This window comes from Cryptomeria japonica, chromosome 1 (genome assembly GCF_030272615.1).
Source record: "Cryptomeria japonica chromosome 1, Sugi_1.0, whole genome shotgun sequence".
NCBI lineage: Eukaryota > Viridiplantae > Streptophyta > Pinopsida > Cupressales > Cupressaceae > Cryptomeria > Cryptomeria japonica.
Window position 1 is genome coordinate 397,497,173 of NC_081405.1, and position 72,089 is coordinate 397,569,261.

Below are 72,089 nucleotides of genomic sequence, written 5' to 3' on the forward strand. Positions count from 1 at the left end.
GTCCTTTGCACCCAGTTTTCCAAGAACTGCAAATAAACCCTCATTCCCATAAACTTGCAATATAGCGAGTATTTTGAAAAGTATTCAACGTCTTTAGCTATCATCTCAGGAGGAATAACCAGCCTCGACCTCTCACTGCATCTCTCCAGGCAACCATTAATCTTCATAATGCGAGAGCTACTAGCACTCCTAGACCCCGATTCTGATGAGAAAAGGTTATTGTTAAAAGTTCATACTCTGGGGTGGGGGTTTTGAGCCCACCGCAGTACGAAAATCCATGACGGGCGGTAACTTTGAGGCCTCACCACCATTACTCGACATTGGAGCTCAAAAAATTATAAAAGAATAATAAGGACCCACACCCCAAAGGGCCACTCAAGAAGGCATGACACCCAAGACCCCACCCCTCCCAAGCACCACCGAGAGGAGGAGCCAGCCGTATCCCCCGGACCCACTGGAAACCTTCAGCCTGTTGCAGACTAGAACCCCAGCCGCGTGCAGCCAAATCCTCACCCGTTAACTAGTGCTCCACCCTCCACACCCTCGGTCATTCCCTGACCTGCACTGTCTTCCACTGCTCTCCCCGACGCACCTGCACTTCCCCTCCCCGGCGCACCTACAACTCCTCCGCCCATGAGCTAGGGCATCGAAACCCTAGCTCAGATGCCAGAGAGCCCCCGTACGCACGACGCCATCGAAAATTATTTCCATAAATTCACAATTTTAAAATAACACAAAATTTTATTTATTGTGAATTTAAAATAATTTAAACCTAATTAATTTAAATATTATCATTAATGGCTTAGATTATAATTAAGTTTATGAGTTATTAAATTTAAATAAAAATAAATAAAATTAACAAACATCCCTTTCATTGATTTTCTTGCTTTGTAAGTTCCATGTTACCTTGTTTCAATGCTCCTTCGGGTTTGGGATTCTAGGGTTCAACTTAATTTCAAAATTCTAAGATTCGAGATTTTGGGGGTTCAACTTCATTTTGAGATTCTTGGGTCCAGGATTTTGGAGCTTGGGATATTGGGGTTAGGGGTTTTGAAGTTTGAATTTCGGGTTTAGGGATTTTAGAGTCCAAGATTTTAGGGTTCAAGATTCTCAGGTCCTAGATTCTAAAGTTTGAGATTTTATGGTCCAAGATTCTAAAGTTCGAGATTCCAGATTATGGGCTTCCGGAGTTTGGGATTCTAGAGTCTAGGCTTCCGGGGCTTGAGGTTTTGGGAATTAATATTTAGGGATTTAGAGACTTAGGGAGCTCCAAAACTTTGGGATTTTATACTTTGGATTTTTCAACTTTTGTCTTTCATCCGCTTTGGCTACTAAGAACCCAAATGCATTTGCCTTCATTTTAGGATACTAGGATTTCGGGCCCGTGGTTTGGGAGTTTGGGATTTTGGAGTCTAGGATTTCAAAGTCTTGGATTTTAAAGTTTGGGATTTTGGAGTGTGGGATTATGGGATCTAGAAGGGTCTAATCTCAAAATATGAGCTTCTTTGAAATCTCTAAGACTCAGGGTCCTAAACATGAATTGTTTTGACACCTCGTTGAAATTAATCAACTCAAGCTAGGGTTTATGGGTACAACATTCAAATAGAAAACCCTAAAAATGAATTTTTGGACCGATAAAGCTAGGGCTCATGAAGGTGAAGTGTCATTTTTGGACTCCTAAATAAGGAGTGTTGATCTTTTAGCTCGGGTATAACATCCAAAGATTTAAGTCATAGTCAATGGATTGAGGTCCAAATTTTGAATCTTCAATGGGGGAATCTATTTATTTCTACCCTAGGAAAGTGAAGTAATCCTAAACTACTAGAAAGTAAAACCTAAACTAACCAACAATGCAAAACATGAACAAAAGATGACGATTGAAAACAAAGAAAGCTAAAACAAAAACACGAGAGAAGGGAACCAACCTCTACAACGCAAAGAATGAGCAAGGAAGAGATCACATGCCTGCAATGCCCCACCAAGGAACCCTAGAGGATAAGAGAAAAATACAGATAGTATGCATGATTTTTTTTTGAAGTGATAAAGTGTCATCATGCATAACATATACAATTATAACGCTCGAACCTACAATAAGATCAAATTGTCGATAATTGACAACACAAATGCAAAAGACTAAACACCTAAAACTCCAAATGAAAAAGGGGATAGGTTTACCTAACCTTATTAAAATGTCTAAGTGGTGATCAAGACCACGCAAGACCACCTCAAAAGTCACAAGTCTTGACTCAATAAACAAGACCAACGACTAGGTCATCACTGTCACGGATGAGCTTTGGTGAAGCCCTAGTCACAAATGAACACCCTCAACACCATCCAAACCCTAAAAAAACTACTCAAACCACTTTTAAGTGTTTCCTGATGTAAATACCTTCACAATGCATCCTCTCTAAACTAAATGACATGGGACAATTTTCGAGAATCTGCACAAGTGTCCAAGGATAATTTTTAAAATCTACACAAGTGTCCAACGGTAATTTTAGAATCTACACAAGTGTCATGAGAGGAAACTAGCATGTTTTGAGGATATTATTGTGGTGTGCAAGTGTCCATGAATCACACACCAGTGTCCCTGGTGACTGGCCTTCTTAATGGTTCAACAATTAGACCTTGAAATTATACCTCAGGGATTGGACATCCGACTAAGTAATTATCTTTCATCATGAAGGTACATTTAGTTGTCAACCCAGGGCATATACTTGAAATGGGTCTGCAAAGTATATGCACTAGAAAGACGAAAACATCCACCTTTCCTATTGCTGGAAATGAAATGTTGTTGAAGAGAAATATTGAAAACAAGTAATTGAAATTCTTGAAAGGAAAACTAACTAACTTCTAAGAAACAACTAAGAAAGCCAAGACTTATCCATGATCAACAAACGAGATTTTACTCAGTTTGCAGTGGTTGCGGGAACAGTCACAGGAAGTATTCCAATGGCTGTAGGAACAGTCTGTGATCAAGATAATGCTAAGTATAGAATGAAAAATAACTGATAAAAGAAATCAAAGGTATACTCACTAAGTGGGCCCCCTTAGCAAGCATCCAAACAACTGAATCAAATGCCTGAAACTTAAAGTATCATATTATTGATTCAAAAGTACTTGATAACATAACAACAGATTGTTGGAAGTTTGTTTCTTCAACTTAACTATATTACAATTGTTGGTACTATTTTATTCTCAACCACCGTACAAGAGAAGGTGGGAGATTATTTAAAGCATGAAATTCCCAACTAACTAGCATACCACTGCCAAAGTTCAAGGAGGATGTTTTTATTGAATAGGGAGAAAAAGAAGGTGAAGTTACAAGTGCTGAGAATCAGTCAAAATCTGTTGGAACAACAGAGGCAATCTAGTGTAATCTCAGTCCTAAATCTACTCCTTCAGCAAAGGAAATCATTTGTCTTCAAATAAGTCATAATGAACCACTTTCAACTGCTAGATAACTCTTTCAATGCCAATCCTTGTTGTCTCTTTTACCAGCTAGCAACTTCATAATCTTTATTGCTAAGCATCTTGGACCGGTTCAACATTCTTCTTTAACCCTGCATGAAATTGTTAACGTGCACAAATATAGGCCTAATTATCCCTACTAGATTAACATTCAAAATATACATGAAACATTACCATGGATATTCCTCATAACACAATTACCTATTATATTGCATCAAAATGGAACATATATAAAACGAGTTCATGTCACATGACCATACCATCAAAACATATAATTATCACTTTAGCAAAGGTTATGAACTCAAAAGACATATCTAGACTCCTAATGTCCTGATAATGACACATAATGATAGATAAAATAGAGTAATTCTTTTGGCTCATCATTCCCCCCAACCTAGAATCTTGCTGGTCCTCCAGAAGATGAAGATGGTGCATTCCTTCCTTTTGCCTGAATCATGTAATCAATAACTTGAGTTTGTCCTGAGCCTCTTGTAGCAAGACTCCAATAAAACCCCTTATTCTTCTCAAGTCTGTCCCATCTAGATTTTTTTGTTGTTTCATCAAATGAATTGACATATCTGTTGAAATCCGATATTGGCCATAAAAGTATAGGTGGCTAAAAGAGTAAAGGAAGCCAATTATTCATTTTTGTTCGTCCCGACTGAAGGTACCACAAAGTTCTTTTCAAAGCTGCATAGTAATTCTGCAAAGATTGTGGCTCTGCTCTCTTTAATTCTTCTATAAGATTGTTCCACCTTCTTGCTACATGACCCATAGCTGACTGTGCCTCAGAGGGCTTTATTTCTTGAAACTCCTTGTATGCTTCTTCCCTCAAGGCTAATATTTTGGGCTTAAAGTTAGGATGATACAACACTTTCTGCCAACCATAATATAGTCTCTTGGGATTTTTACTCTCTGCTCTTATTGGAAAAGGAATTATGAGTTCTTCCTCTTGATAGGTCTTAGCTTCTTCACCTCTTGCATGTTCATTCTAGATCTAAGACATTAGTGCTCTCAAATTTATGTCACCAATATATAATAGAGGGTTCCATTCTTTATCATGAGGCACTACATAGTTGTGCAAATAAAACTCACAAAGTAAGTTTCTAATTACAACAGGAGAGTCTTGATAAACCTAATAAAATTCCTGAGCAGTTTCCAAGGAATGATCCCAATCTGAAAGAATACTAGACATTTTGAAAGTGAGAAAAATTTCCTTTAAATATATTACATAGACCCTAGGTGGTGGTCTACACTCAAGGATGTTGGGCATCATAGTTACCACAGTGTCTATTTTCCCCTTAAGAGCGGCAATCTCCTGATCCTTCTTCTTAATTTCTTTCTGTAATTGACGCTTCTCATTTTCCCATTCTACTTTTGTATCCAACATATCGCGATATAGATTGAATGCAACTGACATCCAAGAAAAAGGAGTGGGTCTATGCCTAACTACCTGAAGTTTCCCCTTTCCTTTCCAATGTTCCTCAGTCGCTTGTCCCTGCTCTGCTATTTGTATATTTATTGGTTCTCATTCAGGAGTTTCTTTTTGTTTTATTTTATTTTATTGCTCTCCTGTAGGAGTTGCTTCCTACTCAGTTCCAGGAGTCTGTTGCATTTCTTCTTGTTGTGGTTCGTCTTCAGTGGCATAATTTTGCCTTTCCGCTGTAAGGACTTCCTCTCGTTCCATCATGTAAGTAGTTGTTGTAGGATCTATGCCCTGTTCTTGTTTAATTACCTTCTATACTTCTTTTGCCAAATTATCTAACCCGTCCAGATTTTCTTCATCATAATATTGTTCTTCCTGAATTTCTTGTTGTTCTTTAGTGCTCTACCCTTCCTTGGAGTTCTGATTCTCTTCTGAATTTCCACTCATTTCCTTCTCCTGCTCAACTTCCTTCTCTTTTTCCACAGACTTGAGGGTTTTAGAAGCTGAGTTTGAGGAAGCAATTTGGATAGGTCCTCCAAATTTTACATTTGAATTTTTCCCAGGCCTTCCTCTAAGCCTATGACTTCTTCTCTGAAGCTTAGTTGGAGCACTCTTATGGGTTTTAGTAGGTTTAAATTCCTTTGTAGTTTCCTTGAACTGAAAAGCTATAGCAGGAAGTTTTGTGACAACAACCTCCTTTCTATTTTTAGGAAATTTTGCAACCTCCTGATTTTTCCTTCCAAGGGCTGAAGTTTCTTCCTCCAATTCCTCCTTAAGTTTTCTTTTTACACATTTAACACTTGAGGTCCCCCCTTCTTTTTGCTTCTACTGAAATCCCTCAAGGCTTTCCTCTACAGTCTTAGTTAGCTTTTTTATGTTTTCCTTGTGTAGGGAGTGGGTTTTCTTTTTCAATCTCATCCTTGGTTAACTCTACTACCTTACCCTTTTCCCTTCGAGAAGAAGCCCCAGTTTTTCTGAAAATTCTCGATAGAATATTTCTACTGCTGACTACAGGAGTCGGCTCAACATTTCTAGAGGTTTGCTGCAGGAAACTCTGCAACAGATATATCCTTGGAGCTTGACGCTGCAGGAGTAGTTTTCCTTTTCTTTTTATAAACCCTAGCCTCTCTTTCAAAAGCCCTTTGTTGACCCCTATAATCTTTTGCCCTAAATTCACGAAGTGAAACAAATTCTTCCCAAGACAACTGAGAAACATCCCCTAATGACCATTCTACTAACAATTTGATTAAATAATGGTGAAAGACCGAATTTGACCTACCTTTTTGGGTTTCTGCAGCCATGATCATCAGGAGGTTATACAACACATTTGGGACGTTCATCCTATTTCCATGTCTGAGATGACTGAGTGGCTTGAAGTGAATTGAGTGCAAATAGGACTGCCTCCCTTCACAGGTCAGATATTTAATTATGTGAACAACTACCACCATCCATTTGTTTGGTAAAGAAATTCTTCTGGCCCCTTACTTGTCAACAATCAATGCACGATATTTAGGTCTTGTAAATTCCACTCTGGCACAATTGGCATCCTTAGATTCTGGATACTTTTCTCCTTCAACTCCTAAATCCGTCACTTCTACAATCCTTTCTTCTGTGGCCAAAATTCTCAGACCTTTGACATTTGCTTCTCCATTAGAGAATGTCATAGCAAACTTGATGGCTATATCTTCATTAAAATCACCTAACTTCAAAAAGTAATTCAACCATCCACTCTGAATAAATTCTTGACCACATACTTGGTCTTGCAAAATAGAGGTATGGATTGTAGGTTTGTTTCTTATCAAAGAATCCTCCATTGTGCTCCTTTCAACTCAAGTTTTACAATATTTTGCAACCTTTTGTTTCAACTTCTTACCAGTGTTTCTCGTAGCTCATAATTTTTATCTTTCAAAGAAAACCCTTTCTGGATGAAAATAACTAAAAATAGCAATTGACAACTAAAAAGGGTGACATGACAGTGTAATTATGGCTCATAAAGGTGGCTGAATAACCTAGAAAAGTAACTCATGCAAAGGCTTCAAAAATTAAAAAAATGTGCATAAAATGTCACAATCACTTTATTCGCATAAAATGTCTCAATCATTTTATTCGCTTAACTAAAATTTGATTTATATTAAAAGTGACACAAAGTATTGATGACGTAGGACATAGAAAAGTCAAATCACACATAGGAATAAATCAAATCATAGTATACTCCCCCCAACCAAAAGTGTGCCAAGTGTCCTCACATGGCAAAAGAGAAATTATAGGAAGGTAATGAGGAATATACATGGCAATTTTGATGTAGTTAATGAATGAATCTAATAGGAAATAAAGCAAGCGTTAATTTGTGATGTACCTGGAGTGATGCGGCACCATGCATGTTAGAGTCCTTTGAACACACCTGCATTTAACTCAATGATAATACTGACAAAGCGGTTGAATGTGAAGTGATATGAAGTGATACAGAAGGTATGAAAGTGAAATGGAGTGAATTACAGATATTATTATGGAGAAATAACTTCCAAAAATACAGAAGTTTTATTGTGAATCATCATAGCTAACTAGTCAGAAGGCAAGGCTAAGAGCCCACCTTCATCGGCTGTAGGAAACTCAGAGGTCGAAGCTGCAGGAAAATTAGAGGTTGAAGTAAACTATTTCAGGAACTCTTCTTTGGATGAGGGCTTGTGATATAACTTCAACCTATGCCCATTGACCAACAATTTGAATCTTATAGGATCAATTGTTGTGAGCCGAACAACTCCATTTTCAAACACTTGCGACACCTCATATGGGCCTAGCCATCTTGTGTGAAGTTTACCCAGATTATCTTTATAGCAGGAATCATATAGGAGAGCCCAATCTTCTGATTAAAATTTCTTGTCTTTGATGTACTTATCATGCCACCTGATTCTTTGGTTTTGTAGGAGTTTTGTGTTTTGCAAGGCAGTTGTTCTGATTTCATCTAATTCATTTAACTGCATGATTCTTTCTTGTTGTGTGGGAGTGATATCCATCCCTAATTCAACTGTTGCTCGAAGAGTTTTGTGCTCAAACTCAATGGACATCATTGCCTTCTTCCCATATAGCATATCAAAAGGAGTGAACCTTGTTGTTGTCTTCCATGATGTCCTATATGCCCAGATTGCTTCGGGCAATCTAGCTGCCCAATCTTTCATATGGACATTGACATTTTTGGTCAGGATGCTCTCAATATCCCTATAAGTAATTTTTGCTTGGCCATTAGCTTGAGGATGGTATGTTGTAGATTTCCTATGCCTAATATTTTATTCATTCACTAATGTTGTAACAAGTTGAGATGTGAATTGTGCTCCTTGGTCTGTGATAATTTCTCTAGGAACTCCATATCTGGTGAAGATTTCTTCATATAGCAACTCAACAACCTTGTTATCTCTTGCATGTTTCATTGCCTTTACTTCTACCCATTTAGTGACATAATCAGTACAAACCAAAATGTAAGACTTACCATTAAAAGGTGGATCAATTGGTCCTACAAAATCAAGACCCCACTTGTCAATTGGAACTACAACCACTTGAGGATGCAAGGGCATCTCATCTGATTTGGTTGGTCTTCCCATCTGTTGGCACCTGTCAAATTTCTTTGTATACCTGGTTGCATCCTTATGAAGGGTTGGCCAATAATATCATGTATTAAGTATTTTGATAGTTGTTCTCTTTGCTACCAAATGGCCCCAACAAGGTTCATCATGGCATGCATTCAGAATGTCATAAGTCTCATCTTCTCTCACATATCTTCTCATGACCTGGTTTGGTCCTGTGTAGAATAAGCATCCTGCTATCCATGTGAATTTGAAACTTTTTTCAACAAGTAGTTTTCTTTCTTTTGGAGAAAAATGAGAGGGGTACCTTTTGAGCAACTAAATAGTTGGCTATATCAGCATACCATGGTGTTTGAACAACAATGGAGAATGGATGCTAATCTAGAAAGTAATCATCCATAATGGGCGAATCTTCGTTTGTTGTTGATCGTGAAAGAAAATCTACAACTACATTTGCCTTCCCCAATTTGTCTATGATTGTGATATCAAACTCTTGCATCAAAAGAATCCATCTAGCCAACCTTCCTGAGATTGAAGGTTTGTTCATGAGATATCTTATTGTTGCATGGTCAGTATGGACAATGACTTTATATCTAGTTATATAGTGTCTAAACTTATTGAGAGCATAGATGACTGTTAACATCTCTTTCTGTATTATTGTGTAGTTAAATTCAGCACCTTGCAATTTTTTGCTGACAAAATAAATTGCAAGTTCCACTACTATTTCTTTTTGTCCTAGAACAACTCCAATTGCATGATCAGATGCATCAATGTGCATATGGAATGGAAGTTCCCAATTAGGACCTTGAAGTACTAGTTCATGAGTTAGTGCTTCCTCCAACTCAGAGAATGCTTAGCTGCATGAGTCTATCCACTGGAATTCAGCATCTTTAGTGAGGAGTGTATACAGTGGTGCTACAATTTTAATGAAATCTTTGATAAATCTCCTGTAATATCCTGCATGGCCTAGAAAACTCCCTACATCTTTTTGTTTTGTAGGTACAGGCAAGTTAGAAATAACTTCAATTTTTGTTGGGTCTACTTGAATTCCTTTATGAGAAGGATAGTGGCCAAGAACAACACCTTGCATCATCACGAAACACTTCTCACTATTTAAAGACAAATTATGATCTTCACATCTCTGTAAAGTCTTTTCTAGGTTACTCAATGCTTCTTCAAAAGTGCCACCATAGGTAGTGAAGTCATCCATGTATATCTCCATATAGTCATGAGAAATATCTAAGAACATGCTTATAACTACCCTTTGAAAAGTAGCTGGGGCATTACATAAACCAAATGGAAGTACAAAGTAGGCATATGATCCCCATGGGCATGTGAATGTTGTCTTTTCCTGGTCTTGAGGAGCTATTATCTGGTTGTATCCACTAAAACCATCTAAGAATGAAAAATATTTCTTTCCTGCTAAGGAATCCAACACTTAATCAATGAAAGGAAGAGGGAAGTGATCTTTCTTGGTTGCAGCATTAAGCAACCTATAATCTACACAAACCCTCCACTTTCTATTTTTTTTAAGAACAATAACTAGAGGCGACACCCATTCACTGTCATAGATAGGATATATGAATCTTGCATTGAATAATTCCTGCAATTCTTGTTTAACTATTTCCCTTAATGTAGGGTTGATTCTTCTTTGAGGTTGCCTCACTGGTTTATAGTCTTCTTTGATGTAGATTCAGTGTGTGCACAACTTAGGATGTAACCCTTTCATATCTGTGTAGTCCCATGCAAATGCTTCCTTGTTAGACACAGTTTGATCTTGAGTAAGGTTACTATTAACATTCAACCATTTATTTGGAGCCACTTCAACTTGCTTAGTTAGTTCTATTATAGATGTTGCGGGAAAATGTGGCATTGTTATTTCATGCGACAACAATGTATGCAGTAAATCTATGGCCGTAGGAGATCCGACAGAAGAGGCTGGCAGTAGTGGTTGTAAAGAGCATGCATTTTGTGCATTAGAGTCATCCATTTGATCAGGGACTCCATATTGATTTTGCAAAATATTAGAGAGAACATCCTCTTCTTCTTGAAGTTGCAAGAAGGGGTCCCTTCTTATCATCATCAACTGTTGTATTGTATTGACTTCATCAGATTCTTCCTCTATATCTGGCCAGACTAGTTGCTCTTGCTCAAGTTGAGGCATCTTAGGAAGGCTCTTCACCTTTCTTTCTTTGTTAAGCTTATTTTATGTTTTGTAAAATCTCCTTTGATATGTTTTGAAATGGTTTTTAGTTCATTTGGTTATGGTTTTTGGTTGGAACTAACATACTAATGTTGAACTTTGTTTGTGCCTTGTACCCATTTTTATCAGCATCAATGACTACGGGGTAACATTAATGGCTAGTGTGCTATCTCTTGTAACCATTGTTGGGGATATGAGCACGCTCAGACTTGTGGAGCTAGGTGGAGTTGATGCCTTGTACTTGTAGTGACTAAAACATTCACACATTAAGTGTACCTGCTCATACATATATATACATATACACACACAATCAAAGCAACCATTGGAAGGGTATTTTAACATCACATGTATTCTCATATATTCAAATGATGCGATATCATCCCTTTCACATCTAATCATCAATTAAAACACAATAATAATCTCATCTGACTAACTTCATTAAATAACATCAATATTATTTCACTACAATGATAAACATATAATTATTCCTCAAATGTTCAACATCAGAACATCATAACAATCTACTAAATCTAACATGAATATCATCAATTATATCTGCAAACATTTAATATTCTAAAACACAACTTTGTTTCATTTAATGATTAATCAAATTCATATTATATTTTAGTGTTAACATTAATATTTCAAATCATAGTATTACTCCATCTCAACACATTTTTTGCATACTGCCATCACCATCCAAAACAGGTGGGTTATCACACCACAATCAACTCATAATCATAGTAAAAAAATAGAATCTTTAAGTCCTCACAACTACGCATAAAAAAGAAAGCACACATCCCAATACAAAGCATAATCCAGATCACCATGAAGTAGTCCAATACATTGTTGGTACAAAATGATTACAAAACATATACCATAATAAAGCACAAAATTAGCACTCAAGGTCACACACTACAACAATGAAGTATCTAATTAAGGTCAAATCATCACAAAGAAGATCCACAACTGAATTGCAAATGACACAACCAAAGGAACAAGGCGAAATCCTCTTCCACAAGAATACAATGCAAAAGGGCAAATGAGAGGGGCATTACAACATCAGGGGTAGAAATGTGAGACTTGAATTCTCACAGCAACGAAACCTATAGAACTCATAGTCCCACAAGAAGCAAACGAACCTTGTAGAACCTAGATTCCTGTAGGGAAAAAATGAACCCTACAAAACTCGCAAGAAACAAATGAACCTTGTAGAGCCCAAAGTTCTATAGGGAACAACCGACACAAAAACGTCCATTTGAAATCCAAAGTTTTGGAGGGATGGACCACAAAAGACAAAACAAAAAAGGAAAAGAAACATGACAAAAACCAAAAAACAAGAGGTAAACAAACACAACCAAGGCAAAGCAAAGGGGGCCCCAGTTAGAGAAGTGAAAAGTTGGGGTGTATTATGTAGGGCATAACAAGCCTATGATGACATTTTAAACGTGACAAAACAGGAAGGGGAAACACAAACAAGTAAATTGAAAATTGAAATTTATACTCACACAAACTAATAAGAACAAACAAAAATGACATTTTGATAGTCATTTAAAAATAAAAATTAAATTTAGACTAAAAGATTTTTGTTAAATTTTTTTAATTCTACACATTCATTGACTAAACCAATTAAAAAATAGAATTCAATGAATACAATAATATCCCGCTTTTGAAGAGAACTAATAATATAAACTTCATATTAACACTTTCCATCTTGTAAATCACTTTTAGTTTCAACAAAACCATATGCTAATTCTAATCCCCTCATACTTAGTCAACAATCTTGAAGGTTCCATTCTAAAATTTCTTAGAGATTTCTCACCTATCATAGAGGTTTGTTTAATCAGCCAACTAGTTAAACTAAGCAATCTAATATGAAAGAGTAATTTTTCTTTTAAGAATGTAAGATCTTCCGCACCTCAAAATAAACAGTGCAAAGATATTTGTAGATATCAACTTTGTAACATGTTTTATATCCATATTACAATACATCGTACATAAAGTCTTAAATTTCTCAAGGTCAATAGTACAACATATATAGTATTAAATAATCACCATTATTTCTAAAACTTTAGGAACAATACAAATCAAACAATTAAGTAATGGAGCTAAATGAGTAGGTTGAATTTGGACGTTACCTAAATTTGAAACATAAAGACGCCATGAGGGTTGAACATAGTGTGCCATCTTGGCACATTGCAATACTCAAATTTTGGTGTATAATAGTAGGGATTGACTTGCATATGTTATAATAAAATGAATAAAAGAAGTAAAATATGGACGTACTACAGCGTCATAGGTAGCGAGGCGAGGCAGAAAGATCATGGACACTTGCGTGTGGAGACATGGTTATCGATTTGGCAGGTCGTGCTTGACCTGGGAAACGATGACGACAAGAGCAAGAGCAGAGGCTAGAGAGAGTCGGTCACCCAGCGGGTGGTCCCGCTGTGACACTACATTATAATGGCTCCACCAACTACACCGGACCCCCAAATTATCTCACTACTCTTAATTTTGCCCAAATTCTACGTTCTAATTGATGGCTATCTTAGCATTCCAAATATTTGTTTAACACCCCTGTGAAGGTCTTTGCTCTTCATCCGAGGGCGGCGGCGGAGGAAGACTGGGTCGTTACAGCCATGGGACTCAACAGTAAGTATGCTTTTGATCCTTTCTCATGAGATTCTTTTGTTCTCTTTACATTCTTCTTCTAATTTGGCGAGATAGAGCGTGTCGAGTAATTCAGTTTGAAAATGCTTCGCTTCTTGTTTTTGTTTCAAATCATATAATCCGTACCAGGGTTTGCTCGCTGAAAATAAACGTATGATCAATTGGCTTTCTCTGTCCGTTTAATTGTGGAATTTTCGGGTAGCGTAACAAGCCTTTGGATCTTCAGGTTTGTTTTGTGTAATTATTGCTGGATAAAATTTTGCTTATAGAAAACTTCAGGAACCTTAAATAAATCCAAGTATTCCTGCCATTGCTGTTATTTTTAATTTTCATGCTTGGGCTCAGATCGCTTGCCGTGTCGAAATTAATGTTGCTACAAATGAGGCACCCACTTCTCTGACCAGTAAACCAAAGGATTGGTTCTACCTTTTAATAGAAAGAATGTAAATTTGATTTAGTTATTGTGAAGTAGCAGATTGCAAGCTTGGGTACGGTTGTCAACAGGGCAGCGGTTGATTCAGACACTTTCATACTGCCATCCACAACTGCAGACTAAATTGATTGACAGGCGAATAAGTTGTTCCAAGTGATGACCCTGGGGTCTGGCATCGAAGATGTTTGGAAGTCGGGTGCGGTGAAACTGCTTGAGGAGCGTGTTTAAAGAAAGCTTAGTGTTTTTTTTTCCCTTCCAGTGGAGTTTGCTCTTGCTGCTTTTATTTGGCTTTGAGTAGAAATATATTTAACTCTTTTTTCATAGCTGTTCTTTAAGTAACGAGAATATCGTCTTTTAGTGGTAATTTTTCCTCTTATGTAAATTGATCAGAGCATCACCAGCTCAATTGTATAAATTTTTTGTATTACAACAAGCTGTTTGGGTGATGCCTGGTCTGCTGAAGAGTCACTACTGTGACTCAGACCTGTGACCAGTGATATCGAGGTTACTAGCGTCCAACATTGAACGAGAGCCCTTAGGCAGTTGAATTATGTTTGTTGAATGCAGTTTCATCACATTAATTCTTATTTACTTGACTTTTCTGCTTATCAGTGTCTTTCCACATGCGTCCTTGTGATTGGCGACTTTATATTGGCTTGTTTTCATTTTTGTGAATAGGGAACACCTGCTAATTTTCAATTGTTGTTTAGCCTTATAGTTTGTCCATATTAGAAAGGCTCAAGCAGATAAAAGTAGCATAATTTAAAGGTAAAGCCTTTTAACAGGAAAGGCTTTAGTGCTTCTTGATAGTTAATTTCATTCTTTTTCTCTGTAACAGGCCTTTGTGTAGGAAATAAAAATACCTGAATTATGCAGAATATATTTTTGCTTGTCGCATTCTTGGATGGGAAGTCATTGGCACTCTAGTTACTCCATGCTGATTATTTATCTGAGTGTTTTGGTTTATTTTTTAGTTTACATGTTTTACTCTCGTTCTTACTAAATTTTATAATTTGTGATTTTTAATGTGTGAAAATACTGTTTTTTCACTTAGGAAAAATTCTGAAGAAAAACAGTCCAGGTAAAAGTTCAGTTTAGACCAAACATCGTCAAGATCTGGTTAAACTGGATAACTATGCTCCGTGCTAGCTCTCATTTTCCTATTCTCCTCATCTAGAAGAGGTTCTATGAATGTGCTATCTCCACTTTACCTGATTTCACCCGCTTCTCATAGTACTGCTTTGTCTCCAAGCAAAGTCAAGTACTCTATCAAGATCAGAATCTCCATTAGAAGATAATATGCCAGACAATTTTTTAACATATGTTTACAATCATTGACATAAGCTGTGATGTCCTCTTCTAGTTGACCTCTGTCAGCTTGGTAGATTAGCCTATCACTGACCCTCGTAGGCTAATAAGATTGAATAGAGGGTCCTTTGAGGGATGCAGCTTCTCCAGTGGTCAGAGTTTTGTTGGTTTGGCTTTCGTTCGGCTTCATTTGGACTCCTTTTGCTACACTTACTATTTTTAGTAAGTTAGATATCTGCGGGATGGACCCTCTTACTATTTATAGCCGGGTAGTTAGTCATTTGGTGAATTGCAGTGGTGACCTCCATTTTTGACGGCTTGGCGAGGTATTAAATATTAATGAAGTTATTAATGATTAAATGACTTTATGTTATAATTTAATAATTAAAAGTTAAGAATAAAGTTATAAGTGACTTTATTATTATGGGTCATGACTTCATTAATGAGGGGGCCATTTATATTATTATATTAGGCTCTTATATCAAAGTGATTATTAAATGACTTTGTGCACATTTAATATTAAATGTCATTTAATAATCATAAATGCCTAATAAGAGAGAAATCGAGCTCTATGAGAGGATATAAAAGGTTTAATTGAAGGAAGAGCTCATTATTGAGAATTATGCATTTTGAAATTGGTGAAGTTTGTGAGAAGAAGGAACCGGGGTTTCGACTTCAGCCATTGGAGAGCGGAAATTCTTCAATTGTGCAACCATTTGAGGGAGTGTGATATCTCCTGAATTTGGTCTTCAGGGAGGGCTTCATTCGGAAGCTCAGTTTGTATGAATTGGTAAAGTTTTGAAGGAATTTTCACTGCCAAACAATTATCTACTTTTTGCGGATCAGATTCCAACCTTGGGCAAGGGAATTCAACGAATTCCATCAGCATTTGGAGGAGTTATTTTAAATCAGTTGCAGGCCGTACTGATGCAGGGCCGTAGATGCTCCTAGGGTTCGAATTAATACCTGCAGGCTGTCAAAAATCTCGGATTTTCTGCAGAAGGGGGCGCTAGGGTTATTAGAAGACATATGCAACAATTGCTGGTCAATTTGCAGCACCTTCAGACTGGCGCGAATTAATTATGCTGGCTGGACCATAGCAGCAGGAGTATAATTGCTGGTCAAATTCCAAGTTGTAGGGAGTTATCAAGTTCTGGTATGATTGAAAAGATTAAATTAGCAAATATTGGGAAATAGAATAAATATATATCTGCTGTATGTCAACATATTGGTGTGATTTTGCTAAGTTGTACTGAATGATTGAATGCAAATAAGGAAATTGCTTGCTGTTCATATATTGTTGCATATCGACTTTCATGTTTTAATTGCTCTGGGAACAAATACTTACAAGAAACCCTTGGAAAGAACTATACTCTACTTTTTTTGAATTTTGCAAAACAAGGGGTTACAAAATTGAGAAACTAGGGTTTCCACATAAGCTTTTGAAACACCTTGCAATTCATGGTTTACCCTTTCTTTCCTCGCCATCATTATGTTGAGGGCTTCGGAGTTTCACTTTACAATCAATGAAATGCTCAACTATGTAGGTAGACGATTTCATGTTTTAATTGCTCTGGGAACAAATACTTACAAGAAACCCTTGGAAAGAACTATACTCTACTTTTTTTGAATTTTGCAAAACAAGGGGTTACAAAATTGAGAAACTAGGGTTTCTACATAAGCTTTTGAAACACCTTGCAATTCATGGTTTACCCTTTTCATTCCTCGCCATCATTATGCTGAGGGCTTCGGAGTTTCACTTTACAATTAATGAAATGTCAACTATGTAGGTAGACGATTTCTTCAACAAATTTCGTGTGAGCTTATCATCTCCATCTGTCATAAACAAAGTTCAGAGTTCAGACTCTGTATTTATGCATGTCATTTGAGGATTATGAGTCCAAACGGCATTGACATCCAGTGCTGTTGTATGCTCACCAAAAATCTGTTGGCGATAACATTTATAAACCTTATAGGCTTATTATGTTCAGTTTGCCTTAGTTTAGCTAGGTAGCTTAAGTTAGAGTATTTGTGTTTATTATTATCAGGTTTTGTTAACATTCAGTTAGGATATCATACTGCTTGGCCTATAAGAAAACATCCTTGTAATACAAACTTAAAAGGTAGAATCATTTTAATATTAGAAGCATTCTATTGTTTGTGCAATTATCTTAGTGTTATACTGTCAAACTGGTAGGAGTTTATTGTGGGTGGGTCTTATATGTCCATATGGTCTTTGGTTGAATTCCATCACTGATTTATAACAAAATATAATTTATTTAATATTCTATTTGATATTATTTTGTTGGTATTGTACTATCTGAAAGCTGCTGTAATTATACTATGGTCTCCTCATAGACCGTTGCTATGCTTGAATGCCATTTGCACGTGTGAGAATCAGAAGACCAATTATTATCTCCTTTGTGTTTGCAACGCGTAATTGTCTTTTAATTAACATTTTTGGGGCATGTTGATAGTTTTTACATATTTTTGGCTCAAAAGGATTTCCTAATTCCGTTATATTGATTTGACTTGAAAAGACACCCTTGGATAGCATGTATAATATCTTTGGGAGTTACAAAATGCCTGAGAATCTTTGGAAAATTTGAGAGTTTTGTCATCCCTCTACTCCAATATAAATATATAAATTCTGAAAAGAAGCCTTTGGATAGTGTGTGAAATGCCTTTGGGAGTCAAAAGATACTCAAGGATCATTGGAGATTCTAGGTAAAAAATTTGAGAGATTCTCTCTCTACTCCGATATATATAAAATTTAAATTCTATATATATATATATATAAATAAAGACCTTTTGGAGGAACAAATTTTTTTTAGGGTTTCTACTTCTAAGGTGGTGAAATGGGGTTGACTAGTCTAAACATGCAAACTAGGAATCAAATCCATTCACAACAACCTCACCTCACATTGGGAAAATAACCAATAGGCCCAACTACAAACCTCTAGTAGAGTTGGGCATAATGATTGATTATTTCCTTTTTTATGTTGAATTGTTGTAATTGGATAAGACAAAATGATTAAATGCAATAACTAGGGCTAATGATGCAAAATTGAGAGTAATCAGCATTGCCATAAATAGAGAGTTTCAAAACATATGCATACTTTGAGTAGAGATTTGGAAATGGGAGCTAGAGAGGAACTTGTGTTTGAAATTTGAGCTTGGAAATGCTAGATTGTGGGGCTTGGCACCCTAGTCCTAAAGGTGTCAGATTTGGATATCAAAAATAGCTTTAGGATTAGTATATCGCTCAGAACCTCCTCTTGAAATTTTGTCAGAAAAGTGTCAGACACTGTTCGCCGATTGCCACTGTTCAGGGGTTTTTGGTTAGTCAAAATCTGGTTCAATTTGTCGTAGTTTGTACTTTCTAGATCTGTATTTCTTTTCTTCTGAACCTATCACTTGCACACACGAGAGGAAAAATGTTGTTGTGTTGATAGGGATTTGCCTAGGTCAAAGCTTTGGGTTTGGAGTTAACCCTATGATGAACAAAATAGAAAAGAGAGCTTACCCTTGTAGGCAGATGCTAGATTTGGAAATAAATGCTGAATTGAAATGTTATACCTTGTTTATGAATCTCCTTTGCCTTGAAGTCTTCATAAAAAGGCTGATATCATCGTGTAGGAATCCATGGATGTCTTCATAAGACCTTGATCATGGATGTCATCTTGAATGCTTGAAATCTGAATACTTGACCCTTGATTGCTTTCTCATTTGAATTTGAATTGAGGAGTGAATTTCCTTGATGAGAGATAATTGAGAGATGTTTCAAATGAGGGGATAATACTTTGCTTTTATACCTATCCTTACAAAATGTGTTGAAAATTATTAAGGTTGACATCAAAAATCATTTCCTGCTCAACTTTTTCCGACATCTAGAGGGGTTCAAATTTGGGTCCTTTTGGTTTGGACAATGGCACCTAGCACCCTAGTCCAATCCATTTGGGTTGAATCAAGGTCCAGGAGTCAAAGTAGAGAATGAAGATCACAAATTTGCAGTGTTCCACGGGGACACGTCCCCTCCCCTTTTTGGCCGCGTCTTGGAGACAGGGACGTCTCTGTGACGGGGGGACGGGGACGCGACGTCCCCCGCCGTCCCACCACCGCCACCCAAGCACCACTGGAGACAGGGAGACGTCTCCGTGTCTCCCACGTCTGGGTGTCTCCATGTCCTTCAAGAGACGTGCATACGTCTCTCGAGGGACGGGGAGACACCCAGGCGTCTCCCGTCGCCCCCACATATATGCAATGTTTAAAATTAAAATTTTAAAAAAAAAAGTGACTTCTTTGGGGGTCAAGGGGTAACCCTAATTGGACGTGGGCCAATAGAAAAATAACACCCGACCCTTGACCCTTGGCGATGCCCCTTGACCCCAACTTGGGGGCGCTGCCCCCAAACCCCCGTTGAAAAATATAGGGGGAAATCACGCCGATAGAAGTAGGGAAAATTTAATCTCCAAGTTTGATTAGGCTCCATATAACAACACAATTAGCATTGAAGAAATCTTGGTATTTAGATTTAGTATTTATGAAATTTCCTATAGTCTCATTTGAAATGTAATTCTTATACTGTCATACTGTCATACATCTTTTCAAAACTAGTTTTTCAAGTACTATATGTATATGTATAACTATATCAGCACCACCACCCCGCCACCCCCCGCCGTCGTCCCCCCGCCGTCCCCAAACTTAGGCCCTTGGTCCACCCGTCCCAGAAACGTGTCCCCGCGTCCCCCCATCCCCAATGCTCGTGGAACACTGCAAATTTGGCATCGGTGTGAGCAAAATCAGGCATAATCAAGACATAGAGGGCAAAAATGCCAAAGTGAGGTCCAAGTGAGTATGAAATTGTGTAAGTATACAATTTATGACACTACACTATTATAGCTAGGTAGGCCATAGCTTTGTTGTAGCTCCTTGCATCCCTTCACCCTTGTTTGCTTTTGGAATGCTATGGTAGCATGTTTGTTGAGATTGGACAACTTTTTGAGGGCTGATTGATTTGTTTTCATGTATTGTTTTTCCTTGGTATCCTTGTTGGAGTTGCTTGGTCTCTTTTGGTTGTTTTGTCTCTCTTTTGTTCTCATGTCACCTCCAATCTTGCAAAGATGTTGTTGGGGTGGGTGCTAGTATGAAAGTAACATTGAATGCCTTTATTTCTATGAATTTCCACAATCCGGGCACGACAATGAAAATATTTAGATGGTTTGGATGTTGGGATGATATTCCCTTTGAAGACATTTTGGGTGGGGGATTCAATGGATCAAACTATCAAGTAGTCTGAGCAAGCTTTGGTGGACAAGTTTATAAGTGTTTGGCCTTCTTACAAATTGCTAGAAAATTAGGTGGATACAGAATGGAGACCAAAGATTCAAGGTGATATTGACATTTCATTGGGTGGGAGGGGTTTTTCCATTGTGAGCTTTGTTAAAGGGGAGAAAGACTTGATTTTTTATGGTGGTCCTTGATTTTTGGGCACTTGTGATCTATACCTAAATTATTGGATGCCTTATTTCCAAATGCAAATTTTGTTATGAGCATGAGCATTTTCAAAGAAAGCACCTTAAAAAGCCTGAATCCTAATGAGAGTCAAAATAATGACTTTCAAAAATCTAGTAGGAAAAGTAACATTCATAGAGAAAATTTTGATGCTTTTGTTGAAACCCCCCTTACTTCAACCCCTCTTCTATCTTGTCCTTGATTTTCGGGCACTTGTGATCTATACCTAAATTACTGGATGCCTTATTTTCAAATGCAAATTTGTTACGAGCATGAGCATTTTCAAAGAAACCACCTTAAAAAGCTTGAATCCTAATGAGAGTCAAAATAATGACTTTCAAAAATCTAATAGGAAAAGTAACATGCATAGAGAAAATTTTGATGCTTTTGTTGAAGACCCCCCTTACTTCAACCCCTATTCTATCTTGCCTCCACTTGTGGCTTCTAGGAAAATTTAGGTCCTTTTGTGGACAAGGTGTTTGAAGAGGTGGCAGTTCTAAAGGAGGGCACATTACCTCATTAGGAGACATTACTATTTGAAGATGTTATTTAAGTGGAATGTTTAGCACCTATTGAAGATGTTGTTGAAGAAGATGATAAAGTGATGGAAGAGGATGATGTTTTTGCTTCTCTCATTATCCAAAATGTGAAAGGAAGAAGAATGCCAAATTTTGGATCTAGAGAGAATGTTGAGAACATAGTTGTTGCCAAGCAATACACCTTGAATTCAACAATTAAAGCAAAAAGGAAATCTAGTAAAAGAAAAAGGGAAATTTAGGTCCTTTTGTGGATAAGGTGTTTGAAGAGGTGGCAGTTCTAAAGGAGGGCACATTACCTCATTAGGAGACATTACTATTTGAAGATGTTATTTAAGTGGAATGTTTAGCACCTATTGAAGATGTTGTTGAAAAAGATGATAAAGTGATGGAAGAGGATGATGTTTTTGCTTCTCCTCTCATTATCCAAAATGTGATGGCCAAATATTTTGATATTTTGGCTCTCTATTTTGTACACCTCTCTTTTTGTACTCCCTAAATTCTTTTGGGTTGTGGGTTTGTACCTTATATAATTTTGGTGCTTTATAATTAAGAAATCACTTATTTTATTTTAAAAGAAATTTGAAAAGCATATATATATATATATTCCAATTTATACATATTCATATATGTATGTATGTATACTTGAATTACATATATCCAAGTTATTTATATAGATTCAAATATCTATATTTTGAATTATATGTGTGTGCATTGGAAACATATATATCATATCTAGTGAGGGTTGGTAATGAGGCCCCCCGCCCCTTACATCTTGCAGAATACTAATGGATTGAGTTCTCCTACCTGCACTCCTTTGACTTGATCACTCCTTGTTGCTTCCAATCTCTTTCTATAAGGCATCCACCCACCTTCTTATCATCATCTCCCTCCTACAAATTTCCAAATTTTTACTCGTCTAGCTTGAATGCTTTCATCTTTTATCTTCTCTTGTAGGACAAGTACTTCTTCCTTTTTGTAATCCTTTACTCTTGCATCACTTGTGAGCCTAATGCACGTTACCATTAAAATTTTAAAACGAGGTTACTGTTGTCATTTTATGACACCCTTGGTCCATCGGTAAGAACCGATCAGAGATACGATTCATGGACCAGCGCTGCCCCGATTGATCAAGGATAAAAGCAGTGGATTTATGAAGAGTGAAGTGTTGTCTTGTCTCGAGGAAGTTCCTTCCTTAGCCTTTTCTCTCTTCTCCGAAACTCCGGAACCCCGAGGTTTTGAAGTTCCTTCCTTTGCTTCTTTTTCTCTCTAGTTCCCCGGAACTCCGGAGCCTCAAGGTTCCAAAGTTCCTTCTTTAGCCCTTTTTTCCAGATTCTCGGAGCTCCGAAACCCCAAGGTTCTGAAGTTCCTTGCTGCCTCTCCTTCCCTTCCTCGGAACTCCGGAACCCCGTGGTTCCGAAGTTCCCTCCTTGGCCTTTTCCTTTCTTTCTCCGAAACTCCGGAACCCCGAGGTTCCGAAGTTCCTCCCCTTTGCCTTCTCTTCTTCCCTTTCCCGGAACTCTAGAACCTCAGGGTTCCGAAGTTCCTCCCTTTCCTTCCTCCTCCTCTTCAGTTCCCCAAAACCTTTCCTTGCCTTCTTCGGAACTCTGGAACCTCAAGGTTCCGAAGTTCCTCCCTTTCCTTCCTCCTCATCAGTTCCTTGGAACTTCGGAACCCCCTTTCCTTGCCTTCTTCGAAACTTCGGAATCCCGAGGTTCCGAAGTTCCTTTCCCTTTCCCTTTTCTTTTCTCGGAACCCCGAGGTTCCAAAGTTCCTTGCTGCCTCTCCTTCCCTTCCCCGAAACTCCGGAACCCTGTGGTTCCGAAGTTCCCTCCTTGGCCTTTTCCTTTCTTTCTCTGGAACCCTGGAACCCTGAGGTTTCGAAGTTCCTTCCCTTTGCCTTCTCTTCTTCCCATTCCCGGAACCCCCCTTTCCTTCCTCCTTTTTAGTTCCCCGAACCTCGGGAACCCCGAGGTTCCGAAGTTCCTTTGCTAGGTCTCCCTTTTTTCTTTTGCTTAGTCTTTTCTTCCCTTCCCTGAAACTTCGGAACCCCGAGGTTCCGAAGTTCCTTCCTTGTCTTCCCCACTTCGGGAGCCCGAGTTTCCGAAGTCCTCGGACTTCTTTCCAGCTTGCAACACTTCCGGATGGCGTGATCAACACTCAAAGCTTTAAATGCTCCGATGGTTTTTGTGACTTGTGCACCTTCTTTTGTGGAGCCACAGGGGTGCATTGAATGTTTTTGGCAGGATTTCTATCAAGAGAGGTACAGGGCCATGCTTGTTGTGGTAACTTATGTCATGTCTGCATGCTTTGACTTTGGAAGGTCAGTCAATCCACCCTTCTCAGGGTTGCATTTTCAGGGTATGGCTAGGTTGCTTGCATGTACAGAAGTCAGGTGCATGCACTTCCCTGCACTCCCAGATTGACATTTCCCTGCACACACAAGGGTCATGATCACTCTTGCAACCAGTTTTCTATATAAAGGCTGTTAAGCCTCAATTGTAAAGGGTTCTCTCCTTGCGGGCTTGAGCTATTCTTATGCTCTTTCACTTCTCTTGTATTTATCTTGCATTTTTGCAACTGTAAGTTTGGCCATTGGCCTTCGAATGAATTGAAATTGCTATTTTTGCCTTCCTTCAATAAATGTATGTTGTGTATGTTTCCTTACCTTCATCGTAGGCGTATGTTTTGTGGCTCTTCTCTCATATATGTTGTGTTAATTTATTTCTGAGTGTGACTTGTGGGAAACCTTCTCCCCTCTTGACATTCAGCGAATTTTAACCTCCATACATGCATTGGGGTCACTCATACAACTGGAGTTTGTGCATCTCCTGGGTATTTCAGTTGATTCTTTGTGTCATTTCAGGTAGGGAAAGAAACAATCTCTTCTTGGTGCATCACCTCTTTTTATTTTAAGCATTACTCTCTTCTCTTTTCCTCTGCAAGTTGTTAGGATAGGCTTAGGAGTAAGCTTTGAAGTGTGGGACCTTGCACAAGGGGGTTGAATCTTCAGAGAAGGCCGGCTTCCTTCTCAATCTAAACCCCCTTGTGCAAGGTTCCACACTTCGGGGTTGTTTCCATGTTTCACAAGGTTGCTGAGTTGATAGCTCAGCAAGGGTGCAAGCTTTTGTGATAATAGTTACCACCTTAACACATTCACTAGTGGTAAGATGTCCTTGGATATATATATAGTGATATTTGAGTCCTTGATAGTGCTAAAGATAATATAATTTGTCAATTGATGGTTCAAAATCTCAATATTATGTGATATATCATTTATATACAAGACTCTAAAGTCAAGATTCATATGAAAATAATTACAATTACAAAATTTGAAAATAATACAATGGAAACTTTGTATCTTGGTCTTCAATTTTCATCGAAAGCATCTAGATTGAATTCATCACTTGGTTCAATATCATTTGAAACATGAGCAAATTGAGTGCCACTCCCATTAGGTACATCATTTATAAGAGCCTCATCATCATATATATTGACTTTGGAAAGTTCTACAATGGATACATCAAAGTTGGTACACTTAGGGGTTATATATAAATTCTTTGTTGCCCCTTCCTTATAGTCATCTACTTTATGTGATAGGAGATGCAAGTTGGAATGGATATAGACCAAGTCTTCTTTTTTTTTTTGCAGTCAATTTGATACACTTCATTGAGTGGATAGAGGAGTATGTACTCCAATTTTGTTTAGCCAAAGAAAAACTTGCAACTTGTTGAAATTGGAGAGACTCAATAAAACATAAAAATAAAAAATGCAAAAGAATGGTTAGTACTAAGAATGTTAAAAAATAAAAAATCTTTATCTGTGATAGAATTTTGATTGCAAGAGGCTAGAGGAACAATTAATCTTGCCTTAGGAGGTATTGTCATGCATGAGTATCTTCCTTGTATTGGTCGTGAAGAGCACAATAGTATGATCTCGCCTTGAGATGAACTTGCCAAACTCTTTCTTAACATTATCCATTGCTTGTGGATTTGACAAGATTATTCCAAATGCCAATTTGTACCCGTTAGCAACTTCACTAATTGTATATGGTGCAATTCTCCTTGGCAAAGAAAGTATCTTTGTGGTATAATATTTGGGGGATAATGCATATGCAAGGAGATGTAAGGGTTTGTTCATCTTGTTCCAGCAATGATGAATGATATTTTTACACTTCGGAAAAATGTTTCTTTGAGGTCATTCTTCTTTTTTGCTATTTTGACCTTTATTTTTTCTATCATGGAGTTGATGCCATCATAGATTTCCCCAAAACATGGTTGATTTGTATTAGCAAACTTGATCATACTCATTATAAGTTAAATGAAACTCTATACATTGTCCACATGAGCCCAACAATCATCATCCAAGATTAATGACTTTACTTTTTGGGCCCTCTTTGAATTTGACTGCTTCCAAATACTACATTGATGACCAATGATTATGGCATTGAATGTATCTTGCACTTTACGAGTGTCAAAATGATTGTGTGATTCAAATCGAGTCTTAACAAGCTAATGTTGTGTTAAAAATAAGTTAATAAATTAGCTACATTAAAATGCAAGTAAATATGGCATAAATTATATATACTTCATCAACTTTAATTTGATAAAGTCCTTAAGATGTCTTGTGACATATGATGGTTTGTCACAAACATTTGCATCTCCTCACCCTTAGTGAATATATTTTTACCCACTCTATTTCAGTGCCAATTACTTGCATCACCAAGTTAGGGAGTGCATGGTACATGGTGTCCAAAAATTGTGCCCCTACCTTTCCTCAACCAAAGCATTTAATGCCTTGCAATTTGTCATGTTGTTTGTAATGACTTAGACAAGACAACATTATTAGAGCCCACCATCTCTATGAACCAAATTAGGATTTTGGAAATGAATTTTTCATCATTGTTTTCCCTTTGTCACTATCAGTTTCTTTAAAAAACATTGCCCCTTTGGGGGACATTGTACATTGTAATAATATTTAATAAAGGTCAATTTGTGTAATCTTTCCATCCATCTAAAATAATAAACACTCCTATTTCAATCCATGAATCCCTAATTGGTTCGAGTGATGTCTTTGCATTTCTTTTTTGCTAATAAGGTGGTGTGCATCTTTTCATACCCAAGACCCATTTGACCATAGGGTGATTATTGATTCTGCTACCATTTCTTGCCAATATGGTTATTTCACCAAGTTGAAAGGAAGACCATTGGCATATGTGCAATTTTTTCATTTGCAACCTCTGTTGTGGAAAGGAGAGGGATCTTTTTCTTGGATAGACGACATCTCCAAGAAAGGATGTGGGGAGGCTATCACTGTAGGAGAATCTATAGTCGGCTTCAATGATGTTTTCTTTGTTAATGGATGAGATTTTAATTTTTCTCTCACAAGATTAGCTTCTTCTTGTTCTCAAATTAATGCAATACTTCGTTGTTTTGGCAACCCCTTCTCATTTCTCCCTTCACATATTCTAATTCCACACACTCATAGCACATAAGAGAGCTTTTCACTTGACTATATGAGCACTTAAATTGGACCCTTGCACTAATTACAATTCCAAATAAAAGGCCCACCTCTTGTAAGTTGTTCGAGCATCATAAAATATTTCCATAGAGGAGATGCTTTATCATATATAAATTGTTTATTTGCCTCAAAGCTCGCTGAACTTGAACTACTGGCCATTCCAAATAGATTGCTAATATAAGAAATTACAGAATTTTAAATTTTTTAGAAATGTAACGCTACAATACATGCAAAATATAAAAGTTAATAACAAACACTGAAAAGTCTTGAAAAATTCTTTTTTTTTTTAATTTTAAAAAAACTTGGAAAAATTCATTAAAAATAGAAAGATTTGTTAAATTACTTGCCTTAGATCAATAGATGTCCTTTGTGCAAGCTAGATTTGCCCCTTTGACACTTTAAATTTTTTAATTGTTCTCTTTTGAAATATACCAGCGCTTTTCCAAAATGCAAAAATAGAAAAACAAGAATGAGTTCGTGTGAAAATAGGTTTGTTTTTGTCAAATAACAAATATAATGGGCATGTTTTAGGGTATTAGGCAATTTTTAAGGTTTAAATGTTTAAAAGTTACTTTTGTTTAAAAAAATCCTTACTTGTTGGTCGTGGGAGTGCTTTGGGAGTGAGTGGCCAAGGTGTGTCGCTGCCACCCCAAGTTCCTTGTGGGTACACCAAACTTGGGGCAGCAGGGACATACCCTGGCTGCTCTCGAAGCGCTCCCACCACTAAACCAGTAACTAGACTAGGCCCTTGGGTGAAGAAACCTAGGAATTTTGTGTGTGTGTGTGTGTGTGCCCACACACACACACACACACACATATATGTATATATTGAGAAAAAATCAATTTTTTTGGTGAGCATACAATATGTGTATTCCAATATAAAGACTGAATCAATTTCTTTGATAAGCATACAGCACACACACACACACACACACACACACACATATATGTATGTATTGAGAATAAATCAATTTTTTTGGTGAGCATACAATATGTGTATTCCAATATAAAGACTGAATCAATTTCTTTGATAAGCATACAGTAGTGTATATATGAAGTATGCATGTATTCAAATATTTAGAATGAATCAATTTTTTTGGTGAGCATACAATGGTAATTGTGTATGAAGATTAGCCAGAATTTTTGAGTCCAAACTCTCAAATGGTACTTACAGATGTAGCCTCTTCAGGTCATCATTTGTGTGCAATTCATGAATCTGGTCTATAGTACACTTTAAACGGGAGTAGCTGCACACAAAAGATGATGCTAGCACCCCAATGTTGCTTTGCATTTGCTCTAAATTTATTTCATTCAAGCAGCGTAACTTAGACTGGCTGGATAGAAACCGACAATGTTTGTTTCATTGAAAAGTGCCTTTTGACAGACATTTTTGGTGGGTACTGGATAAATATCCAGCATGTTAGTAGCCCATCAAGGTTTCCTTATGAATTTTCTCTTATTTCAGTATAAAAAATATTTCACCCTTATTAGAACTTGTTAAAAATTACTATGTTGATGACCTTCCAACCAAAAGAACCAAATTTGAAACCTCAAACTGTTCGATTTTATGTTTTGAGCTATTCTTAGTTCCTCAAGGAGAGTCAAGAATCTGCTTGTTTGAAAATTATGGATAATCAAGAGGCGTTTTAGAACCATAACAGCATGCGTACTTTTTTAATTATTGCACTGGCTATTACATGTGATTAAACTACATTTCTTCCTTTTGCTTTCATTGATTCTCAAGTAATCCATTTTATTGATTTTTTTTGGGAAATGAACTCTGTTTGTAATATCCCTTGCCTAAGTGTCACCACTGAGCTGCTTATGACTAGATTGATATTTGCCTTTTGTTTTGGTAGTGTACATTTTTGTGCCGAATTGCACTGCTAGAGCATATGATTTATTTTCTTAAACATGCTTATAGTGTTTGCAAATTGTGAAATTTAAGATTGGAAATATATAAAAAGTTATGGCTAAAAAATCAAAGACAGGCTTATGAAAGTTCCAAACTGTAATAAAATTTAAGATCATGCTTGAAAACAAATATCAGGCCTTTGCATTATGATACAATTTATGGTGGAAGATGTCTGTAAGAGCTTACTTTTTAATAAGTATATTAACAACTATCATTATGAACATTGCTTAGATATTATGAATGTAACTTGGTAAATTGAAAAACAATTAGGTCAATAAGCAATTTAGGAAGTATATAAATAAAGGCAGAAAAGTTGGTTTAAGAACCAAACTATATACAGCTAACCCATTGGAATTTTTTCCCAATGCTGGTAGTTTCACCCTTTCCCATGAATTGTGGATTAGCTTTTCCCTTAGAAGCAAACTTTTTTCCCTGGAAATCATGTATTTTGAAATATAATTGCAACCATTTTCTGTATAATATTGGTGCTATTTTGTCTTTCCTTGTAATATGTGCAGTTATTAATTTTTTAGTATCGAGTATTGAATGATATGGACAATTTGATACTAGTGATTTGCTTACCTTTATTCTATTTTTTGTTGCAGAAAATTGTTTCTCAGATGCTAGAAGTAGAGCTGCCACAAGTGGTTATTCTTTGGCAGTCCCTGTTGAGTAGATTTTCTGAGGTTGCTAGCTTTGCGCGCAATGTGCCAGTTGAGCAAGAGAATTTTGCTCAATTGGCAAGCTTCTTAGAAAATATTTGCTCCATTATAATTGAGCTGCAAAATGGAAGAGATAGTTCACCTTTGATAAGTGAGATTTTGGAGGCATTATTACGGGATGTTGAAATTGCCAATCAACTTGTACATATATGTAGCAGAAAACATCGCATACATCAGTCCATTCAAAGCAAAGATCTAGTGAAACGACTGGAGAATGTAGTGCATGATCTGGGAAGAAGCTTGAGACTTATTCCTTTGTCCTCTGTTCAGAACAACGAAAATACGAAAGTTATAATCGATTCTCTTTCTCAGCAGATGCAAGAGGCATATTTTCATTCAGTAGATGTGCAAAATAGTGAGTCAGTAGAAGTTGAACACGAGAATTCACTAAAAGCTGAGCACCTTCAAAAACAGAGCTCAGTTGGCATCAGTCACTCATCTGGTATGTTGTGATTACATTGCATTAAAATCAAGTTTTTAAAAATTGACTAGAGATATATAGACCTGTTCTATGTGGTTGTTATTCTATCCTTATGTTCTATGTATGATGCATTTGGCAGGGAACATGTTGAACAACTCTGAATCATTTTATGACCATGGTAGCCAGTCAGATGATAGCCGTCATTATGATCAGAGGCACATTGAGCCTCTATATGAAGCATTTGTGTGTCCTTTAACAAAACAAATCATGCGGGATCCAGTAACATTAGAAAATGGTCAAACATATGAGAGAAGTTCAATTGAGCGATGGTTCAAGGAATGTCAAGAGAATGGAAGGAAACCTGTATGTCCAATGACAGGGAAAGAACTGAAAAGTACAGAGTTGAACCCTAGCATAGCCCTTCGTAATACAATTGAAGAATGGACAGCCAGAAATGAAGGTGCTCAAATTGATATTGCTCGTGCTTCCTTAACATTAGAAAGTTCTGAGGAAGAAGTTCTATATGCCTTGAAAGACATACAACTACTTTGTTTCAAAAGTAGGATCAACAAACATCGTGTGCGTAATGTTGGATTGATACCTATGATTGTTAACCAATTGAAAAGTAGTAGTGAGAAAATCCGCTGCAGAGCTCTTGAAGCTCTGTGTTTGCTCGCAGAAGATGATGAAGACAATAAGGTCTCATTATTGATTCTAATGTTTCATTTCATGTCAAGCCTCTTATTCCCTTTTGAAAGACTAATCTGGCAGCCTCTGTTGTTTTATTTCATAATGTTTGACATATTTCAAACTTCTTTGGCAGGAAGCTATTGCCGAAGCAGATGCAATCCGTAGCTTTGTTAAATGTTTATCACGGGAACTTTCACAGGAGAGGGAGGAGGCAGTATCATTGTTATTGGAGCTGTCTAAATCCCCATCTTTGTGTGAAAAGATTGGCTGTGTAAATGGAGCAATTCTCATATTAGTTGGAATGACAAGCAGCAAATCTGAAAATGTTGTGGCAGTTGAGAAGGCAGAGAAAACACTTGAAAATTTAGAACAGTGTGACAAAAATGTTCGTCAAATGGCAGAAAATGGTCGCTTGCAACCCCTAATAACACGTCTTGTTGGAGGTATCTTACATGCCTTTATTTATGCATGTAGCTACTAGTCATTAGTTCTCTTTTCCACTTCCACCTATACTGGAAAGGTGTTCCTTCCATCATTCTTAGTTCTTTTGTGCAGCCTATGAGATTAAAATAGAAGTTCCTTTTGATTCCATGTTTGTAATTCATTGTTTACATATATTAATTGAACAAAAAGAAAACACAAACAGGGAAGTACATAAATGACAAAAGAATATATTATGTAGTCAAAAGTTTCAGAAATCAAAGTTTATAAAATCATGTCTTGTCAAGCCTAGCTGATTTCTTCCTTGGACACAACAATTCTCTAGAGCTTGAAGTTTAATTTTCTTATCTGCTTCAGATCTTATAAATGCAAGAGGGTTGTTCTGTGGCATGCTTGATTCTAAGAAAAGTTGATTATTGATTGTGATCATTTGAGGACTCACCCAATTTTTGCTGGAGACAATATTGTTTTGGGGTCTACATGTTCCAGGTTGATGATTGAAATGGTGTAATGCCTAGTCTGAAGGACTAAGGCACAACCCGACAAACAATTTTTCTTGCTTTTTTTGAAATAATAATATCAACACACCACCACATAGCATAGAAGAAGGCAATATGTCTCACTTGCACTGCGACGTGCATAATAGTGTCGCATATAATACAATGCCACAAGGATAAGGTTTAGGAGAGAAGCCCTCACCAATGCATAACCATGGTGGCACTAGTGGAAAATTAATCATTGCAAGGCAAACTCAACCACAAAGGAACATAAATGGAGTGAATAAGGATTTCTTTCAAATATTTGAGATCACAAGGAGATGGATATTAACAAAGGTCTATTTTATAAGTATATTCTTTGTCTCATAAAATTGCATTTTCGGAGGTCTCTAGGGTGGAATTTGGTGTTTAAACCTTCATCGGTCCTTTAGAAATGTTGCTATAGCTAGGGTTCAAAGGGATTGGTTTTAGATCTCATCGAGCTCTTTCCGACAATATGGAGAAGTTCAATCTTTTGATCATTGGGCTAGAAGTTATGACCTTTACAAGATAGGGTAAATATAAGCTCTAGATTGAGTATTATTAGTTTGCTGGTTGGGTTTGGGGATTGGTGTTGCACTTACCTTGTTCGTAAAGTAGACAAACTTGGAAGAAAGAAAGCCTGAAGTCCGAAGTTTGAAGAACTAGATCAGGGTTTCGGCTTAGTTACCAGGTGAAGATGAAAATTGTAAGGTGAAAGTCTGAAGTCCGATAATCTTGGGAACTCTGAAGTTTGAAAGGGTGCTCATCGGGGATTAGGTGTTGAGGTTAGGGCTTACTCTTTTTGCTAGTTTGATCAAAGCTGAAAGGGAGTAAGCCTAATGCTTGATGTTCGATAACTGTTGGCAAAGAAAGCCTTAAGGTTACACTTTGGGGGTTGGGGATTGGTGATAAGCCTTTCCTTTTACCATAAGAAAAACTTAAACATTAGAGCCAAATCCGAACTTTCAATGCTCGGCAACCTCGGAAAATTTTGGAGATTTAGAAGAGGCCATCGATGATTAGGGTTTGTGGTTGAGCCTTACTCCTTTCACAACTTAATGAAACCAAAAAGCAAAGGCCTGATCAATGAAATCCAAGACACTTGGAATTGGCTGTGATTACAGGGCGTAGAGAAGATTTACTATTGCAACAAAGAGGTTTAAACCCAATTTGTGGTTCCTAAGTTCATTTTAACCATTTGCGACTTTCAAGATTGAAAGGAAATATGCAAAGATCTTCATTTTTGGTAGTAGCACCGAGACATGTAACTAACTAATCCATTCTCAATTATTATCAATTACAATTACCTCTTTGAGAGAGGTCCAAAAGCATTATTAAAAATTACATTTGGATAGGACTTGAATGTGTCCTTGAATTATACATTTTCTTGAAATGAACTAACTAGAATGCCTAGATAAATGATGAGTAAAGAGAGTCCAATGTCGACTCCAATCCATAGCCTTTGGTCCCCAACCGTGGTTACCACACCACTTGACCATGTGAAACCCATAGGTCCACCCCATCATGCTGTGAGATAATCACATGGCCCAAACACACACACTCACATGATACACAAGGGAGGAAGGCTTACACTCACATCAATCACAAAGAATACATGACATCCAATAAAGTAAAGTAAACACCACATTAAAAGGCATGCTACATCTCTTAGGTACACTAGGACTATATGCTAGAGAGCCAATTAGGGAGTGTCATCACAGAGCTCAAAGGGATGGCTACATGTGGAACCGAATACCCTCTCATACAGACAAGGATGCTTGATCATACATGTCCCACACACTTAGAGTGAGCATGTCTTCCCAAGTCATCATCCCTAGCCTTTACAAGCACTCAAGGTATGCAAGAGGCATCAATTATCTTATTTAGTTTTATTGCCCATATTTTATTGTTGGAAATAATTTCAACTATCCACTGTCTGACCTATCATGTCATATCCTCCACATGCATATCATATCTGCAGACTTCTTGTCACAAGCAGTGATTGAAGCAGATTTTCCTTGGATTTGGATGGATTTTCGTGTACTCCTCCAGCTTGTTCTTTGTCACATTACATGTTTTTTGGGCAGCACCTTATGTGCTAAATCTGCTATAAATTGTAGTTTTTGTATTTTGAAACGTAGTCTTTCACGAGTCCAGCTCTGCAGAGCTGTAAGGAGATAGGAAATGTAATACTTGTGTTATTTAACTAAGTTACCGGTTCGGGTTCAGGCACCAGTTCAGGTTCGAAGAACCCGGTACGACAAAATTTTGAAAAGGGGTTTGGGTTCATTTGGGTTCGTTTGTACAAAAACATGTAAATTATATATATATATATATATATATATATATATATATATATGCAGCCTATAAGCATGAATTAAGATTAGCATGTCACATAGCATCATATAAACAACAAAACCAACATAAACTTGTAATTATAGCATCATGATCATACCATAACAGCATCATATACATCAAGTTTAATATCAAAATGATAAAATATTCAAGTATCATTGTTTCAACTTTCAATAATTTAAAGTTTGATCATCAAATAGATTCTCTAATGGGGGGTTGGGGGGCCCCTCGCAGGGTCCCAGGGCGCGCTCCCTACACCAAATTACAACCTTCAAACCCACACGGAACTCCATGGTGTGCATCAATTTTCTGCTTTTTTAAGACGTCAGGAACAAGGCCAAAGAAGTCAAAATTCTGATCAAGGTGCATTCTCCCGTACGGGAATTGTGTTTTCTGACTTGTTCTTTCGTACAGACTTGTGCTTCTCTCTTGGTTGTACGATGCATAGGTGTGTGGCTTGAGACATAGGGTCATTTTAATATTTTATGTGGTGGAATTCAAAAATAAATAAATTTTGCAAAAAAAAAATCCATTTTTGGGCTGTCAGACCCTTGGGTTCGACTTGGGTCCTCTTGGGTTCGACCCTGGGTCCTCTTGGGTTCGCCCTAGTTCGAACTAGGCCTGTGAACCACGAACCCTGTCCGAACCACAGGCGAACCGGACTCGAACCCCGAACCCGGACCGTACCGGACCAGTACCAGGGGTCTAGGGGGCCGAACCCGGTAACTCAGTTATTTAATATAATGTCTGTGTTTGACTTCTTATTCTGCTCTATGTTTACTTCATTTATTAGTTTTCACTTGGTTATACAACTCCACAAACGTGATTGCCTCTCTCGTACCACTTAGGGTCGGGGACACATTGGGAGCCACTCTCATAACCCTCTCTAGTACCTAAGTGCTAAGCTCATCACATTCTCCAACAAATGTGGAATAAAACTTAAACAATGCAAATTCCAATTTTTACAAGTTTTTACCTCACAATGCATCTTTCTCAATTATTGTCAGTCTCTTATAACACGATCCAAACACATACAATGTTTTACAGAGTATACCTTTACTTCCACAATATATTCCATCACAATTTGCAACAAATTTACAAATTTACAAAAAATAGCAAACTTCCAAAAACTTAATTGAAATAGTTTCGAAAATTCACCAAATTTTGAAATTCTCAATATCAAAATTTGGATGATATTTTTTTGAAGTAAAAGTGCTTAACACCCCTCTTTCAACATAAAATATACATTTTGATCATTCAACAAAGAATTGGACATTATTACAGTGTATTTTTTAAAATTCCATAAAATTTCACTAAACAAATAAACTAACTTCCAAATTCAATTATATAAACAATGGAATTGCCTTTCCTACTCCATTAAACAATCTCCAACCATTTATAAACAAGAACAAAAAGAAATGGAGGAATGAAGGTCTTACCTTATTTTTTGCTAAATTTTCCAAATTGAATTTCTTCTCACTCACAAAATGAATGCTTGATTCCACACGGCAGTATGATCCCCTTCCCAATCCTATCCTAATGCGCTTGATCTCACTCAAATTCCTTTTAAATTGCTGACCCAATCGACAAAACAAAATTCAAAGGAGAGGGGTTTTCTTGAACCATTTTTTCCTTCACAAAATAAGCTAGCTCTCAAATGAACTCCAATTTGCCCTTTTTAAAACCCAACCCATTATTTTTTAAAAATAAATAATTACGTATTCCCTTTTTAATTCCCAAATAGATATAACTTACCCTCAATTCCCAAAACACATAATTAACAATGTTCATAAGTCACTTTTCAATTCAATCATTAAATCACGATTTAAAACCGCACATCACATTTTCACATTTAACTTTTTTTTTTATAAGTTAACATAAACATCCAAACACTCATTACTGGTCTTACACATGGGGAATAGGGTTTCTGGGACACTACCAATTAGGGTATTTGGGGTATCTCACTGAACATTATAACAAGAATCGAACTCAAATTGAGCACGATGGATGAGGTAGAATGGATATGGCCAATTTGATATCTCCTTATAACCATCGTCGGGAAATAACCCAGACTTGTGAAGCCAAGTGGGAAGATACCCGGTTTTGTAACTTCTCAACACACATCAAGTGTACTTGTGCATATGTATGATAGTGAAACACATACAATCCCCCCATACGGGGTACAACATAAGAATGAAAATAGTCATACAAGCATACATGTGCATTATCAGCTAAAATAACAACAACATAATAAAACATAATATAATAATACTATAAGTGTCTTGCAAAGCCCATCCAATACTAATGCCAATACAAAAAGAATGGTGATATGAAGAATCGTGAATCAAATATACAGGTATAGCTAGATGGATCATGTCTCAAAATATACACATTAGAACTGAAACACGAGGCATTACAAATGGCACAAACAAATCAGCTTATAAACTCACTTCCTGCTTTTTGCTACTTTGTTGGATGTATTTGTTGTAATTACTGTAAATAAAAAATGGGCAGCTTCTTGTAGCATGCTCTATTTCATGAGTTTTATTTATTTTTGAGCTGGCTCAATTATATTTGCATCACATATCTCCATCATTTGTCTAGACTACTGCCTCATGAGTTTTTCCCTCTTACCATTCGCTTCAACTGTTCCAACATGTGCCAAGTGCTCATGTTATATGGTTTCATTTGTATCTGGGAAACATTCATATTTCAGCATTGGTCATTTTCAGAGAAATTTTTGGTATCTTAATGAGTTGATTATGGGTTTGATCTAGCAAGAAATGTGCTTCCTTTGTAGTTTTTTTAGCTATTTTTCTAAAGGATTTAGAAACTAGAAAGTACGTATGCTGGTAGACAGCAAATTGAATCAATGGCCATGAGCCTAAGGCTAAAAGGTAGGCAAGATAGACTATGACAAAAAACACATGGCAAGCAAAATTTTCCACTTTCATAAGTTAACTTTGATGGTAATATGCAAATTGTTTTTTGGTTCATGATCTTTGTTGCAGTGTTTTTGTTTGGCCCTTTCTCAGTGTATATTCAGTCTTTTTAATTTTTAATTTATTTTTTCTATACATTTGTTTGAGTTAAATAAATAAATTGTTAAACAAGGGTTCCATCAGGGCCCTCACTTGCAAATAAAAATTTTACATTACAAAATTCTAAAATCTGAGCTGTTCTGGTAGTACAGACATAAAAATCTCTCCCAAGAAATTGACAAACTCTTGCAGTTCGAAATGCATGGTAAAACAATCTTAAGCAAAACACTGGGAAAAATGGCCTTAACTTCTCCGCTGAGACCCAGCATGAACTGCAGAAAATTAAAAAAACACTAGAAAGCCCATATCCATCAGTGCTCCCCAAGAGACCCAGCTTAGCCAATTGGCTCATTGCCCTGACTGTGGCTGATGAAATGTCTCAGTACCAATTGCACACTCAGCTGAAGGCACGTTTGCCTTGAATTTTTAGCCCAGGTCCAGCTACAGGTGTTTCTTGGAGAGAACTAGACCTTCCCAGAATAATGAAGGATGTGTGAAGATGCCTAGATTGCCCTCTTTATTAATGATGTGGAGACTGTCTACATCGATTGCAAGATCCTTACAGTAGGCCACCAGTTCTTTCTGATCATAGACTGTCTGTATTTCCTCTCTAAGGGCTGAAATTTCTCTTGCCACACTCTGAACTGTTCCTTCTTTCTGGCAAAGGGGCTCATTCTCATCTGAATCACCTCAAGGGATGACAGCGGGTGAAGGCAGTGATGCCTGAAATGTCTATGCTTGGACCATAAGATTATCCACTTTGTCTTCAACCTAAAATCCACCATGATAAAAGCAGACATTGCACAATCTTGACACTCGTGTTTGCTATAAGCCCTCCTGAACCAGAATTATCTTAATAAACTTAAGGGAAGCCAGATTAGAATTGAGAAAGGTATTTTTTAGATGTCTATCTGAGACAGCACCTCCATGAAGGGAATTTCTTCCCTTTCTACTTCAAACTGGCAGCTTCATCTTCCTGCCTGTGCACCAGAGCAAATCAGAGAACCAGTAAGAAAATTTCAAAAAGCAATAGAAACAATGCCCGCAAGCAATCCTTTTGGCCAAAATTATAATCCTTTTGCACATGCTGCATGAGGTTAATAAATGTAGCTTGAATCACAATAAACACTCTATCACATATCCTTACTAAAATCCTTCTAAGGAGCAAGCAAATATAAAAAGGGGATTACAGAATTATCATACATGGGAGCAAAAGACATTTGCTGTTGTGCCCACACCTCGGAAATCAATTTGGAAGGTTATTCTCTGAAAGGATTGGAGGCAGACCTTTGCAAGAGCATGCCTTTCATTGATTAGGGCTGAGAAAGACAATTGATTGGCACCTACGTTTGAGGTAATCTGTACTCCTATTTTGTTCCCTGAAACAACAGACAAGGAAGACCTCATCTAACTTGCTGCATATAATGCAAGCTTCCAAAATCCCATTATTCAGTTTAAAATTTTTAGTTGATCCCTTGGTAAGAACTGAAATGATAATCTGAGAATATCCTTTTACCATCAAATACCAGCAATTTGACAAAAGAGCCACCTTCACCTCTTCCAACTAAGCTCCCAATTCGGCCTCCTTATTTGATTTAGTACCTAAAAAATAAGAATTGCCATTTATAATCTAGCCAGCAGCATCTTTTAGAAGGAAGCCAGCACCAGTTGGACCTGGAATGCCCCCAGAAGCACTGTCAAAATCAGCTTCACCCATCGGTGGCTTTCTTCCACAAATTGAAGGACCTTTCTTTGTTGTTCTTGATAAGCCCATTGATGGGGGCAGGTCACTGTTAGAATGTTTCTTGGAAATAAAGGCAAAAATCAATAAAATATTAGACCACTTCGGGGTGACCTCCAAAAATCAGAATATGAACTTAACAACTTATGATTTTTAGGAGAAGACTTTCTCTTCCATATATATATACATAATCAGGTAGTGACACACTCCATCCTAATTAGGTCAGCGAAAGGAATTAACTAGAGATAATAAATGAAAATATTATGGTTAAGCATTCCACAAATGCTTAACCTTATTACACAATTAGGAAGATGAATATTAGGGGCATAAGATGCCTATTACCTTTGAAAAAGTGTTGTCCTCAACACTTAGCAACTTTGGGTGCTTTTTTATATAAATTTCTCATCTTCCTGTGGCTTAGCTTCAGATGGTAGATTTTTCCACTTGATTAGGAATTAAAAAAAAGGCTTAGTTTTGCAACTATTTCATTCGTTTCTTTCTGCTTGGCTTAAGTTCCAATTTTTTTTCCTCCATCTAACTCAGGCAATTATGATTGGATTGGAAGCTTATTACCTTTTACTTTCTTCAGGCAAGAGTCATGAAATATAGGATGAATTTTGGAAGAGGGTGGACGTTTTAACTTTTAAGCTATACTGCTGATTTAGTGGAGAACCTTAAAGAGACATGAAATATAGGATAAAGTTTGAAAGAAGGTAGAAGTTCCAACTTTCAAGCTATGCTGCTGATTTATTGGAGAACCTTATAGGAATCAGAAAATTTAGGTGCAGGCTTGATGCTCATATGTTGCTTAAGTGACATTTGTTTGTAGGGTAGCAACTGAAGAAATACTCAATCTGCCTCTCACTGGTACTGGTGTTGATTTTTGCATATTTTTAATTGTATTTTGCGCCACAATTAATCCTCCTTGAGGATTTAAAGTATTTCCTGTTGGTGTTGAGGGTATCGATAAAGAGCCTCAAGTGGAGTCATCTTTGTTGATGTGTTAAATGATGTGTTATACCATCATTTTTCCAGTGAAAGCCATTTGGACCATTGTGCATGATTGTTGGAGGGAAAGCAACATAGATTTCCTTCCAAACATTTATTTACAATTTCTCTTTGGTCATTTGATTGTGCATGATAAGATAAGTTTGGCCCCATGTTGCAAATAAGTTTGGCCAAAAGATGCCAGTGAAGATAGGGTCATGATCACTCAAAATGGTTTTGAGAATACCATGGAGTTCTTTTATGTTTTTCATGAATACTTCTTCCACAATATCAGCTGGAAATGGATAAGAGTCCACATAAATGTCCATACTTAGTGAGTATATCCACAACCAAAATCACATCAAGGTTATTTGACTTTGGTAAACCGGAAATGAAGTTCATCAATATTTCCTTCCAATGTTGTGCTGGTATGTCTAATGGTTGTAAGAGGCTTGGGGTTTTTACTATTTCACCTTTATTTTGTTGTCATATCAAATTTCGGTCACAAATTTTATAACATGCCCCTTAAGATTTCACCAAAAGAAATCTTGGTTTATATGGTGATAGGTGTCTAACAACCTCGAATGTTCTCCTATCGGCGAGTCATGCATCTTAGACAATATGCTAGCTTTCAACTGAGAATTTTCAAATTAAAAGAGCATATCTTTGTACCATAAGAAGTCTTCTTTAAAAACATACTTCTCTAAACAAAATGGGTGTTGTTGAAGTCGTTGAATGAGCTTCTTTGTTAGAGGATCATGTCGCCTCTCTTGTCGTGCAACTTCTACCCATTTAGGTTGTAATAAAGAAATGACATAAATTGTTACTTACTTTTTTTCATATTGAGAAATGGCATCGATTGCAATATTTTCCTTATATTTTTTGTAAATAATTTCAAAAGTCACACCCTAGCTTCTTGGTGATCCATTTTTGTTGCTCCAAAAAAATATTTTAGATTTTCATGATTTGTTTTGACTTTGAAATTTAGTCGTATTAGATATTGGTACTATTTTTTATTGCATAAATTATAGCTAACATTTCTTTCTTATATGTGGGCCTTACTAAGTTCTTTCCTTGGAGTTGTCTACTCTCAACTGCCAAGGGATGCCCTTCTTTCTTGCATTGCCCCAATGCCACGTATAGAAGCATCACATTCAGATACAAATGTTTAGAGAAGTCTGGGCTACCTAAACCCAGGAGTGGAAGTAAGAGCTTCTTGAGTTGCTAAAATGCTTGGGTGACTTTATCGGACCATGGAAAATAATATTTCTTCAATAGTGTTGTTAGAGGTACTGCTATGTGAGCATAGTTACAAAGAAATCTTCTATAATATCCTGTTACATCCATGAATCCTCTCAAACTTATGATGCTTTTAGGTTTAGGCCACTTTTTGACTGCTGCAATCTTCTTAGGGTCCACCTCAATACCTTTATGTGACACTGCATGTCTAAACTCTAAAGTATTCCACTTCCTTCACCCCAAAGGCACATTTTTTATTTTTTCACAATAGAGTTGATTATCTTCCACTACCTACAATACCTTCTCATGTTCTTCCCATGCTTTACAATAGATGATGTAATCCCATTTTTCAAAATTATGCCAAGTTGAAACCCAAAACCTCCATCATACATTTTCCATGGGTTTTGGGAATTTCATAGCAGAAAATGAGATTAAAATAATAGTAAAGAGGGCCTCAATTAAAGTTGCAATATAAAATAAGGTCTCTTATAATTAAAGCTATTTTTAAATAATTCCTATCAAATGTCAATCAACGGTGATGAAGGAAATTTTAAGAGTTGTGTCTTTTGGAGGAAAACTCTATTTAAGAGAGGTCAAGCAAGGGGAAGGAGCCATATTGATCAATCATTCTGTTTCGCGATTGTACTCCTTGATTGGAGCATTGGTCTTTGCTTCAATAATCTGAGGATGAAAACCCTCTAGGTTTGGAATTGGAGGATGAAAACCCCTGATTTCCATCGCTGAATTACTTAACAAAAACCTCTAATTTGTACTTGGGGTGATCTCCTCCAGAGATTTTGGATGAGTTTCAAATTAAATTGAAAATTGTAATTACGTTGAAATCTTGTTGAATATACTTTTTGAAGATATTTTGATAATTCATAACTGTTTCCATAGCGCTATATTTGTCCAAGTTCTGGAAGCCTTTCATAGTGTCATAATTAAATTGTTTGGAGCAGCTCTTACAATGCCATTGTTGGCATAACATGTAGCTACTCTAAATGCGGATATCTTAATATAACAGACAGTTAATATTCATTGTAATGGATTATTTCTGGGATTACATTCGTGACTGTTCAGTGGTCTATTGTGGGTATTTGGCAACACTTTGCATAACAAACTAAATCAGAATTGGTGATTGATCACATTGGGAATGTTATGCTGTTCATACATAATTAATGTTTGTGATCTATATGTATGTTGATGTCTACCCTAACAATACTATACAGTTGGACTACATATTTATGACTAAGGGCAGATTGATGCCTGCAATTTGCATGTCTGTTTATCTATTCAAGCAAACTTGGTTTCGATTGAGACTTTCTTTGGGAACAATCAATAAAGAGACTCAATTTAGGCTGCCTCTGTGGAATAATAAGATTTTTTTATTAATTTCATTGTCTATAAGTATTGTATTTATACTTCTAGTTGTATAGCAATTAATAGTATCCAAGCTGGTTGCAGAGCAAAAGCTTGGAAATTGTTGAAGGTATTCAAAATTGATTAGACTATCGTTGAACAATCCAGTGGGATATTATAGATGAGGATATGATTAAAGAATACCAACACAAATTTTCAAAGAAATGGGCAGAACATTGAATTCATGAGGCTTTGAGAAGTTGGTGGTGCATTAGTGAGACCAAATGTCATAATTAAGACTTCACAATGAACCTTACATGATCTAAAGGCAATCTTATGTACATCCTCCATCAAATTTGATGATAACCTTAGAGAGTGATCTTGTTGAGCTCCTTATACTTTGGGGACATGCTTCATCACATATCCTTCTACTTAACCATAATCACAAGAGATGAATATGCACTTTTTCTGGGACAAACAATGCCTCAATCCAACATTTCATTAACCACTTTTTCAGAGTGATCTTTTTGAGCTCCTTATAATTTGGGGACATGCTTCATGACATATCCTTCCACTTAACCATAATCACAAGAGATGAATATGCACTTTTTCTGGGACAAACAATGCCTCAATCCAACATTTCAATTAACCACTTTTTCAATGTCGTACTTTTATTCGTATGGATAGAGATATGTCTAATAATAGGAGGAATACTTTGTGGTATTAATTCAATGACACGTCCATGGTCTCTAACTGGAGGCAGATCCTTGGGTTCTTGAAAGACTCATGGATGGTGTTTAATGATCTCTTGATGCAATTGTCATGTCCCATGCTTTTGAAAATAGTTATGCCAATATGCCATAAGATCATTTCTTTGTAACCTCTCCATCCTATGAGCTGATAATTTGGCTTGGTGGTGATTGCATTCCTATTAGTTTATACGTCTATCCATTTATATTGAAAATACGTCTTTAAAATTGAAGGATAGTATTCCCAATTGTTTAGCCCAGTGCATGCTCAAAAGCGTCTCGTTTTTCCTTCTTTTATGGTTAAAGAAATAAAAATTAATTTACAACCTGTTAAATTTTGTTATAAGTTTTCCCTTTTTTATGTTTCCTGTCAAGAAGACTCTGGTTCTTTTAGAGTGCATAGAACTTAGAAGTCTAAAAAATGGTTCCTCTTGGGCATTCGTTTATCTGAGAATTTGTTCCTTTAAAATCTAAAGTTGTCCCTGGGAATCGGATGGGAGATATTTGTATGGAAGCTTGTTCCAGATCATCAAAAAATTGACTTTACCTCTAAACCGTAGGGCAATATCTTCTTTCAGGTAATATGGCTGGAAATGTGTACAAAATTAATCATACCTGCAGAGGTTTTCAGGTATTGTATTGGTTTCTGTTAACTATAACCTTTTCATTCTGTTTGAACTATAGCTGCCAACATTTCCACAGAAACATTAGAGGCTGCTTGTCAAGCTTACCCAGCAATGATATTGGTCTTCTGACCTTAGCATCTGTGCTTTGGTCCAGTATCTCAGAAGTTTGTCCCTGGATGAGCCCTACTCAATTCTTTGTGATGTGAAGTAAGCCTCAACATCGGCTCCTCCATCTCCGAGAACCTTCCTTTTCCTGCAGTCAAATCGTCACCATGATTAGGCATTCTGCAATAACAAGCCATTGTCAACTTGATTGACCCTCGGCCAAAATAATTGCAGCTTTTGGTGAAGTCAAGGCCATAAAGATGCACAAAGCAGAACAAGATGAAACAACGAATGGACATAGTCCTTGCTTTCATATAATTATTGATGGCACAACCTCTGGCAAAAACCCTCTCATCTTGATTTTCTACTAAATGCCCCTCCTGATATGGAGCCAGCCTTCTTGGTCTGCTTGTTCAAAACTCAAGACAGCCAAAGCTGTTTATGTCCTCCAAGCCATACTTGAATCTTGTCAGTACAGGCAACGGCCAGCTCACTCAAGAAGGAAAATAGGTTCACCAACTGAGATTCTACTCAGGTTTGTGTTGTGTGTGATCATTCGGTTCTGATTCTGAAGATGTTCCCTCACCTGATGTGGTTGATCTTACAAACTGGCTTTTTGGTTGCAGCATGAATAGTGGTGCATGTTGATCAGGATCAGAGTATCAGCAACCCAGGGCATTCTCAGTCTAATATTGCTGCTGTGATGGTCTTAGTTAGATTTCTTTTTTTAATCAAGAGGAATTGAGAATTGAGCCCAGCAACACAGAGCATTGCACTTTACAGGGTGAGCCCCTCCCATAACCTCTTAGGCAGTGGGTAATAGAACCTCATCCACACCGTGGGCAAATCAGGAGTCAATCCCATGACCTGGGCTAGCTAAAGTTGCAGCCGAGATTGAGTGAGCCGACCCCAGGGGTTGACTGTCTTAATTAGATTTAATGTTTTACATTTTTTCCTTAGCTTCAGTTTAGCTTTTGTTACTCAGACTATATTTGTGGCTCTGAATGTTTTTCTCTATTCTTAAGTCCTGTACCACTGTCAACATGTTTTTCTGCAAATCTTTGAGTTTTGGTTCGGTTGTTTGAGCAAGTCCAGTCGCCAAAATTTGAAATTCTATATGCAAAAATAGTCTGTTGGTTCTTAGATTTGGGTGTTGAAATAATTTCATTTTATCAGTGGTTCCATGGGGGTTTTCTTTTGGTCTAGTGATTTTCTTCTATCTCTTTTAACTTTTAAGCATGTTATGTCTTTGTGCAAACATTTCTGACCAGAGTATGGCAATAATGCACATTCATTTTCATCACTTTTACTGGGTAATCTACTTTTTAATGGCTTGATAGTGCTGGAACAGAACTCAAGTCCTTGAAGCTAACTGAAATGGGTTGCCATCATCAGGATTAGGATTGTATTTGGCTGTATGATCTAGAAACCTTATTATGTTTATCAGATGTTTAAACTGTACTAAGGTGCCTCCAAACTGCTGTACCCACTTGATCTGTCCCTTCCGCTGAATCAAGAGCTTTAAATTAGCTACCTTGATGGTGCATTTGGTTGCTTCCAAACAGTGGAGGATTCCTATGGATAGCCCGCAGATGATTGTAAATTGCTCATTTCCTCCTTCGATCCCTTTGCAAAAGTTATCACGTTATTTTGAGATGTTTATAAATTTTTGTGTTAACAATTGAAACTATCTTCAGGATCCTGTCTACATGTATGCTGAGATCTATTATTTTGCATGCAATTGTAGCCGATGTGCTAACTTTAGAAGCGATTCCTGTTCTATTCATTATTGCCACTCTTATGGCCTTTTTTCACAGTTTCTGTTAGAGCTGGACAGTTACAATTTTTTGCTAAATGCCAAGTTGAATGTCATGTGATCTTAAATTTGAATGATTATAATTCAGTGTTCCATTTAAAGAGTGTTATTGTAGGATATCGGCAACTTTGTGGATAATAATTGGTGTTTTCTGTGGTTTTGGTGTGGAGCAGGCTCAGAAGAGGTGCAGCTGGAGATGGCAAATTACCTCGGTGAAATAGTCCTTAGTAATGAAGGAAAGGTGCTTGTAGCGGAAATGGCTACTAAGACACTGGTGAAGATAATGGGAAGTGGAAAAGTACTAGCAAGGGAATCTGTTTTGAAGGCTTTAAACCAGATTTCTTCGTATGATGTGAATGGGAGAAAACTAATTGAAGCTGGTATTCTTCCACCTCTTATCAAGGATCTCTTTACTGTGGGGGCAAATCAACTGCCAATAAAGATGAAGGAAGTCTCTGCAGCAATTCTGGCAAATGTTGTAAGCTCTGGTTTTGAATATGAGGCAGTTCCTATTGATGCTGATGGGGACACACTTGTCTCAGAAAATATCATTCATAATTTACTGCATCTGATTAGTAATACTGGGCCTGCAATAGAAGCAAAGCTGCTCCAAGTGCTTGTTGGCCTGTCCAGCTCTCCAGATGCTGTTCTTAATGTAGTCACTGCCATTAAAAGTGCTGGAGCTACTATAAATCTCATTCAATTTATCGAAGCACCACAAAAAGATCTGCGAATTGCATCAGTGAAACTACTGCAACGGCTCTGCCCTCATATGGGCCAGGAACTTGCAGATGGTTTGCGTGTGACTACTGGCCAGCTTAGCACTCTAATCAGAATCATGGGTGCAAATGGATTAACAGAGGAACATGCAGCTGCAGCGAGTTTGCTGGCAAATCTTCCAGTAATGGATGCTACTCTGACACGTTCACTTCTCGATGAAGGAGCTTTCCCTGTTGTGGTGAGTAGAATTCATGAGGTGCGACATGGAGAAACTAGAGGCAGCCGCTTTCTCACTCCATACTTGGAGGGGCTAGTTGGCGTCTTGGCAAGATTTACATTTTTGCTCGACGATGAAGTGGTCGTTGCTCTTGCTAAGCAATACAATTTGGCATCTTTGTTTACAGATTTACTTCAAACAAATGGCCTTGATGAAGTACAAAGACTGTCTGCTGTTGCACTTGAAAATCTCTCTGCCCATTCCAATGCTTTGTCAGAATTTCCAGAAATTTCTAAAGGTGGCTTTTGTGATTGCTTATTTCCCCCACCTAAGCCAACTGGTCTTTGCCCAGTTCATCATGGAATTTGCTCATCCAAAAATACCTTTTGCCTTCTTGAAGCAAAGGCAGTAACTAAGTTGGTAGCATGTCTTGATCATGCAAATGTATCTGTTGTTGAAGCATCTCTTGCCGCAATCTGTACTCTTGTGAGTGATTCAGTTGATGTAGAACGTGGGGTTCAAATTTTGGATCAAGCAGATGCGATACAACCTATACTAGATATTCTACAAGAACATAAGACAGAGGTGCTCAGGCAGCGGGCAGTATGGACGGTTGAAAGAATACTCCGCAGTGGTGATCTTGCTCGCACCATCTCTACTGATGCCAATGTACACACAGCATTGGTTGATGCCTTCCGTTATGGTAATTACAATTCTCGGCAAGTTGCAGAAAAGGCTTTGAAACATCTGAACAAAATTCCAAACTTTTCTGGGGTCTTTCACAAAATCGGTTAAGATTTTTGCAATTAAGATTGTATTGTTGTAGTGATTTGCAGCATATGGATAAGGTTCCAGTTCAGGAAAAGACATCTGTTGTGAGATTTATACTAATTATTTCTCTTGGCAGCTGTAGGACATAGTAGAGGGGTGTATCTATATCCAAATTTGTCAAAGTTGGGCATCAAGTAGAATTTAAGAGGGCAGCTTTTGTGTTTAATCTGCTAGTGATTAATTTTCTTTGCATGTATTCTAGTTCCGTGTGATGTGTTAACCTGAATATATCCAATTCTTTTACCCATTTACCTACAAGAAACAGTTAATTTTGCTGTAAAAATGAGTTGTTTAAGTATATGCTTTCTGTGCAAAAACGCTTTGCGTTATGTGATTTTACAAGAAATCGAATTGCTATTTTTTTCTAGTGGGTCAAGAAATTCATGAACCTATATATCCTATTTGGTTGTGATATTCCGGTCTATTAAATCACCTGTTTTTAATAAAATGATTTGTTTTTCTTTCATTTAGAAACCTACTACAAGAAATTTATGAACCTATATATCCTATTTGGTTGTGATATTCCGGTCTATTAAATCCCCTGTTTTTAATAAAATGATTTGTTTTCTTTCATTTAGAAACCTACTACATGTAAAATATGCCATCCAAGAGATCTGATCTTGTATTGGTCATAATTTTTTTAAATTCGAAGGGATGATTTCATTATGATATGTTGAAGGGTTTTGCATTTTCAAACGGTCAAAGCTTTGTTGTTGCTCTATTCTACATATTGAGTTTATTCTCCTACGTCATGAACTCATTTTTGAAAATTGTATGATCCTTGTTGATGTGTTTCTTAGGACACCTCGAACACAGAATAAAATACCACGTATTCTATCCTCTTTTGAACAAATAAACCGCACATGCTAAACAATGTGATCAAATTATTGAAATTTTATGTATCGTTGTTAATTTTTAATTTAAACAAAAATAATTTGATTTGTATATTTAATTAACATTTTATGTATATTAGTTTATTTTTTATTCTATTGTATCAAAATGATTTTAAAAATCATATATTGGAAAAAATATTAGAATAATTTTATTTTATAAATATAATTTTGTATTTTATATAGTGAATTATAATATTTTAAAAAGATATATTGATATTCAAATTTAATTTAAATTAAATATAATAAATTATAATATTTTAAAAGAAAATATTGATATTCAAATTTAATTTAATCATAATTTAGATTATTGTAAGATACATATTTTTTTCATTGGTAAATCTCTTCCCCAAGCGCTACATTCCTTCCTCCTACACCATTCCTCCCATCTCTCTCAACCTATCCTGCTCGATCTCCACCCTTTCCTTCCCCCGACTTTCCTTTATTCTCTCCACCCTTACCTCCGTGCTCCACCTCTCTTCTCCTCCATGCCTTCCAACTCCACTACTCTTCCTCCACCTCTCATCTCCTAGCTTGCCTACCAACTCCATTTCTCTTCCTCTACCTCTCTTCTCCTCCCTGCCTCCCAACTCTACTTCTCTTCCTCCACCTCTTTCTCCACTCATCTCCTCCCCGCCTACCAACTCTATTTCTCTTCCTTCACCTCTCATCTCCTACCACCTGCCAACTCCGCCTCTCCTTCCTGCTCGCACCACCAACTCCTCTATCCCCTCTTCCTTCTCCTCCTCTCCTATCTCCGCCGCACCATGCACCAACATCTCCATATGTCTCCTTTCTCCACCTTCATCTGCCTCCCTCCTTGTCTTACCCTTCATCTACTCCTCTATACTTCGCTGTCAACTCTTAGCTTTGCCACCTTGCATCCTCCCATCGCCAAGCACACCTCCTACTTCCTTTCAGCTTCATCCTCCACGTCCTGTGTGACCAAGCCACCAGCCAACACCATCGTCTGTTACTCACCTGCTGCCAATCAATCGAACCCACCATCCGCTTCATCCTCCAACACCATCGTCTGCTACTCAACTGCTGCCAAGCAATCAAACCGACCATCCACCACGGGAGTCAGCGGTTGCCACGAGATCCATCCATCCCCGCCACAGATTTGGCAAAGGCGGGGACTCGAACACAAGACCGTTGAGTTGCAACGGCGTGTAGCCACCGCAATAGTTGCAATTAGTTTAAAATAATAAATAAATATTAATAATAGTTGCAATTCTTTTGTAACTAAATTTGCCTCTATTTTTTAATTTGATTTAATTATATTTTCTACAATATATATTTTAATTGTATTAGTTGTTCATCTATATATTATATTTAATAATATTAAAAAATTTAAAAAGAATAATTTAAAAAAAGGATTTCAAAATTAGTTTTTCAAGAGTAAAATTTTGATTAATACAAATAATGTAAAATTTATAATCTACTCCACCTAATATCAATAGTTTCAATAATTTAATAATTATTATATTAACAAAATAAAATTATTTATTATTACAATTATAATTTTATAAAACAACTTATAATAATAATTATATTATTTTATTTTAAACAAAATATAAATAATAAAATTAAATACTTTAATAAAATTAAAACTATAGTTATATTTAATATTTTAATATATTAATTACAATTCATTATATATTACAAAAAAATAATTTTTATTTATCTACTTATCTTACTACATATATTATTTGTACTACAATATTAAGACGACAAATATTCACCACTATGTGACTTGTTTTTAATGTTCATTTTGATTTCATAAATTATCATTTGCTTATTTTACAAATATATGATTTACGATATAGCTTTTAGAGTCCTTAGTATTTCTAGATGTTTTGGCGATATCAAAAGGCTTTGAATCTGGTTAAAAATTTGGTAGTTGTCTTCTAATGTATTAAACTGCACAACCTTGATTTATTAATTATTCAGTTGCCAATCTACAACCAGAGTATCTCAGGATGAGACGTATTAGACTCTTTGTGATATTTGTGACCTCAAATTAATGTTTTATTTGGTCCTCTGAGTACCTACACAAATATTACAGTATCCATGCTTTCTTACAATGTTTTCATACATGATTTCTTCAATGGCTAGATCGTTGGAGAATTGATATGCTTTGTCTTTGCAAATATTACTACTTCATAGGTGGAATTCTTGAACTACTTTATAGGTGGAATTCTTGAAAATGATATTTCAAATACTACCAAAAACAAGAGGAAAGTTTTCCACAAATGATACTTAAAACATAAATAAAAGTGGTCCCCGGATGCTCTTTTAGAGCATCCTAAATGTGTTGTTTGTATTCTGAAGTAAGATTTGAAATATCCAAACAGGGACTAGTCAGAGGTTTCAATCTATAGAAGATGAAAACAATTTTAATGTTCACGAGGCTAAACATAGTCAATGGGACAACCTATCCAATCAAATCAACCTCTTGCAAATCAATTTTTTTTCTATGCAAGTTGATGATGAGTGCCCTCAACTTCTTCGATGTAATCCTCACTGAATAAATTATACCAGGAGTTAGCCATTAATATTTTAACAAATTTATCCCTGCTTTCCTCAAAGGCATGACACTAAAAAATATTCATCTTCACTTTCTTGAAAGTGCAAAAAGTGCACACTCTTTCTTCCCAAGCCTCTTTTGGCCTTTTTCAATGTCTTATCTCACAATGAAGTTGGTGAGAGTTAGTTCTAAGTTGAGCAATAAGAATTTTATCTCTCCATGAGATATTGGCCCCTATGTAAGATTTTGTAGCTGATCAATTGTGGGATTAAACACATTGACATAATATTTTTTCTTTCTTCCTAGCCCTATACCTAAAATATTGTTGTAGATCTTATCCATCATGTAAAATTTTTTCTCTTTGTTATTTGTGGGGCACATATTCAATTAAATATTCCATTTACTCATCCATTTGATATTTTGCTGCATCCAAGTCTTCTTTCTTTTGCACAATATGTCATTAAAGATAACCTTAGGTCATCTACCTTCTTTCATTTGCTCGGTTATTTTTTAGATAGCATATGGGAAACGCCATAACCATTGCTTCAATTGGGGCAACTCCATGTTTTCTTACACAATGGTTTCATATGTAACTTCTTCAATATTATAGGATCCATATTTCCTTACTCAATGGTTTCATATGTCACTTCTTCAATGGTTGGACTATTGGAAAATCAAATCATATTTTTTTGTTTGCATATATTACTACAATATATGTGGAATGTTGGAAAATAATATTCCCAATAACTACTAAAAGCAAAAAGAAAATATTTTGGAAATGAATTACTTCAAACATAAACCAAAAGTTGTTTTTTGAATAATTTTCCAACAAATCTTAAAATATGTTATTTAATGTAATTGGCTTTTGAGTTAAAATTTGGAGTAACAAAATAGGGATAAGTCAAAAGTTTTAGTCCAAGAGCAAGTTATGCAATGAATGAACGAATGAATATTTTTAATAACATTCACAAGGCCAAACAACCAATGGGACCTACAAACAATCAATAAAACAAATAAGCACGAAAAACCTAAAATAGAAAAACCCAGTAACACAGTACATACTTAATCTCTTTTTTCTTTCGTATCTTGGATCTTCTACTATGTATCTTGATCAAGAAATACGCAACTTTTATTCTCTCTCTTTTCTTTAAGCAGATTACTTAAGGTGTTCACATTTAGTTTCTCAAAGTAATTGATCCGGATATCTTTATAAGATGAACACTCCATGATGTAATGCCATCCTATTTCCACCATTTCTTGAGTGCAATAACAATACCTTCTATATGTCCTCTCTTCTTTAAGTATCATCCATCTTCTGATTTCACATCTAAGTTGATGCAAACTAGTTCTCATTGAGCCATTAGCATTTTTGCTTTCCATTTTATTTTTATTCCTATGTAGTTCTTTTGTGTATGGTCATATGTGGGATTGAAATGTTCATTATAGTAGTCTCTTTTCTTCCCAAGTTGTCCTATCCACATGCTTTCTTTGATTTTTTCTTGCACATACACTTTTATTCCCTATTGTTATTGGGCATTATTTGGGCAAGTTGCTTATGGTCTTAAAGATGTCATAGAAAAACTTAAGAGGCTTTTAAAGTCCATATTGTTAGAAATGGCTTTTTCAGATCACTATTGTAATGGTGAATAGGCATATCCATGTCAATTAAAATTTAGTTTTGGGTACATTATGATGGAATACCTTAACATGATTGTGTTATCCTCGATTTCAGTTCGCTTCAATTGTGGGATAATCCATACGAAACTTGTCTGTTTCGTAGCTCACATCCTCTAAGCACATTATTTGAGTCAAATATCAGTTGCTTTCATGCATAGGTTTGACCCCATGGAAAACATTTCGATCGGATCTCTTTTTGCCCTTCTAAATTTGCAAAAAATTCACTTTCCAAAGTTAGTCATTTTTCTGTATTTGTGTAATTTCAAGATTTTTTTCCCCCCAAAATTACATTCTTTTCCTTTTTTGTAGTAATGTGTATTTCAGGTTTTGAAACCCAAAATACATATTATCCAAAGCTATATATACTTCGGGTTTCAAAACCTGAAATACATATTCATCACCGATGAACATGCACTTTAGCTTTTGAAACCCAATGTACATATTCAACTCTCACACATTTAAATTGACTTTAGGGCTTCTTTTTAGTCATTTTTTCCCTTCTGTTTCTCAAAGTGATTGTGTTGCCTCTGCTTATTTTTGCTCTCCTTTCCTGTTCTTAAAGTCACCTGTGAGTTTCTTTCACGTTTTCAGGTATGTTATTTGTGTTTGCCTTTTTGTTTTTCGCTATTTTTTAAAATTTATTTCTTTTCATTTTTCCTTCATTTTAGGGTTTTCGTTTCTTGGTTTTGTTTTCTTAAAAGGGAAGGTGGGGTTATTCCTTGCCTTGCCCTTTTTTTCTCATTGTTCTTCATTGTTTTGTTCAAGATTTGAATCCTGAACAACACGACTCTCACCAAGTCCTTATGTTGTTTGGAATTCAAATCCCGAACAACGACAAACAACAAAACCACAAGTTTGAGGTTTATCCCTAGCAAGGTGTGGTTCGGGTTTACAAACCCAAACTACATCCTCTGCCCTTGACATGGTGTAGTTCGGGTTTCTAACCTAGAACCACACTTTCCTATCACCACAATTTACATATAACATTGTGTGTTGGACGAGATTTGAAACCCAACCAACACATAAAACCCTTTGTGTTGGAAAGGTTTCAAAGCCCGACCAACACACATTACATTTGACCAAAACTAAATCCAATATATTTTAGGGTTAAACCTCAAACTACATTGTTTCAAAGTCAATGTGGTTCGGGGTTTAAACCCTGAACTACAATATCACCAACCGTTGAACCATATCTATACTGCATATGTATGTCGGGGTTTAAACTCAACCAACACTTGAGGCAATTCCTACCAAGTGCAGATCGGGGTTTAAACCTTGACCTACACTATAATATTCCTAATGTGTACATCAGGTTTTAAAATCTAATATACACAACAAAGTTTTTCATAAGTGTATATCAGGTTTCATAACCTGATATACATAACAATTGCACTACCTTGTCATATGTGATTCAGGATTTAAATCTTGATTTGCATAAGTCTATTATATATCCTTTTATACATTTTGATAATTTTTCCCCAAAATGCATTTTTGATTTAAGATGTAGAATTTTCCTAACTTTGGGGAAATTGTCAAAACAACATTGCAGCTTCCTCCGACATGTCTAAGCCCTCTCCAAGATAAAAAACATGAATTTTTCTTGAAAACTTCATTGTCTTCAAACATCAATGATACCAAAGACATATAGATCGAGCATGTTGATATGTTCGAGTTTTTGAAGAGGGTTAACAATTAGCCATTGCCTCTTGAGATGTAACAAGCTGTTAATAGCAAAATACATTGGCAGCCTCATTCCTAGTATCCACCCACGAGTCCAAGTTTGTTCTAGTAGTAGAAACCTACTTCAAGGTGGATGAAAGGTGTGTGAGAGATGTAGATGGAAATATCATAATAAGGTTGCATTGCAAATTCTTTGATAAAGTTTTCAAATGTCCCGATGTTGAAGAATATGCTAATATCACCATGCAATCAACACAAAACTATTACAGAACACACACCAACCAATGTAGAAGGATAATCAATACCAGTTAGCTCAAACAACAAAGGCATACAATTGAAAGGTGGCCTAAAACTCTCTGGAGAAGTGACTTCAAGGTAGAGGTAATTGATTGCCCTTCTCAGTAGGGTCAAAGGTCTTCTAGAATCTAATATTTTCAAGAATGGATGTACCAATACATCTATATCATTAAGAAGGAAAATCCGAAGATCTTTTGGGGCAAGCAAATTAGTAACGCTATCTGTGATCAGTTATCCAAAGTGCCAACTACTCTAAAGTTCTACATGAATTCATACTTGGTATATACAACTGCTTCAATGGGACACTTTACATGTCTAACCTTAGAAGGTGACATGAGGCAAGTACTAATGCATGGATATTACTCCCAATTTTCTTTGAAAAATAGTGCTAAGCATTTCAGAAGAGTCAATGATTCATTCTTTGGATCTTTCATGTGCATGTTTGATAAAAAGCTTGTGAAGACAAGGGCATCACAAGAGGCTTGGGATGTTGTCAAAAAATATGGTTATATGTATTTACAATTCCCAACCTTCACATATATCAGAGTGGGATACTTTGATGGCTATCCTTACATGCTTCCTAGATACCCCATTGATAAGATTGTACTCATGGAGTTGTGTAGATAGATCATGGCAGTACACGACAAACAATCCGAATCACACAAAGTTGGATTTAGATTCCCTCTCACCATTGGTAGGCATTCAGTGGCAACATCATGCAAGGCCAAGGTTGTGTAGATGAAATTACAACTGGTCACTCTGAAGATGTTTAAAAAAGGAGTGGATTTTGATTAGTGAGGAATGAAGGAAAAATTCAATAGGAGCTATACACGTGTGTTGGATAGAAGACACCTAGGCTGAATGTAGGATAGATGAGGATGTTAGGAGGATGGACTACAACATGCTCATATTGGAGAAAATAGAAAATTTTAACTTTGCTGACATTTCAAAAGATATTCAAGATGATAAGGACATCCTTGATCCAGTCTACAAGGCAAAGAAGATAGTCGATTCTCCTATTCTCCCAATTCAGTGGTCCTAAAAGGAGTCAACTTCTATTAGGAAATATTTTAGCTCATTTTAGCAAACACAAATATATGATTGCAAAAGAAAGGGATAAAGTTGAAACCTTTCAATGTAGGCTCAAATGAAGATATTGTAGGATGTATTGATAAAAAATCAAAGTTGAGGACTAAAAACAACGAGGATATTTAGTCTACCAAGAAGGAACCCAGATACAAGTTTACAATGGGTAAGGATAAGGGTGTGAAACAAGGAGAAACACCCACTCGAGCTGAAGAGCGAGTTGAAGAACAAGTTGAAGAAGAAGATAGAAAAGAAGGAGATGAATAAGAGGAAGAATACTTAGAGGAGGACCTACAGGATCTTTAAGTCACACTAGGACATGAACCCACATTAGAGGCTACTCTTGTGGTCTCTACTCCAATGTCTTCTATGGTAACTCCCTTTGTCTTTGGTGTTCAAACATTTCCTATGGTCTCTGTTGTCCCTGATATACCAATGGTTTTAGTTCAATGAATTCATTCCTCAACTACTAATGAGTTTATCTTTGAATCCCCTCATGAAAACATCGAGAATTTGTTCATAACACTCTCTTATTTCCCAAGTTTGTTGGAGGTATCCACCATTATTCTTTCTACAACTATGATATATTTTGACAAGTTTATGCCCGAGTCCTTGCCAAGTACTTCAACTATGGAAGTTACTTCAACTATCATTTAGGAATAGGCTATGACCACATAGACCTTCGTTACAAGTGCTAGAATAAATTCATGTACCCTTCCTCCTTGGTTGGACAAAATAAACCCTAAAGAGAAGAAACAAGCAATCTCCCTAGATGACTTTGATTTTGGTCAACTTGTTCCTACAAAGCCAAATGTTTTGAAAAAGGCTAAAACACTTTCAAGGGTGAAGGATCAATCGAGGAATAAAAATGCAGGAGTAGCCGTGCCTCCTCTAGACAAAAAAAATGAAGAAATTCAATCTTTTTACTATGTGGTAACAAGGATTGAGCTCAACAAGAAAACTTATGAAATTGTCAAGGATGATTTACATGCAACTTGGATGCATTTGTTGAAAAATATGAAAGAGACAAGGAAATCAAGGATTAGCTTAAGCTTCAAGTAGAGTAGCTCATTGTCATTCTAATAAAGATAATGTAGTCTTTTGAGGTGGTTGTAGGTTCATTTGTTGATGAAGAGGCTATCAAAAGAGATGAGTGTATTGGTGCACAAGGGATGACAGTAAGTGCATGGATTGGCAAGATGCTCTCACAAGGCACACATCTGTTAAGTTCCTCCATTAAGTTGTTGGATAATTTTAATAGTGCTAAGTCCGAATTGGACCAAACACTTGATATTCTATCTTAGGAATTACAAATGTAGGAAAAAGACCTTGATGCTTGGTTGAAGTTAAAGGAATTCAAATTGGAAGTGCTAGTGGATAATGGAATAATCCCCACTAGGAGGATGTACATTGAATAATGGGAAGTGATAAAGCATATAAAGGATGTTCTCAAGAAATTGATAAAGGATTTACGAGTGGGGTGAAAGTGTGGGTAAAAGCCTTGGCATCAGTGCCAAAGTCTCTTATCTCCCTTGAAAGTTACTTGATGAGAATCAGAAGACACTTCTTGTAGACACAATTATCCAATAATTCAGTTCACTAATTCAAATGGAGATTTAAATAGAAGATTTCACAATGTCTTCTATTGAAAAATTTGTGGATTTTCAAGTGACTTTGGATAACCTAGGGACCATTCTAAAGAAGCACAAGAAAGGATACTGTTGTATGTAAAATTCATCAGCAAATTAACTAGAAATCAGAGGGAAACCATGAATCCCTATCTAATCAAAGAATCCTAAAACAAACTCAATGAAATAATGCAAACAAGCAATAGGAATGTAAAATAAATCAATTCAAACTCCCTATTCCATGATCGCATGTAGCTTCCATTGTTCTTCTCTTCTTTGTGGTATGGTGGCTCTCAAATATCACGCTGGCAACCTGCAAATGACACAAAGATTCGAAGTTCGTGATTTATTGTGATTGTTTGTGATTGTTGAAAATGGAGATTGAATGCTCAATTTATAGATTATTGGAGATGATTGAATGAGAGGTGGAACAGACTGATTGAGAGGTGGAACTCAGGTGAGCTCACATGCTGATTGATAGTTGAACTGCTGATTTGGAGGTGGAACTCAATTGATTGAATAGATTAAATGAGTTAACTAATTGAGAAAAAAGCTGATTGAAAAATGAAAAAGAATGATTGGAGGATAATTGATTGATGACAAAGAAAGCTTTATTTAGAAAAATCTAACTAGAAGATAGAAAATGAATGATTGGAGAGAATTAAAGAAAAGATGTATTTAATCAATTAATTGAAAACACCAATTAAAATAAATTGAATAGTTAACTGATTGAAAGCTTTTTGGAAAAAAAGCAAAGTGGAAGATAGAAATAGGGATTGGAAAGATAATGATTTAATTAATTAATAAATTAAACTAATTAATTTAGCATGTGCTTGCACTTTGACTTTGATTTTCAATTTAATCTTTGCATGAGATTTAATTCAAATATTGAATTTATTTTAAATTCAATTTGTTATTTGAATATATTTAGAACTTGACTTTGATTTTCAATTTGATTTTTGAAATCATGCACATGTATTTGAAATTAGGAGAAATTAGAAGAATTTGAATTAGAAGAATTAATTGGTTAATTAAATAATTTAAAGAAACTATTTAATTATTTAGAATTTGACTTTAATAAAATAATAAAGATTATTTAAATTAAAGGGATTAAATCATAATTAATTAAATAATAAATATTTAATTAATGTTTAGAAAAGGGTTGAATGATTAATTGATTAGAAATAGAAATTGAAAATAAATTTATTTAAATAATAAGGATTATTTAAATTGAAAGATTAATAATCATAATTAATTAAATAATAAAAATATTTTATTAACATTAGAAAATGGTTTAAATGATTAAATGAAGATAGAATTGAAATAGAATAATTAGTAAGATGATGAGAAAATATGAATAAATAGAAGAATAAGATTAATTAATTTAATTAAATAATTATTTAATCAATTAGAGAAATAATTAGTACTTGATCAATGAGACATTTTTAGGTGTCTACAAATACATCAACATAGAAGACATTCTATCATGAGAGTTCAAGACCCTAGGATCTAATGAATCAAAGATGCAAGCTTCCTTTTAGAAATGTGAAGAGTTCTTGAAAAAGAACGAAGATGATGATAAAGACGTGTCATGAAGATGCAAGCTATTTTTCATGCTTTCTAGTTATGTCTTTTTATAAATAGAAAGTTACATGTAGACACAAGGCAAGTCCTAAGTCGAATCATACTGTACTATTGAACGTCAAAGTAGCTAGAGGTTTGCTATTTTTGCTGAAGGCTTTTCTCTATATGAAGGAGGGAGCCCCATTGCAAATATTATCTTTTAGCTTATGCATTGAAACTTTGCCAAATTGAAGAGTATTTCAAGAATTTGTGTTTAAAGTGTAAATCAAGATTCAATGAATAAAAAAGAAAGTTGGCATCTAATCTTTGTCTTGGATTCAACATGCTATGTGGTGAAATTGTTCTTACGTGTTGGCAATATTGCATTATAACAGACAATGAAAGATTGTTGGCATTTCATAAGGATATTGAGAAGGTTGTTGATGATTATGGATAAAATTGATTAAAGATGTTTACTATCTTGATATTATTATTTTGTCATTGATGTCAAGAAATTGATTTTCTAATTTAGTATGATGTTGCCATATCTTGAGAAGTATGATTTAAAAAATATAAAGATGTCGGGAAAAGAAACAGGAAAGAATATGATGAATAAGGGGATGAATAAGGTATTCAATGGGCAACTACTAATGAGTCAGACAATGATGAGATCATGATGTTTAGATTGTTTTAACATCATAGATATGTTGTAAATTGTAAAGGTTAATACTATACTATGTTACCAAGCAAGGAACCTAGTCGGTAAACCCTAAGGTTATCGCTATCGGTTAATGAAGGCGGAATGTCTACCGAGTGAAGTTTAGTATTCACCGAGTTATAATCGAGTTGTAACCGAGCTATAACAGAATGCATTAATTGTTTGCATGCGTTATTTAATGAAGGAAGCTGATGAGCTGGAACTGATTAAATGATTGGTGAGCCGTGGATGAAGTTTGTTAATGAATCTAAGGCAATGGAAAGTTGACATGAAGATCTACTGCGCAGATTGAACCACAATACCCTGGCACAAGTTTCAAGAAATGTATGCAAGTTCCAAGGCGGGGTAAAATGTTTTCAGCTCGAAAGATGCATTGAACCTGGACAAGATTGAAGATCTGATGGATATGATTGATCATGGGAAATGTGATCAAGGAGATTAAGCGGTTACCTAATTGTTTATAAATAGGAAACTATTGATAAACAATGAATGCGGGCAAGTGTATGCACAGGGATGCTACATAGTGATTACCGAGCACAGAAGCTTGAAGACCTGTTTGAATAACAGAGTATAGAAGCCCAACAGATAGACAAGATTAGTTCTATGTCTAGATTGTATTGAACAAATAGGAATTTGCTTTAGCATTTTAGATGTGAAGTTGCAGATAGAGTTTTATTATTGTTATTTTGTGAAAGTGATAGAAAATCTCTTAACCGAGTGGACTTAACAGTCTTATTTGTAAAACCCTCTAGCAAGGTGACATTCTGATTGAGTGTTTGAAATCCTTTAACAAGGTCAATTCTAACAAGGTGAAGATCCTAACAGATCTGAGGGAAATCCCTTAACTGGGTCACATCTAGCAATGTGTTTGTAATCTTTAACAGGATTTGCCTTTAACTGAGCATACTCTAGAAGAGTATATTTCTTAGTGGGTCTGAAATCCCACAATGGTTTTTCCCTATTTGGGTTTCCACGTTAAATCTGGTGTTATGAGGTTTATGATGTTTATATGCTTTTGAGTTTGCATGTTTGACAGTTTTGGTTATATTACTAATTTATATGTTACCGAGGTTGAATCTGATGTTTTTATGGATGATTAAGTTTGTATGATTCACCCCCCCCCTCTCATCTTATTGGCTATTGTATCTGTACTTATATTAAGTATTAGAACTATCAATTGGTATTAGAGCTTTGGACTTCGAAAGGAAAAGTTTAAAGGCACTTGTGTTAAAGATCCAAAGATGTATAAGAGGGATGTACCAAAGCTGAACAAGTCAAGTTTCTCTACATGGCAGAAAAGGATGAAGCTACATCTATCAGGAGTTGGAGAATATGTTATATACTATCTGGAGAATGATTTTGTTACACCGAGCACCTATCCATTGACTATGGAAGAGATAAAGGCAAAGCAAGAACATATTCAAGCAATGATTGAAATAACATCTGCATTGACTGATTCAGAGTTTAATGACCTAGAAGGCTACAATGATGCAAAGGCTATGTGGGATAAGCTCATATCAGTATATGGAGGAGATGAACATGTTCAAAGAGTAAAAGTAGATAGTCTAAAAGGACAACTTGAAACTATGAGGATGAATGAAGGTGAGAACATAACTTAGTATAGTACAAGACTAAAGGAGATTGTCAATCAAATCAAAGGAGTAGGTGGAACTATTGAAGAAAAGGATATAACAAGTAAGTTGTTGAGAACCCTTCTACCAGCTTATGCAATCCGAGTCTCTGCAATCAATGAATTGAGGTCTGTACCTAATATGCCAGTTTCGTTAGATGCTACTATTGGTAAGCTACATGCATTTGAGTTAAACAATTTTGATAATAGTGGATCTTCGGTAAATAAAGTTGAATCTGCATTTAGTTCCTTTCATCTTGATGAATCTAATGATTACAATGAAAGAAAGTATAAGTACTCTAAAGGAGATCACAATGGAGCAAGTGAAAGATTTCGTAAGAACATGGAAGAAGTACACAAACTATATGAGGAGATCAGAAAGCAAGAAGAGTTTGAAACACTACTAGCCAAAAGGTTACTGAGAGGCAAAGGTAAGTATAAAGGAAAACTACCTTTGAAATGTTTCAATTGTGATAAGATAGGACATATGGCTTCGTCCTGACAAAGATTTTATTGAAAAGAGAGATTACCAATATGACAGACAGAAAGATAATCATTACAGAGGGCACTGAGACTTCAGAAGAAGAGATAGAAAGACATGTTTAATAGCTGATGAGGAATCCAATGATGATAAATTAGATGAGATAGATATAGAGGAAGTAGTTTATGTGGCTATCAAAGATGGATCAGATGAAGAAAGGTATGAAGAAAAATCCCTAATATCTCACATAAACACTAATGATTCTTGGATTATAGATAGGGGATGCTCACATCATATGACAGGAGATAAATACAAGTTTGTTATATTAGAAGATTATGATGGAGGCTATGTTAGATTTGGTAATGATGCACCATGTTCGGTGAAAGGTAAAGGATCTATAACACTTCTTGACAATGCGAGATGCAATGATGTTTATTGGGTTGAAGGTTTGAAATACAATTTGTTGAGTGTAGCACAGCTAAACAACACAGGTTACCAAATAGAATTTTAGAAAGGTATTGTCAAAGTTCATGACAAGAATGGAAAGTTAGCTGCTACCGGGACACAAACAAAAGGTAACACATTTCACCTTGACTCAACTTGTAACAAGTGTTTGTATGCAAAGATAGATGATACCTAGTTATGGCATAAAATGTTTTGTCATGTCAATTTTGATAATCTGATCAAAATAATTAAGAAGCACTGAGTAAGAGGTCTACCGAGTCTTGAAAAACCTGAGAATGCTATGTGCCGAGGATGCCAGATGGGTAAGATGACAAGATCAAGCTTTACAAGTAAGTCTTACACTTCTAAGGGAATTTTAGCTCTAGTGCACACTGATCTTTGTGGTCCTATGAAAGTTCAAAGTTATTATGGTGATAAATATTTCATATTATTTGTGGATGACTATTCAAGGATGATGTCAGTAATGTTTTTAAAAGAAAAATCAGAAGCTTTTCAAATGTTTAAATGGTACAAGGCAAGAGTTGAAAATGAAACAGGAAGACAACTGAAATTTCTTAGATCAGATAGAGGAGGAGAGTTCACATCTGATGAGTTCAACTTATTTTGCAATAATCATGGTATTAAAAGACAAGTCTCTACACTGAGAACTCCACAACAAAATGGAATAGTTGAGAGAAGAAACAAATCTATTGTGGATTGTGCTAGAACACTAATGATTGAAAAGAAGGTGCCACAAACATTTTGGAGAGAAGCAATAAGCACAACAATTTATACCTTGAACCGAGTTCAATTGAAGAAAGGTACTTTGAAGACACCATATGAAATCTGGTATGATAAGAAACCTAATGTAAGTTATTTTAAAATCTTTGGAAGTAGATGCTATGTTCACAAAGATGATAGAAATGGCAAGTTTGATCAGAAAAGTGAAGAAGGAACATTTCTAGGTTATTCTTCTAGAAGCAAAGCATTTAAATGTCTGATCAAATCATCTAACAAAATAGTAGAAAGTGCAAATGTGAAAATTGATGAATTTGCAGAAAGAAACGATGAAGGAAATTCCAAGGAACCAGAAGACTATGATGAATTTGTCTATGTTCAACAAAGAAGTCTTACTGAGAAGACTGTTGAAGAAAATGAAGAGAATATCCAGTTATCGAGTGATCAAGAAGATCATATAGAAGACACCATGCACCAAGTCAGATTATAGGAGATAAGGATGATCCAGTGATGACAAGGAACAAATTGAGACATAACACATGTTTGATATCTGAATTTGAACCGAGAATAGTGAAAGAGGCATTTGACAGTGAAGGTTGGATAAATGCTATGATAGAAGAGATTGATCAAATCAAGAAGAATGACACATGGACACTAATCCAAAGACCAAAGGACAAAAATGTAATCGATACAAAGTGGATTTTCAGAAATAAGCTAAATGAAAAAGGAGAGGTCATTCAAAACAAAGCAAGACTAGTTTGCAAAGGTTATGCTCAAGAAGAAGGAATTGATTATGGTGAAACTTTTGCACCTATTGCTAGACTTGAAGGAGTAAGAACATTGTTGGCCTATGCTGCTTTCAAAAATTTCAAGGTATACCAAATGGATGTCAAATCTACATTTCTGAATGGAATATTAGAAGGAGGAGTTTTTATTGAACAACCTAAAGGATTTGTTGAAGACAATAATAAAGACCAGGTATGTAAATTGAACAAAGCTTTATATGGTTTGAAACAAGCACCTAGAGCATGGTATGAAAGATTGCACTCTTATTTGATTAAGATTGGTTTTATAAGGACAAGTGAGAACAACAACATGTACATGAAGAATGATGAAAATGGAATACTGATCTCAGCCATATTTGTTGATGATATTATATTTTGTGGAAATGACTCTTTATGCAAGAACTTTGGAAATGAAATGAGCAAAGAATTTGAGATGTCATTAATCGGTGAGATAAAATATTTTATAGGTTTACAGATACTGCAAATGAAAAATGAGATTTTCATTTCTCAATCCAAGTACATAAAGGAAATCTTGAAGAAATTTGGAATGGAAGATTCAAAACCAGTAAGTACTCCTATGACTACCAACTGTAAATTATCAAAGAATGATGAATCTGCATCTGTTGATGAGACACTTTACTGATCTATGATTGGAAAGCTACAATATGTTGTTCACATCAGACCAGACATAGCACATGTAGTAGGTATAGTTGCAAGATTCTCTACAGATCCTAAGGAAACACACATGACAGCAATCAAAAGAATTTTTAGATACTTGAAAGGCACTAAGGATTATGGCTTAGTATATCAGAAAGGAAAAGATTTTGATTTAAAAGTTTATACTGATGCTGATTGGGCAGGCAACATCGATGACAGAAAAAGCACAAGTGGAGGAACTTTCTTTTTAGGAGAAAGACTAGTGAGTTGGCTTAGCAAGAAACAAGGATGTGTTTCACAGTCAACAACAGAAGCCGAATACGTTGCTGCAACACAGAATTGTACCAACATTGCATGGATCAAACAACTGTTGGAAGGTATAAATGAGAAAGTTACCGAGCCAGTAACTATATTCTGTGACAATACTAGTGCCATTAATATTTTTAAAAACCCTATTATGCACTCTAAGACAAAGCACATCTCTATCAAATATCATTATCTTAGAGAAGAAGCTCAAGAGAAGAAAGTGGTGTTGGAGTATGTTAGCACAAAGGAACAAATAACAGATATCTTCACCAAGCCACTACCAAGGGACACTTTTGAATATCTCAGAAGTAAGTTAGGGGTCCTACCCCTATCTTCTACTCACTGACCGAGTTTGGTGAAAGCATCAATCCGATGACTCTATTGAATATCTTTTAGGAGTTGATGCTGCATTACACACTTTAGGATGTTTTCTAAAGGTGTACAAGAATTATTACAGGACATTATACAGGGAACAGGAATTAAAGACAAAATGCTCTGACCAAGACTCAGTTGATACACAACAATAGGAAATCACTTCATACAGAAAGAAATTATGTTTTAGTTCTTTACTTTTTGGCATTGTTGTCAAAGGGGGAGAAGACTAATATCAGGGGAGAAGACTGAGAGAAGACTGAGAGAAGACTGACTGAAGATTGGAAAGAAGACTAAAGAAAGAGGAGAAGTCTAATGTATGGGGGAGAGCATTTCAGCATTTCAGAATCACAGCTATCTGAATCTTTTAAAGGTCAAATCATTTGGTTTTGCCATCAATGCCAAATGGGGAGATTGTTGGTAATATTGCATTATAACAGACAATGAAAGATTGTTGGCATTTCATAAGGATATTGAGAAGGTTGTTGATGATTATGGATAAAACTGATTAAAGATGTTTGCTGTCTTGATATTATTATTTTGTCATTGATGTCAAGAAATTGATTTTCTAATTCAGTATGATGTTGCCATATCTTGAGAAGTATGATTTAAAGAATATAAAGATGTTAGGAAAAGAAACAAGAAAGAATATGATGAATAAGGGGATGAATAAGGTATTCAATGGGCAACTACTACCGAGTCAGACAATGACGAGATCATGATGTTTAGATTGTTTTAACATCATACATATGTTGTAAATTGTAAAGGTTAATACTATACTATGTTACCAAGCAAGGAACCTAGTCGGTAAACCCTAAGGTTATCGCTATCGGTTAATGAAGGTGGAATGTCTACCGAGTGAAGTTTAGTATTTGCCGAGTTATAATTGAGTTGTAACTGAGCTATAACAGAATACATTAAATGTTTGCATGCGTTATTTAATGAAGGAAGCTGATGAGCTGGAACTGATTAAATGATTGGTGAGCCGTGGATGAAGTTTGTTAATGAATCTAAGGCAATGGAAAGTTGACATGAAGATCTACAATGCAGATTGAACCACAATACCCTGACACAAGTTCCAAGAAATGTTTGCAAGTTCCAAGGCAGGGTAAAACAATTTCAGATCGAAAGATGCATTGAACCTGGACAAGATTGAATATCTGATGGATATGATTGATCATGGGAAATGTGATCAAGGAGATTAAGCGGTTACCTAATTGTTTATAAATAGGAAACTGTTGATAAACAATGAATGTGGGCAAGTGTATGCACAGGGATGCTACATAGTGATTACCGAGCACAGAAGCTTGAAGACCTGTTTGAATAACAAAGTATAGAAGCCCAACATATAGACAAGATTAGTTCCATGTCTAGATTGTATTGAACAAATAGGAATCTGCTTTAGCATTTTAGATGTGAAGTTGCAGATAGAGTTTTATTACTGTTATTTTGTGAAAGTGAGAAAATCTCTTAATCGAGTGGACTTAACAGTCTTTTTTTTAAAACTCTCTAGCAAGGTGACATTCTGATTGAGTGTTTGAAATCCTTTAACAAGGTCACTTCTAACAAGGTGAAGATCCTAACAGATCTAAGGGAAATCCCTTAACCGGGTCACATCTAGCAATGTGTTTGTAATCTTTAACAGGATTTGCTTTTAACTGAGCATACTCTAGAAGAGTATATTTCTTAGTGGGTCTGAAATCCCACAGTGGTTTTTCCCTATTTGGGTTTCCACGTTAAATCTAGTGTTATGAGGTTTATGATGTTTATATGCTTTTGAGTTTGCATGTTTGACAGTTTTGGTTATATTACTGATTTATATGTTACCGAGGTTGAATCTGATGTTTTTATGGATGATTAAGTTTGTATGATTCATCCCCCCCTTTCATCTTATTGGCTATTGGATCTGTACTTATATTAAGTATCAGAACTATCATTACGTTCTTCTTATCACATTGTCTTGAAGTGATTGAATTGTGTAGTGTGGAGAAAACATTCATTTAAGGGGTGGTCAAATCTGATTGTGTAAACTTTGTGCCACATTATTGTATTTGGGGTTATTGTTATGCACAAATTGGTGATAGTTTTGAGACTTTGTGTTGTATTCTATTATCTACTTTGAGGAGTCAATTTGTGGTATATGTGAGAGACTTTGAGTTACTCGTATATCACAATCCTATTCCTTCAATTAGTTTGGATAAGCAATGAAAGACTTTTGTCTCGTGTGGATTTCTTTGTTATTTAAACTTGCTAGTACATCTTTAGTTATTCATTCATTTAAATTGATTAAATATCAATAATTATTGCTCCAAATAGTGTCGTGTGGTAATATACATTCTATAATTGTCACGAGTTTTTGATTTAAGAATTATTCTAAAAAGAAGATCATCTATTTTGAAAAAAGAGAATATGATGAATGTAACACACAATGAGTAACTTAGTTTATATAGTTTGTGTAAATACTAGTTGTTTAAGTTAGTAATAAAGAGGCAACCTCCCCTTTGTGAGGAGAGATAAAATCTCATTATAGAACTGTGGCTGAATTAACCATTTTTGAATTAGTTAGTTGATTACAATATATTCACCCAATAGAACTGTGGCTGAATTAACCATTTTAATCAATCAGTCAGTTGATTAAAAAGAAGAATATTTTTTTTTTGCAAATGAAAAGTTCAAATGAAAACTAAGAAATGGTCCTTGGATGTTTTTCCAACACATCCTAAAATGTATTTGTTTAGTGTAGTGTTAAGTAAAATTTGGAGGAATAAAAGAGGGACTAGTCAGAAGTCCTAATCAAAGGGTAGAGTGTGCAAGTTGTTTGTGGTTTGAAATATATATTAAAAAAATTTCAATATTGAGGGATTACGGCTTTAAAGTACATGCTATTAGAAATGGCTTTTGAGATTATTGTTTTAATGGTGAATTTCACATGATCATGCTATAATTACATAATTTTGGGTTCATTTTGGTGGAAAAATCTAATACAATTAACATATTGACAAATGGTTCACTCCTATGCAAAGTTGGTCTTGACCTCCACTTACACATACTCATACAACTTGACCTAACCTCTCCATATTAACATTTGCTACTATATTTTTCATATATACAACTTTTGTGTCCATACAATCACATACATACAACCACTTTGAAATGTGCACTTCCTTGTTTAGGGTGAATTCCATGGTGTAGGAGCCGAAGACAAGAAAATGGTGAGAAGGGTCAATAGTATATAATAAACATAATACACAAATAAATCATAAAAACATGCAATAAACCTTTATAACTTTTCCTTCCTCATCCGATTGAGCCAAATGATGAAGTGGATGCGCCCTATTGCACCACTTGATGAGTTTTTCTCCTTTGGATGGATTGATTTGTGGATTGCTCTCCACTACACAACAAGGAATTGATGAAGGGAGTGATTTGGATGGATGGATTTGGCTAAGTGTGGCATAAGTTGGGCATAATGGGGGTGAAATGGATGATTTGGGCTCTCAAATTACTAGCATAAGTTTACTTGAATGATAGATATGGATATGGAGGGAGGAGACTCCAATTTGTAGATTGGAGGAGGCCAAAATGAAGGGCCAGGATTGATTTGGAATGGAGGGTTGAGATTGAAAGAAGGTGCGAGAGGATTGAGAGCACAAGGTGTGGGACTCAAGAGATTGGCCATAAAGGAATTTCTTGTCTCCACACTCCTCAAGGACATGGGGAAGAGATCCCCATGTACATTGGAAGAATAAAAAAGAATTAAAAATTTCTTGGGGGAGGTCAAAGGAATTAAAAATTCCAAAATAATAGGTTGTGTGGGAAGAATAAAGAAGAAAAGGATTTAAAAATTCCTTGGGAAGAGAGGGCATGGGGATCTGCAAAGGATTTGAAATCCTTTGACATGGCCAAAGTTGGTGCATTTAGGGTTTGGAAGGTGAGATAGGAAATCCATTTATGGCAAAGAGCTGATCCATCCCTAATCAAGGGTGATTAGGTATGTGTAAATGATTAGAGAGTGTGATTAGGTGGGTTAATGAGGGTCAGAGTGCAAGTGGGAAAGTTAGGAGGATGTGACATGAGGATAGAGAATGAGTGGAGGAATATAAAATTGGAGGAAATGATAAGCATGATTACAATAAGATTAATTAGGTTAGATGATGGGATTAGGAAGGGTGGTTTGTAGGAATCACATAGGTTAATTAATTAAAATTAATTAACTGAGTAGGATTAGAAGAAATAAGATGATGAAGGCGACTTTAGAAGAATAAAGGAATAATTAATTTATTGATAAATTAATTATTATATTGTAGTGATAGAATCAATTAAATTTGATTTAATTAATTTTAAGAAGAATGGGATAGACATAATTAAATAAAATAATTATGTAGAAATGTTTAAATTAATCAAATATTAATTTAATTAATTTTAGACGTCTACTTTTTTCCCTTCTTTTACACAATGATAAAATTGGCGGTGGGTAAAAGATGAAGAAAGATGCCCCATCGTTAAGATGCGGGTGATGTATGCCCCCTCGAGAATTTACTCGAAAAATTTAAATTTTTTTGGGAAAATTCTAAAAAAAAGGTAGAAAATGAGCAGAAAAGATGAGAAACGAGGGAAAGGGAGGGCTGATAGGAATTTGGGAGTAAAACAGAAAGGACGGAGAAGAGGCGACAAGAGGGCGAAAGAGGGGTCTATATAAGCCACACGGGGTGCAAGGAGAGGTCATTGTCACACATAATTCATTGAGCCCATAGTGAGGAGAGTGAACAAGACACCATGCCACACATTCCATACCATGAGAATTGAGCCAAGAGGATCTGCCACTACTAGAGACCACCTGAGTATGGCCTATCGGTACATACCCTAACCTTGACTTGGTCAATTGAGTAGGATAACATTAATTAGGGGTCATTAATGGGGGGGGAAATATAGAAGGGTGCAAACATTGATCGTCAAATCGACATTTGCGCCTAGGGATCAATGTCTGCGAAGATGATCTTGCATGTGTAGGCGTGGAAACGCTTGCGCAAACGTTGATCACCGAATCAACGTCTACGCTGTGGGCAATGGGTGATGCCTTGAGGATGGATCTTGAGGTTGCAATAGAAGAGCGAGATAGCTATAGGCAGAGACCATCTCAGAGATGTTAGAGGCAGCTAGGGGAGGGGCCACGACAGAGAAGATGAGGAGGATGGATGATGAGTTGCAAGCACTAAGGGCCCGATTGACTAGAGCAGAGGAAAATGCCACGTGTTTGCGAGGGGAGAGAGACATGGATTGATGAGCCATAGATCTGGGGTAGATGATGACTCTTTTACAAAGTCTATGTATGCGAGGAGAGTGATAGAGAGAGCTCTCAAAGAGGGATAATACTATCGGTGGTTGTATCAAGATGCAGTACCTTCCGATCAATGAGCCCCCTCTGGAGAGAGGACCTAGTCTATATAGAACCAAACACAAACTTCAGGAGTGTTAGTGGGGATGAGGGTATTGAGGCCACCACCAATAGGTCCATCAATTGGCTGGGCTGATCTAGGGGCAGGTGACAGGGAGAGAACTAGCTAGCTCTTGGATATATGTGTGACATTTTGACCCTTCAGGGATATTCATTGTACCATGATTAGACACATTATTTTTTGAAATATATATGAGGTGAGACATGATTTTTGGTGGTGATGTATATGTGCACTTTATTATGGAATTTTGATGGATATGGATGATTTATGCTCACGATGATATATGATGATGATTATCTAACATATTTTTGATGCAACATGTATGCTTATATGATGTATGCACATGTTTTTTTTAATTTATTTTTATAATGCTTATATGCCATGGTCCTAACATGCTATGGATGCATGATGTGTGTGATTTGTAATGCTATGTGATTGTTGATATGTGATGAATATTATGTATGTGGGATGTGATATGGATGATGTTGATATGATGAATTTATGCATGATCTATATGCATACGTGATTATGACATAAGATGAATGTTTAATGAATGTAATGAGACTAAATGATATGTAATTATGCGATATTATGATGTGAACAAATGAGATGGTTATAATGTGGAATGAAAATATATATGCAAAAATGAGATAACTATATTTCCTAAATAATATGTAATGAATGCGAATGAATGAGCTGCAACCCACGATCCTAAAAATGAACCTTATATAATGAACCCAAATGTAATATGTGACCAAATGGTAATTAACATCTAAAATGTATGAAATGACCCAATGCAACTAAATAAAAATGTATTAAATAAAATAATGCAAAAGGTGAATATTGATATAACATGCAATGATAAATGCATGTGGAAATGCAACAGAATGAGGACAAACATTTTGTAATGAGCCAACCATAATACAATGAATAGAACTAGATAGATGACATAGAGGAGATGAAATGAATAAATTGGAGTCTTCAAGGAAGGTGAATGATGGAAATGAATGAATGGGGAGGGGGGGGGTTGGATTTCTTGTTGTGTAGATGTGGAGAGAAAACCTATTTTGATATTGCCATGGATTATCTACACCACCGATTATAGGAATTAGGATGTTGTGAATATCTAAGGCGTGGACTAGACTCTCAGATAATAGGTATCTCAATGCACACAGGCTTGCAAACACCATGATGATGTAAATGCGAGATTGCAAGATCATATAAGAGAAACCCTCAAACATGCCATACCACAAAAGATGCCCTAATATACACCAACCCAAGACATACCAAGATATAAGATGATCATGGTACCCCTAGATATTAGTAGTCATAGGACACAAAATTAAAATTAAAGCGAAAAGCTCTATCATTCAAAAAAAATACACATGGCCAGTTGGCATCTCTTGCCAAGAGTAGGACTAGGATTGTGATAACATGCTAGACATGGGAAGGATGCATTCTGATGGGCAAAGGTGACTGGTAGGTTTGATTTAGGCAATAGAGCAGATGGAAATGCACATGGATGTAGATATGGAATCTCATTTTTGAGATATTGGTTAGCACAGTGTGGATGGATTTTTGGGTCACATGAAAGTCAAGAAGAAGCTCAGTGTAATGGGATAATCTCAAAAAGTAAGATAAAGCTCAATGTGATGGGATAAAAAATCAGTGCATTAGGATGATCCTTATTCATAGTTTGGATGAAAGCTCATTATCTCATGGGAGGGAGAGAAGTGGATGAGAGGAATAAGAGAAAATGATGCACATGATCAAGATGACAGGAACCTGCACATATAAGGGGGGCATATGATGGGCTAAGTGGCAAATTTATCGCTTAGATTATTAAAGAAATATGGAGGTTGGATGAGGGGGGAGTAATACAAGTGGGTGGGATGAGTGTTGAAAAAGACCATGGATCTAATTTATTCTACCTTGGCACTTGAGAATAGTTTTTCACCAAGGTACTTGTCCATAGCCCCACAAAGTGGTTTTCACTAAT

The 72,089-nt window shown here is 36.1% G+C and overlaps 1 protein-coding gene across 3 annotated transcripts; it reads left to right on the top strand.

The window, feature by feature from the left end:
• Window positions 1-12,989: 12,989 nt before the first annotated feature.
• Window positions 12,990-47,403, top strand: LOC131070940 (U-box domain-containing protein 43). 3 transcript variants are annotated; one of them, XM_058006647.2, is made up of 6 exons: window positions 12,990-13,330; window positions 13,478-13,574; window positions 29,180-29,738; window positions 29,857-30,416; window positions 30,541-30,850; window positions 45,558-47,403. In XM_058006647.2, exons 3-6 carry the CDS (start codon window positions 29,195-29,197, stop codon window positions 47,114-47,116), a joined length of 2,973 nt encoding a protein of 990 aa, XP_057862630.1. In that variant the 5' UTR covers window positions 12,990-13,330; window positions 13,478-13,574; window positions 29,180-29,194; the 3' UTR covers window positions 47,117-47,403. The 3 variants fall into 3 exon arrangements, with proteins under 3 accessions (XP_057862630.1, XP_057862629.1, XP_057862627.1); XM_058006646.2 differs by lacking the exon at window positions 13,478-13,574 and having other exon boundaries at window positions 12,990-13,334; XM_058006644.2 differs by lacking the exon at window positions 13,478-13,574.
• The last annotated feature ends 24,686 nt before the right edge of the window (window positions 47,404-72,089 follow it).

What these genes read in the sequence shown, in the direction of transcription:
- LOC131070940 (XM_058006646.2), top strand. Translation starts at nt 29,195, where the DNA reads ATGCTAGAAGTAGAGCTGCCACAAGTGGTTATTCTTTGGCAGTCCCTG. An exon ending in TGGCATCAGTCACTCATCTG is followed by an intron (nt 29,739 to 29,856) that starts GTATGTTGTGAT and finishes TGCATTTGGCAG; the next exon opens with GGAACATGTTGAACAACTCT. An exon ending in AATAACACGTCTTGTTGGAG is followed by an intron (nt 30,851 to 45,557) that starts GTATCTTACATG and finishes GGTGTGGAGCAG; the next exon opens with GCTCAGAAGAGGTGCAGCTG.